The following is a 51,378-nucleotide window of genomic DNA, read 5'->3' as shown; positions in this document are numbered from 1 at the left end:
ACATACTACAACATGGATGAGTCTTGAAAACATCATGCCAGAAAAAAAAAAAAAAAAAAAAAAGAAAAGATAACATCAAGTCCAGTGAAACCAGACACACAAGGCTAAATTGTGTATGATTCCATTTATATGAAATACCCACAGTACGCAAATCCACAGGACACAAAGTAGGTTGGTGATTGCCAGGGGCTGAAGGGAAGTGAAGGGGGAGTGATTGCTAATGGGTATGAGGTTTCTTTGGTGGGAGATGAAAATGTTCTAAAATTAGATACTGGTGATGGTTACACACACTGACTACTAAAAACCACAGTTTAGAGGAATAAAATTGGGACACCTGAGTGGCTCAGTCATTTAAGCATCTGCCTTGGGCTCAGGTCATAATCTCAGAGTCCTGGGATGAAGCCTTGGGTCAGGCTCCTGGCTCAGTGGGATATCTACTTTTCCCTCTCCCTCTGCTCCTCCTCCCACTCATGCTCTCTCTCTCAAATAAATGAATAAAATCTTTGAAAAATAAAGGGGGAAATTTATGTCTGTGACCAATACTTCAATAAAGCCATTACTTAAAAATTTATACTTACCTCCAACTGAGTTTTTCTCCATACCATCATTACAATAATTGATCTACTGAAAATAAGGATTTCAAGAAAAAATTGATAGGTTCCAAGATGCAAAAAAACAAGTATTTCTTTCTTTTCTTTATTTTTATTTTTTTTTATTTTTTTTTCTTTCTTTCTTTTCTTTTTAAAAAAATATTTATTTATTTGTTAGAGAAGGGGAGGGCAGGGGCAAGGGGAGAAGAAGAGAATCTCCAGTAGACTCCCCACTAAGGGGATCGCTGGGTGGCTCAGTGGTTTAGTGTCTCCCTTTGGCCCGGGGCGTGATACTGGAGTCCTGGGATCGCGTCCCACTTCAGGTTCCCTGCATGGAGCCTGCTTCTCCCTCCGCCTGTGTCTTTGCCTCGCTCTCTGTGTGTCTCATGAAAAAATAAAATATTAAAAAAAAAAAGACTCCCCACTAAGTGTGGAGCCTGATGCAGGGCTCCATCTCATGACCTTGAGATCATGACCTGAGCTGAGAACAAGAGTGTGACACTTAACCAACTGAGCCATCCAGGCATCCCAAAACAAATATTTCTTGAAAACTAACCATATCCATAAATAGTTCTAGGCTTCTAGCCAGTCCTTTATAAGCCTGTTTCAAATGGAAGAGAGGAAAAGTGTGAGCTTTTGAACAAAATCTATGGAAAAGAATTTTAATAGGACTTTTAGACAAATTACCTGGATAATTCTGAGAAGCAGCCAGTTGGAAAACCACTGAATTAGTCCAAATACTGAAATTATTCCCACTCCAAACTTCCTATTTAATTCCTGTAATTTGGCTTCCTGCCACATCTTTCAACTAACACTACAGTTAACTGAAGTTAGGACCAATGTTCTGGTTGCCAGACCCAGTGAACCTGTTTCCTGCCCTCACTTCTTCACAACACTGTTGACTACCCCCTTCCAGAAACTCCTTTGGTTTTCATAGTCAATATCTTTGCTAGTTCTTCTACACTTTTGTTTGGGCTTCCCATCCATCCATTAGAAGTGAAGATTCCAGGGATCCCTGGGTGGCGCAGCGGTTTGGCGCCTGCCTTTGGCCCAGGGCGCGATCCTGGAGACCCCGGATCGAATCCCACGTCGGGCTGCCGGTGCATGGAGCCCGCTTCTCCCTCTGCCTGTGTCTCTGCCTCTCTCTCTCTCTCTCTGTGACTATCATAAAAAAAAAAAAAAAAAAAAAAATTAAAAAAAAAAAGAAGTGAAGATTCCAGTGCATTTGACTGGCTCAATCAGTAGAGCATGCAACTCTTGATCTCAAGGTTGTGGGTTTGAGCCCCACATTGGGTATAGAGATTAATGAATAATAAAATCTTAAAGAAAGTAGAGATTCCCAAGGATTCTACACTTCACTGGGACTTCTATTTTCCTGGAAGATCTCACCCTTTCCTGTGGTTGGACTACTACCATACACTGATGGCTCCTAATCTATTTCTCCAGTCCAGACCTTTCTCCTGAGCTCCAGGCTTCTTTATACTCCAGCGGTCTGTTTGGTATCTTGAAGTCCCACAATCCCTCAAACTCCACAAGTTGAAATCTATGTCATCTCCCCACCACACTTGTCCACCTCTAATGGGTATCGGTAAATGGTACCATTCACCAGTCCTCCCTCCAAACTAGATTGTAGATATCACTGTTGTCTTCTCTATCTCCCCCTCTATTCAGTCAGCTAATGTCTTCTACTTCAGAAATGACTTGACTGTCTCATCCTTCTGTTTTCCCTCCTCTTCTCCTCCCACCATTCCTTCCATTAGGGCAGGACCCCATCCTCCTTTGTTATTATAACTTCTCCAATACAAGTGATCCCAGATAGGAATTCCTTAACCAAATAAAGTGGATCATGTCATCCCACTTTGCTTAAAGGAATCAAAAGAACTTCTTTTGATTCTGTCTTTCTTACATAATACACCTCAATTCTGTTCCCTTCTGGCTACCACTCCTTTGAACTCCAACCTCGCCTCCTTCTGTCTCTACCACACTAAACTCCTCTCCATCTCAGACACAGCAGGCAAGTAATAAGTAGTTTTTAAACATTTTATCCTATTCAGTAGATTAAATATAACCGCATATATCTTTACACTTCAAATGTTCATGATTCCATATCCCAGGATAGGAATCAAGGCTAATTTATGGTGAAATTATACATTTTAGGATTAAAAATCCAAATTAATCTAATGCTCATGATAGGAAGAAGAGTTCTCCAAAGAATTCTCCTTTGGTTTATACATTCCTTCAAAATCAAAATGGGCTTTATGCTTTGATAAGATGTATTTTCATTGAGAAAACGATGTGGATTTGGGGAGGAAGCAAGCATTCTTGGCCATAGGCAACGCATGCTTTCTTAGATTGAGAAATAAAGCAATCCTGTGAAAATGGGTTATTTGTGTGTTTACTCAGCATTTCCGGAGCACATTCATGTGTTCAGCTTGTCCATCAGGTCTTCCCTGCAAATCCACTCAGAATCCAAGCTGTCTCCCTAGTGGATGTGACAGACTGGTTTTATGCAGCCAGAGGGAAGGATTAATGCTCTCAGCAAAGAGCTGGCATGTTCAAAAGGTTTAATTTTTTTTTTTTTTTTTTTTTTTTTTACGTAACAGTTTTAGTCAAAGCTGCTCTGGGACTCAGCGGAAGCAGAATTTCACAGGAGGACAAACTTGTTGACTAATGGCCAATCACTAAGCAGCAGGGAGGGCAAAGCCTTGGTGTCTGTGTCATGCAGGGGGGTGGGGGAGCTGTGGTGGGAGGTGGGGTGGGACGAGCATCACTATCAAATATTTAATCGCAAAAATCCATCTGGCCAGTCATGCTCTTGCAGCCCCTTGGAGAAGCACCGTCACAAAGCGACAGACTGAATCCATGGTTCAGCTCAGGGGGGTCCGCCCCGCTGCAGGTCACTGGAGAGCAGCTTGTGGCATCATAGACGTTCAGAGAATGCCTTATTTCACAAGACTCATTTTGTTCTTGTTTTGCCTGACGGCTCTCGTGGAAAGCAGAAAACCCAAGAGGAAGAGATGGACAGGGCAGCTGGAAATGCCCAAGCCAAGGTAAAGTGGTGGGTGGGAGGCAAGGAAGGCCACTAGCACCGGGGCACAGCGGGACAGCTCCCAGGAGGGCTAGTGGTGACACTGTCCTCCTGGAATCTATTTTCCAGCCAGGGGTAGATGGGGCCACCAGTCTGTCTCAGGGCACAAATATTCTCTAGTGTCACAGGCACAGGAGAGCAAAGCTAGACTAGGCCAAGCATTTTGTTCTGGTATCTGTTCTGTCCAAGCATTCTGACTTAAGGCAGGTGGTTGAAGATTTCAGGGGTAAAACACCTCGTACTTCTCAGCTTGTGTTGCTTTGTTGCTCAGGATGACATCCTGTAGGGACGGTGGGGGCCTGCTGAGTAACTGCACTCAGGAACGTCGGAGGGGGACTGTATATAGGAATTTCGTTGAAACTATTAAGAAAAACATGTAACTGAAAGTTGACTTCTTTAAATTATTTGATTGGGAACAGCTTTATAATGGTATCAATTTTCCTTTCACTGTTTTGATTTTTTTTTTAAGACTTTATTTATTTATTCATGAGAGACACACAGAGAGAGGCAGAGACACAGGCAGGGGGAGAGGCAGGCTCCTCGCAGGGAGCCCCATGTGAGACTGGATCCCCGGACCCCAGGGATCACTCCCTGACCTGAAGGCAGATGCCCAACCGCTGAGCCACCCAGGCACCTCTCACTATTTCAATCTTAAGAAGGTATTTGAAAAAAAAAAAAAGAAAGAAAGAAAGAAAAAAAAGAGAAGGTATTTAAACTTTGCTAGGTTATCAGAAATACATGTGTGGACACAGCAACTGCCATTGGCACCATGTGACGGAAACGTTTCCAAGATACTGGTTAGGTGCAGAGTTTGCATTAAAAAATCGTGACATTACAAATCAAAGTTCCTTATTAAGTGTGTTTGAACCGATGTACGAAGTGTGATACTCCAGGCCCGACGTTGAACAACTGTTCAGCATGGAGAAGAGTAAGCAGCTGAGATGTAAACAGCATGTGTGAGATGTTACACATCTGTTCTCCATTCTACTCATCATGTGTGAACTAATGACTGTGAGCAGTAATACACTGAGGCACATTTTCTAGGTCACTGGTTTTTATTTTTAATCAGGCACCACACTCAGTGACAATTTTTTGAAACTGTACCTCCCATATATTCACTTATATACATTGTGCTATTGTACATATGTACACAGAAGTAAAACTTGATCAGGTCCTTATTTTTAGATAAAGACTATCAGTAGAGTTACAATCTCTACTTTCTGCGTCCGCATGGAGTGTCTTAGGAGGCCGCTGCTCTGGGGGAGCTACACGCTCTACAGGGCCTAATGCTACCTACGCAGAAAGCAAACAGATGAAATTTGTCCAGGATACAGGGAAGACGCACTGTTCTGGAAGCCTCATCCTGGTTACGTTGCCAGAATTACGGGCTGGTAAATTGGAAGGAACCTCAGGGGTCATTTGATCTGGTAATTCTTCTGAGCTTTAAGACTGTAAATGTGACTAGGTGTTGTATGAGAAAGGGGTTTCCGGGTCAAAGGAACTTGGGAAACTCTGGTTTGCACCATTTTAAACAGATGTCTTTATAGTGCAGCTTCTAGAACCTTTATTATGCAGACACTCTGAATTTGGAAAAGGAAAATAAATTATGCAGTTTCTCAGAAAACCCCACTTTTGGGGACTCTCTTGTGGGATTCCTATTTTACAGAGCACACACTGGAAACACCATCTCAATTTTACAGATGCTGGAAAGTCGGCTCGCAGGCATGGGTAAGTCACACAGCTGGTTAGTGACCCCCAGGGGCTAGAACGCAGGCTCCCTGATGTACTCAGCCTGTGTTGTGCCCAAGATCGCGAATCCGAGAAACCACCAAGGAGCCGACACCGCTGCAAACACACGAGGGTTTATTTACAAGCTCGAGCTTGGGTCCAAGTATACCCGACACAGCAGAGCAGGGACTTGGACCCCGAGGTGGGTTTCAGTTTAGTTTTTATAGGCTGGTCTAGGGGACCTCCAGAAGGGGTGGAGGAATTCCTCAAGTTCTGTTTACATTTTGATATGGGGCCTTCAAGGGCATTGAGCTCTGTTCTTATTCTAATAGGGGCTTCCTGCCCTTGGCTTGGGCTCTGTTCTTATTCTAATATGGGGCTTTCTAGGACATTAAGCTCTAAGCTGTTTTCTTCCTGTAACTGAACTAAGGTAAAGTTCAGCTCTTATTCACCGGGGCCTGGGATGGCTGTACTTGTGATAACGCTGAACTTAAAGTGGAATGGCCTTAATTTTCTCGGCCTCCACACCTGGAGGAATAGCGTTATATGGACTTGTCTGTACCCCGAGAACAGTGCTAGGGTTCAGCACGAGCCCCTCGGGGATCCTCAGGGATCCTCCTCGGCAGCCTGGGCTCTCATACCTGTGTCACTCCTCAGAAGACCCACAGTCCTTCCCAGACACCTGCCCAAGCTTGGGGACAGACTGAATCTGACCCTTAGGGGTGACCACAGTTTCTTGAACTCCATCCCAGGATATGTTAAAATGGAAGAAAAGGTAAACATATACATTCAACAAATATAAAATAATTATTGAAGGGAGAGGCTGGGAAAGAAGACAGAGAAAATGTCACATCAGGGAACATGATTCTAGGCCTTTCTAAGTCCACCAGGGCATGTACACGCTCAGGCAATCATGAAGCTGTGTCCGCCTGTGAAAAATTTCAGCCAAGGATCTGACTAAACAATTACTTTCATCATTGACACAGAAGAGTTAAGCTATAGAATAAACAGGAATAAAATGACCTGACTTTTAGAGCACTGCATCTCTGTAGGGGAGCTTCTTTTCTTTGAAATGCTGTCCCCCCAACCCCCTCCACACAGTCATACATGCACACACCATACATAGGATTTCACATAGTCACGCCACACACATGCACGCCCCACACATGGTCTCACACACACAGCCATCCCTTCACATGTAAATTATATGGTCACACTCACGTATACAGTCACACACACACACACACACATGCACACACACTCTGTTAGGATCTCTTGTAACCCATATACCTTCTGTATTAATTACTCTGGCCAAGACACCCTCACAGAACAATTATTCTGCTCAGTGGGTGCTTTTTCAAAAACTGCTTCCAGGGAAGCCCCGGTGGTGCAGTGGTTTAGTGCTGCCTGCAGCCCAGGGTGTGATCTAGGAGACCCGGGATCGAGTCCCACATCAGGCTCCTTGCATGGAGCCTGCTTCTCCCTCTGCCTGTGTCTCTGCCTCTCTCTCTGTGTGACTATCATAAATAATTTTTTAAAAAAATGTTAGAATATTTTGGATTTCTGGGCAGCCCGGGTGGCTCATTGGTTTAGCGCTGCCTTCGGCCCAGAGCGTGATCCGGGAGACCGGGGATCGAGTCCTGCATCAGGTTCCCTGCATGGAGCCTGCTTCTCCCTCTGCCTGTGTCTCTGCATGTCTCTCTCTCTGTGTCTCTCATGAATAAATAAATAAAATCTTTAAAATATATATATTTTTAGGATTTTACTGTTTTAGGATTATGTGTGGTTGTGGTGAGAAAAAAAAAAACATAAAGATGATCTAGAAAGAGTGAGTGTGGATGAGAGAGAATAGAGAGGGACTCCTTTGTCATCTGGGTTAGGGAAGGAGAGTGGACCAGGGTCTGCAGTCCATGGCTGGCTCCACCTTCCACCACCTGGCTGAGTGGCCAGAGCAACCCTGTCCCCAGCTGGGGTCTTGATCCCCCTTGGCTGTACCTTGTCTGTTCTCCTTGGGATTGAGGCTCCACATTAGGGTGGATTCTGTGGACAGCTCCTAACTGGGCTGATGTAAGGAGCATCAGAATTTTATTACAAAATCAATATTGCAGTAACATAAGAGAAACATTTAAAAAGAAAAAAACATTAGGGACACCTGGGTGGCTCAGTGGTTGAGCGTCTGCCTCTGGCTCAAGATGTGATCCCAGGGTCCTGGGATCAAGTTCTGCATCAGGCTCCGCATGGGAAGTCTGCTTCTCCCTCTGCCTGTGTCTCTGCCTCTCTTTCTGTGTCTCTCATGAATAAATAAATAAAATATTTTTAAGAATTATAATCCGGGACACCTGGGTGGCTCAACGGTAGAGCATCTGCCTTTGGCCCAGGGCCTGCCTGATCCTGGAGACCTGGGATCAAGTCCCACGTCAGGCTCCCTGCATGGAGCCTGCTTCTCCCTCTTCCCGTGTCTCTGCCTCTCTCTATCTGTGTGTGTCTCTCATGAATAAATAAAATCTAAAAAAAAAAAAAAAAAAAAAAAAAAAAAATCCTGCACCATTCAACCCAACTGCTGTCATTCGATCATAACTTACCTTAGGAAGGCTCTGGAAGAGTTTGGTCCTTAGGACCTGGGGAGGTGTGAGTGTGTAGCCTTCAGCAGATGGAGAAAAGATGCCTAACAGGTAAATCCTGCAGGGAGTAATCTCCCCAAATGCCTCTGTGGGCCATTGGAAAATGTCTCTTACTTTGTCTTTGCAGTCACCTATATAAGAAGAACCTTGATGTGACCAAAATCCGCAAGGGAAAGCCTCAGCCACTTCTCAGAGTGGAGGACCATGATTTCTCCATGAGGCCCGCCTTTGGAGGTAGGACTGAGTACTTGCCTTGGCCGAGGTGGGGCCTGGTCCTTGGGGATGGGCTGCTGTTGCTCGGTCCTGTCCTCTCAGGCACAGCCCTCCCTTGGGGCCCTGATTATCCCACTCCTGGTCAGATAAGGCCAATTTGGCTTCCAGAATTACTCGTGTTCCCAAGGAGAGAAGTGAGCAGAGAAGGGTGCTGACTAGAGTGCTGCTGAGGGCTAAGCTGTTTACGGCCAGAGTCCCCCTGCCCTGCTGCTGCCATATTGCTTTTCCTAAAATATGAGCCAGCCGGGAGAGGCTGGACACAGAATGGCTTCCCTGCTTGGCCACCCTGTGATTAGCTGGGAATTTGGGGTTTTGAAGGCTGCCTGCCTCTCAGTGTAGCAACAATTTAACCTACTATACATCCCCTCGGAGACCTGCCCCCAAAGGAGCTTTGCTGCTTTGGAGTCAGAGAGGGGTGGTGAGGCTGGTGGCTGTCCCTTCCAGGGACTGGAGAAATGCCACAGGGAGGCCAGGAAAGGAGCCAGCCATCCGTTCTGACCAGGCAAGGAGTGGGGTGAGAACAGCAGAATGTGTGAGACATGGGGCCAATGTCCCCCTTGTGGATTCTGGAAACTGAGGCCCAGTGCATTTCAGCCAGTGGACCCTGGCCAAAGCAGACCTGGGCAAGCCGGCTTCCCTTTCCCTTTGTCTCCCTTTCCAGATCTCCTCTTAGGTTCCTGAGGCAGTAGGGGTGGCCTTCGGGCAAGTCCCAGGCCCTCTCTGAGCCTCTGTTTGCAGGTTTGTAAAATGGGGATAGTAATCCCTACAGTCAGGGGTGGCCCGGATTAAAGGAGATAATGTATGTAAAGCCCTTGACACATAAGGGTTCAGGGTCCCCTTAGAAAAACCCAGCTGTCAGGCCTTCCTCTGTGTGACTGTTAAGGGATTAGACATTCCTTTATCCCAGAGGCCTTTGCATTTTAAAAGGCCTCAAAGCCTCCCCCTCAATCCCTGAGCTCTGACACCTGCTGAGCAGGAGAAAAGTAGGAGGCAGATTATGGCCCTGTGCCTCTACTTCCTGCCCAGGAAGGCTGCTCACCAGGGGCTCAGGTCAGGAAGTTGCCATCTCTCTGGCAGCTCTGGTCCCCCCTCTGCCCCCCTACACTCCACCCCCCTACACCCCCCGCCCCCTGGGGCCGCCATAGTAATGCTGAGGAGGAATTTTATGAAAACAAAGTTTTCCTGAAAAAGCAGCTCGAAGAAAATAGCTGTATCTGCTCCAGGAGGTCTAAATGCGACATCCTCTGAGCAGGAAGCTCCACGATGCCTCTCCCCGGAGTGTCGGGTAAGATACAGAGAGGGTCAGCTGAGCGGCTGGGACAGTAACACACATTAGTATTAATGACAGCTAACACTTCAGGGTGATTTTTTAAAATAATTTTTTTAAAGATTTATTTTATTTATTTATGATAGACACAGAGAGAAAGAGAGAGAGAGAGAGAGAGAGAGAGAGAGGCAGAGACACAGGAGGAGGGAGGAGCAGGCTCCATGCCGGGAGCCCGACACGGGACTCGATCCCGGGACTCCAGGATCAGGGCCTGGGCCAAAGGCAGGTGCTAAACCGCTGAGCCACCCAGGGATCCCCTCAGGGTGATTTTTTCTGTGCCAGGCACCATTCTAATCAAGGCAGACACATACAACATCTTATTTTAGTGCTCACAACCGCTCCGTGAGGTAGGTACTATTAGTTTCCCCATCTGGGGAAGGCCCAGAGAGGTGAGGTCACACGCCTGCTGAGGTCAGGCCCTCCCTCCTGGCTGAGGCTCTTTCTCGTTCCTTCCACCTGTCTGTCCCTCAGTGCAGGGCTGACATATCCAGTGGGCAGGGTAGGCACGGAGTCAGATGCTCACAGTGATATTCTCAGAAGCCTCTGAAAATATGTTAAAACCAGAAGGAAAAAAAATGCAATGTTAAGTAGAAGAAAAGTTCTTAAGATATATAATTATATATTTACCTCAGGCCAAAACAGTTATAAGATACGCTTTTTTTTTTTTTTAATGGAGGAAGGAGCCCATGAAAGCAAAAATGCCCCAGGCCCTCAAAAGTCATACCATGGCCCTTGCCTCACTGTCCAGTTTTGGGGCAGGTGTGTGTGTATGGGTGTGGTAATTCTCTCGAGAACTTGCTGTAACTTTCCACCGGAGGCTGTTGCTGCTGGCAGGAGCCTGCAGTCACCTGGTCAATACCCTTAGTTTACCTGGGGTATCAAGAGGAAGAGCTGGGGGCACCCAGGAGGATTAGGAGGTGGCTACAGGACAGCCAGGAGCAGAACTGGTTTCACCTGGGACATAAGCTGTAAAACTGAAAGCCTCATAAAAATGCGCCCTCCTCCAAGAGAGAGTCAGGAAACCTGGAGCTAGCTCTCGGGAGTGGTGGGTGAAGCCTTGCCGTGTTCCCAGAAAACCTGGCTCTGAGGAGAATCATCCAACAGGCTGCAGCCCCAGTCAGGGTGCTCCTTCCTCCAGCCACATTCGAATAGCAAATTGGCCTTCCTGTGCCCCATCCAAGGGGGCCCCACAGACTGAAGGGTCAGGATGGTCCCCTGCCCCTGCCTGTGTAAGCCTCTGAGGGAGGCTGGGAAGGCCCTGACTTTGGGGGACGCTGCAGGGGAAGGAGGGGTCACCTCTGGCAGGTATGATAAGACCTGAGGCTCTTACATATCAGATCTCAGTTCCCAAAGCACAGGATGGGGTCTGTTTGTTCCTCTTTCCAAACCACTCCCCCTACACCTCCCCCCCCCACCCCAGCTCCGGCCCAGGGCGTTTGGTCCTTTGGGCACCTTTTATCCTATTCAGGGCTTTCCTGGATGTCCAGACATCACTGGGCTGAAGTGGGGGAAAAGGAAGCACGCAGTGAGGTGCCAGGGCTCCACACTCTCACCAGCCCGTAGATAAGAAGGTTTGTACTTCAGGGAGTCCAGGCCAGGAGGGTGGGATGGGGTCATTCCAGGAGTGGGGAGTATCTGGAGAGGGTTCAGAGCCAAGCAGCTTTCCCTGCACCTGCTCCTGAGGCTCCCATTCTCCCCAGCACCTCATCCTTGGGTGGGGGACACCACCCAGGTGACAGGCAGTTCCTGGGGGACAGAACAGCACATGGGCAACTCCGTGCAAGTAGCAGAAGGCACTCCTTGCTGGTGGATGGCCCTGAACCAGGCCCCTGGTTAGCAGCAGAGCCTGGGCCCCACCAGCCCTAATCCCTGCCCATCCCGACCCCCTCCTCTCCTTAGCACCCACGTGCACTGAGCGGGTCACTTGAACAGGGGTATCGGTTGATAATTGTGGGGTATCTCTTTTCCCTGTCTCCTCTATTTTCTTTGAGAGGGACTTCCTTGTAGATTGATGCTTAAAAGTAGTTGATAGAGAAGAATTTATCTAAGGTTAGATACCCTGTGGATGACCTTTTCAGTCTGGAAAGAGAAAAGATTAAAATTCTAGCAGCTTCCTAATAATCCCAGGGATCAGTTGAAACAAAAATACCTTGCCTAAGCTCCCAGCTGCCTGATGCAGTAGCGTGTCCTGGTTAGAGGAAGCTCCAGAGACCCGGGGAGCTCCTCCACGTGTTAGGAGGTACGTCACAATGCTGTTTATTTGAGTTTAAATGCAATTTTTAAAAAATTGCCATACAGAACATAAAATGTACCATTTTAATCATTTTTAGGTGTACAGGTCAGTGCCCCTGTTCTGCAACCACCAACACCATCAGCCATCTCCAGAATCTTCTCATCTTCCCAAACTGAAACTCTGTGCCCATTAAAAACTTCCCTCCCATTCTTTCCTCTTTGCCCAGCCCCTGGCAACCACCTACTGCTTTCTACCTCATTCTGCTTTCTGCCTCTATGAATTTGACTAGTCTCCGTACCTCGTGGAAGGGGAATCCTACAGTTCTTGACTGACTTTTGTGACTGGGTAATCTCATTTAGCATAATGTGCTCAAGGTTTGCCCACGTTGTAGCATATATCAGAATGTCTTTTCTTTTTAAAGCCAAATAATATTCCATTGAATGTATAGGTCACATTTTGTTTATCCATTCATCTGGTTTTTTTTGTTTTTTGTTTTTAGATTTTATTTATTTATTCATGATAGACACACACACACAGAGAGAGAGAGAGAGAGAGAGAGAGAGAGAGAGAGGCAGAGACACAGGCAGAGGGAGAAGCAGGCTCAGTGCTGGGAACCCGACGTGGGACTCGATCCCTGGTCTCCAGGATTGCGCCCTGGGCCAAAGGTGGGCACTAAATCACTCTGCCACCTAGGGGTCCCTATCCATTCATCTGTTAGTAGGTATTGGGTGGTTTCCACCTTTTGGCTCTGTGACCAATGCCGCCATGAACATAGGTGTACAAGTATCTGCTTGAAACCCTGCTTTTTAATTCATTTGGGTATATTCAGAAATGGAATTGGTGGATCATATGGTAGTTCTGTTTACTTTTTGGAAGACCCTACACACTTTCTTGTATAGCAGCTGTGCATTTTATATTCCTACTAGCACAACGCTGATGTTTAAAATCAAACTGTTATAGGAGGGATGGAGTGTCCTTATGGATTCTTTTGAATTATATCCAAGGACTTTGTCAGGCTTATCAAGAAGAATGGTAGCAACAAAGTAGGTCAGGTTCTCCAACCAAAATACTTCTGTTCATAAGACAAATACATGTATTTTGAGCTGCAGGCACCTGACTGGTTTCGCTGGTAGAGCATGAGACTCTTGATCTCAGGGTCATGAGGCCAAGCCCCATGTTGGGTGTGGAGCCTATTTTTTAAAAAAAGCCTCATATTTTTTGAGCTGTTATTATGTGTCAGCAGGGCCTGTGGTATCCAGGGACCCAGTGGTGAGGAAGAGTTCACTCTAGTGAGAAAGACCAGTGTTAATGAGATCCTCACTTTAGGAGATGTGAGAACTGCTGGGAAGGAAAGTTCGGAAGCCGTGGGGTACACACAGCAGGGTCTGGTCATGTGGTACCAGGGGGCTGCTGCCCTGAGAAGCCAGGGAGGAAGAACACCAAGGAGTCACCCTTGCCTGGGAAGCATGTACCATTGGAGTCCTTTACATTCAGTGACTTCACCTGAAAAGATAGATTGTTCTCGAGAAGCTAACAGAAACAAAGAAATGATGAAGCGCAGTCAAGTACCACAGAAGCAACATTGGATGTCCCTACTGTTGGAGTGAGGGTGCTGAGGAAACGGTCAGTTCTGCTCAGAGAGAGGACCAGAGATGCCTTCCCTCAGGAGGCGATGCTTGCAATGAATCTGGAAAGATGTTTAGTGAGTGAGCCCAGTGGGCAGAAAAAAGGACAAAGGACAAACCAGGGAGGAAGGTGCTCTTGGATAAAAGATGAAGTGTGTCAGGGAAATATGAGAAGCTCCATGTGTCTGGACTATATCTAATGTGCGTGTGTGTGTGCGTGAGGTGGGGCAGAGAGAGAGAGAGAAGGCTGGCTGGGTAGGGGCAGCTCTGGGAAGATTGTGCTCTAGGACACTCACTGTGGGCCTGTGGGAGGATGCTGGGCAGTTAAAATGGTTACTGGTCACTGGCTGGCCACTTCTCGTCTGGAACAGAGCCTGTGAGAAGTTAACCTAAGGCCAAAGGGAGAAGTGGAGGGGTCTGAGAGATGCTAAGAAGGGAGACAGCCTCTGATGCCATCAGGGCACTGGGGGCACCTAAGCGTCTGTGCAGGGGGAGACCATTCACTGAGAGGCAGCATCAAGGAAAAGAAACTGGGAGAAGACAGAGTAACAGCGGGGGGAAGAGATGGATGGCTCAGGGGGGTGAGGGCAGAGAGAGCCCAATGTGCTGAGAGTGTGGAGCCATCACCAGGCTGAGGCCTGAAGGGTAAGAGGGGGCAGCAGTTACCCAAATCTAGGAAAAATCTAGAGCTGTGGCCTCTGGGAGAGAAGCTATTCCTCTCATTCTCCTCCTGCCTTCTGATGCCCACTGGCACCTTCAGTGGATGCACCCAGACCGAAGGCGGGAGGCAGGGACCTGTGGTCATCAGCAGCAGTCCTCAGCCCAGGCAGCGGGACCCTGCTGTGGCCCTGCTCTGACACACGTCTGCCTCAGGCTATGCTCTGTGGGGCCACCAGGCTATACCCACCCGGGGTCTCCCTCCTGGCCACATCTGAGCACAGGGACTTGGACTCACCTGTCCACACTACCTTGAGCCTGTTTCCAGGGCCTGCACAGGCCTCTTCCCTAGGCAAGCCCCCAAGGGGGACTGTACCATCCGTGTGTACACCCCGCTTTCTGAAAGGTGGCTGAGGCATAGCTCTTGGAAGGGGGTGGGATAAACTTATGGGGTGTGGGTGGGGAGTGTCCACATGCATGCGTAAGAGGCTCTTCTGCACGGAGGGTGCTGCTGTGGGTAGGAAAAGGAAGGTGGCTTAGGGCCTGGGGCCTGATCTCCCTGCCCTGCCATGGGCCAGCCTGGAACTCTGAGCAGTCTAAGGGTTCTGAAGTTGGACTTGGCCTTCAGGGTTGTTGTGAAGATATATTTGTCAAAGAGGTAAGATAGGCTATATATCATGTTGCAGTACCTTGGATTGGTTTATAACCTTCAGATATTCAAGCATATGGCATAGAGGTCTCTGGTTGTACTCTTGCCTATAGGCGGGCCTGCCAATGTTGTTGCTGTCCATAGAGGTCAGCTCCCCAGCACCGGGCAGGGAGGACAGTGGGCCTGGAGGTGAGCACTGGATGGGTTGAGACTGAGGGACTCCAAAAACCCCTGGGGACTGAACCCAGCCTGTGACCAGGGGCAGGTTGGGGCACTGGCTAGGCCATAGCACCTACCCCACATCAGCTTCTGGAACCCAGGAGAACACCCTTTCTGTGCTAAATTCACACAGCAAAAGGACTGAATTCAGGAGAGAAGGCAGGCAACATTGGCTCACGAGATAACTGCAAACCCCAATGCTTCCAACCTTCACCTAGGAACCTGCTGGTTTTCTGTTAGTTCTTTGTCAGGCGACTCAGGCTGGAGCCCTCATCCAGCCCTTGTCCTTGTCCCCTTCCAAACCAACCAGCTTGAATCAATTCATCCATCAAACTGTCACTCAGATCTGCCCCCCCTTTCCCCTGCCTCACTCCCTTCCACCACACAAATTCTCACCTTCCTTCTTAGCATTTCATTTAAATTTCAATTAATTGGGGCATCTTAGCGCTGCCTTCAGCCCAGGGTGTGATCCTGGAGACCTGGGACCTGGGATCGAGAGTCCCACATCGGGCTCCCTGCATGGAGCCTGCTTCTCCCTCTGCCTGTGTCTCTGTCTCTCTCTCTCTCTGTCTCTCATGAATAAATAAATAAAATCTTTAAAAAAATAAAAATAAATTTGAATTAATTGACAACCTTAAATTCTATTAGAATTTTCTCTGTAGGGGCCTCACTTGACCCTACCTGAGAGCCCAGGTGAACAACAGGGTCACCATGCTCCAAAAGGACAGGTTGCTGGGCCCCACTAATGAGCCGGTCTTGGGATGTTAAATTTAAGAAATTGTTAGATATCCCGTGGAGGCCTCTTTTATTTATTTATTTATTTTCAGTTTTATACCTTTATTTGACAATCAGCGATTAGTTCTCATCCACATTAACAGTCTGTAGATTTTTGAAAGTGGTGACAGGTTCGTAGGTAACCAGCGTGTAGAGCTTGTTTGGTGAATCTTCATCCTCGTTACGTTTTCTGGACAACCGCACACGGATACGGTATGGAACATTCCTTATTCCTTTGGCCCAGACAGCTTTGTTGAGCCTGGTGTCAATGTGCACATCTGGAGTTCCCATCTCCTTCATGGCAAATTTCCGGATCTCTTTGAGTGCCCGAGGGGCACGCTTCTTGAAACCCACTCCATGGATATGTTTGTGAATGTTGATGGTGTATTCTCTGGTCACTACCTCGTTGATGGCAGAACGGCCCTTCTTCTCGCCACCCTTCTTTGCGGGAGCCATTCTGCCAGGCCCTAGTTGGAAAGGAAGGCTGGAGGCCTCTTTTAATCTTTAACCAACAATCAGGCTATTGGAGTTTGGGTCAGAGATGGGGACCAGGAGGGTGATGAGGGTCAGCGTGACCTTTCAGGGGGGAGTTGGTTGTGGGAGGGGCTGGGTGTCTGCAGGGAAGAGCTTTGTTCCAGAGACCACAGAGGGAGGGGTTTCAACAAGGAGACCAGAGCCCCGGGAAGACTCCTCTACTCAGCAGCTCAGCAGCAGCAGGAGGGGACAGGTAGGAGGTGGAGACAGCTGGGGGAACTGTGGTAGTGGAAGAGTTTGGCAATAAGAGGCAAGTGGCCATGAGGGCATGGGAAATTGTACAATCTCATTTTGGTTCAGACGTCTCCTTAGAGGTCAGCCATCCAGAGGTTCTCAAACTTGAGTGTGGATCAGCATCATCACCATAGTGCTTATGAAAACCCAGACTCCTGGGCCCCACCCCAGAGCCTCCGGCTCAGGAGCCCTGGCGTAAGACTCCAGAATCCTGTTGCTAACATGTGCCTGGTGAGGCTGTTGCTGCTAAGGAAGGTAGCCCCCCCCCCCCCACCACCACCCCGGTCTAGTCCAGCTTAGGTCGTAAAGTCCTAACACCAAAAATCCTTCTTTAGCAAAATACCATAGACTGAGCAGGTTATAAAGAGCCTCCATTCTGGAGGCTGGAAGTCTGAGATCATCCATGTGGTTCCTGGGGAGAGTCCTCTTCCTGGTGTGCGGATGGCCACCTTCTCGCTGTTTCCTCATAAGTGTCTCTTCTTACAAGGCCTATCTGTGGAGGTTCCACCCTCATGAACAGCTCGCCTCCCGAAGGCCCTGACCTGCTAACACCACACATATGGCAACTAGGCTTCAATGTATGAATTTGGGGTGGGGGTGAGGGGAGAGACAAGCATTCAGTTCATAGCAGGCCCCTCCTTCCTTGGGGTCTGTGCCCACCCAGCGGCCCCTTTTACCTTTCCCAGTGATGGACATGTGGGTGGTTTCCCCAGAACAGTTCAGCACAGAGTCAGTGAAATAGAGCAAGGCGGTCGAGGCTGATCCTCGGGGAGTCAGAGGTGCACAGGGTGCTCACTGAGGCAGCCCATGGACACGGTCTGCACCCGGGTTCTCCCCTGCCCATCCAGGACACTCTCTCTTGGGCCTTAAAACAATATTTTCTTGAAGTAAGCACCGTGTTAGGGTTCTGGAGGTCTTTAACAAATCACCACAGATTTAGAGACTTAAAACAGCACAGGTCTATTACCTTATGGCTCTGTCATTCCGAAGTCTGAAACGGGTCTCACCAGTGACTTAAGGGGTCACCGGGGTTGTGCTCCTTTCTGGAGGCTCCTGACAGAGTCTGCTTTCTCGCCCTTCCTGGCTTCTGGAGGCTGCCCAGATTCTTGAATTCCCAGCGTCCCCCCCACCTGTCTTTAAAGCCAGCAGCAGCTGATTAAGCTCTCCCAACCCTGCATCACTCTGAACTCTTCTTTCTTTCACACTGAAGGGCCTTGTGATTACATTGGGTCCACCTGGATAATCAAGGCTGTGCTTCCTATCTTCAGGTCAGCTGCTTAGCATCCTTAGTTCTTTTTTTTTTTTTTTAGAGATTTTATTTATTTTTTCGTGAGAGACACACACACACAGAGGGAGAGGGTTAGAGACACAGGCAGAGGAAGAAGCAGGCTCCATGCGGGGAGTCTGACGTGGGACTCGATCCCAGGTCTCCAGGATCACGCCCGGGGCTGAAGGTGGTGCTAAACCGATGAGCCACCCAGGCTGCCCAGCATCCTTAGTTCTATCTGCTATCTTAATTCCTCTTGGCCATGGTGCCTAACATATTCACAGGTTCTTCAGATCAGGATATAAGCATCCTTGGGGTGGGGGCATTATTCTGTCCACCACAAAGGTATGTAAGGTGAAGTTCATAAACCTTAAGTATATAGCTTGACTTTTTACATATGTAAACATTTATCCTTGAAAACACTACCGAGATCAAGATCTAGAACGTTTCCAGCTCCTCAAAAGACTTCCTCATCTCCCCTCCCAGTTAGTGCCTCCCAAGGGTCGCCATTACGCTGACCTCTATCATCACAAATTAATTTTGCTCTTTCCCTTCCCTTCCCTTCCCTTCCCTTCCCTTCCCTTCCCTTCCCTTCCCTTCCCTTCCTTTCCCTTCCCCTTCCTTCCTTCCTTCCTTCCTTCCTTCCTTCCTTCCTTCCTTCCATCCTTTTCTTTCTTTCTCTCTTTTTCTTCCTTTAATTCAATTTGCCAACATACAGTAGAACACCCAGTGCTCATCTCATCACATGCCCTCTTTAGTGCCCATCACCCAGTTACCCTATCCCCCCACCCACCTCCTCTTCTGCAATCATTTGTTTGTTTCCCAGAGTTAGGAGTCTCTCATTATTTGTCTTCCTCTCTCTAATTAGTTTTGCTCATTCTTGAGTTTCATATCAATGGAATCCTGCAGCATATGACGTTCTGTGAAGTAACCTGGTCCCTCTTTGGAACAGTACAACGGAGAGTTTTTTTCATCATTTGAGTGCCAGTCTGTCTTTCTGAGGGAACCCAAGAATGTTTTGTGGATGTGGTAGAGAAGGAAGGTTAGTGGCTCACAGTCTTGGCACAGCATGGGAGAGGGTGTGTGTGTGTGTGTGTGTGTGTGTCTGGTTTAGTCTGTGTTTCTTGCCTTAGCAGATATAGCATGCTGAAGTGACCAGCAGACCAGCACAGGCTTCAGGTCTGGACACAGAGACCCACTGGGTGGGAGGGTTTTGCTACTGGAGGCAAAAGGAGGGTTCATGGATTTGCCAAAAGACCCATGGAGTTTATTGCAGCTCAGCAGATGCCAGTCCAGGGGTCGGTCCAGACCAAGTACTTCATGACAGAAGCCAGCCAGTGTGGATACAAGGGCCCATTTCTCCTCTATGCTGCAAGGTCACCCAAGGTGAGGGGAAATCTAAAACACTTTTAAAACCAGACTAGACTGAGCTGCTATTAATTGGTAACTGCAAAATTCTCATACCTTGAGGCATGATCTTTTGCAAGAAAGATCAAAGAAGCTGCCTATTTTTTCACATCTGAGAAGTGTGGTTTAATGATCCACCTCACTCCCCTGTGCTTCCTGACACTGTTCATACAACCTGAAATGCCTATCGTCCCTTCATTACTTGTGAGAAGTAACCAATGCTTCAAAGCCCAGCCCAAACACTGTCCCTATGGGGACACTTTCTCCAGTGTCCACCGTCAGAATTAATCAAAAGTGGTCTCTTTTGTAAAATTTTCTACAGTGACTTTGGTTAGAATTAATTGAGCTTTCCTCTGGCCTCCTGCAGTATCTCCTAGGTACTCCTCTTTCTTTTTTACATTTTATTTATTTATTTGAGAGGGAGAGGGAAAGAGAGTGAGCATAGGGAGGGGCAGAGGGAGAGGGAGAAGGAGAAGCAGGCTCTCTGCTGAGCAGGGAGCCTGATGTGGGGTTCGATCCGAGGACCCCAGGATCATGACCTGAGCCCAAGGCAGGTCAAGCTACTGTACTCTTTTACATACAGTCCATACTACTGGATGAGGGAAGAAATATTTAACAAAGAACTTTGTAACAAGAAATGATATATCTTAAAATATTGCGCCACTAAAAATACTTTCAAACTATTAAATAATATGGGGGAAATGCTTTAAAGTTTAGTGAAAATCATGATATAATACCAGGCTATGGTGATAATTTTATTAACTCTATGTATGCAAAGAAATAAGTCTGAGATGAAGCACACCAAGATGCCAATAGTAGTATAGCAGTGTGGTGAGAAAACAGGTGAGATTTACTTCTTTATTTTCTATTTTCTAAATTTTCAATAAGTATGCACTGCATTTAGAACTGGAAAAAAAAAACACACTTTTTGAGTCATTCTTTCTCTGGGCTACTCTTTCTGTGTTATATTCCTGGTTTCCTTTTGAAATGCTGCAGATAAACTGTACTTTCTGGGAGCTTTCTCCTCATTTTCTATTTTCTTAGACCTAGTTCTTAATGACATATGTTCAAGTATAACTGTCAACTGGAGATTCAAAGAAAAAAAAAAAAAAGTTGCTTAACTGACCAAGCCAGCAAGATGCCCCTCTCCTTGATGCTTCTATTATCACATTTGTGATGTGCCCTGAAACAGAGCTCATTGTCCCCCTTAGTGTGTTTTTCCAGTCCCCCCCTGGAGAAAGAAACTGTCTTCTTGATCTCCATGCTCCCAACTGCACCCCTGAGGGCCTGGCCTGATGGACATGGGCAGCGCAGGTTTGAATGAATGAAGCAGGCAGTCAGTGTGGCATGGTAACATCAGGAAGTACTGAGAGAGAGCATACGTGGAGAGTCTTATGCAGAGTAAGCTGCTGCTATGCTGATCTATGAAAGACTGTGACACCTAAAATATCAAAGTAAGAAGAATAATAAAGAATCATTATTAAGCCCTTGTTTTTTGTTTCAATTAATTTTACTACAAGCCCAAGAACATTTCATTATAAAAAGAGGCTTTGGAAAGACTTTGAAAAGATACAGCCAGATGATGGAAGAGATGAACAGATATTTCTATAAAGAAGACATCCAGATGGCCAACGAATACACGAAAAAATGCTCAACATCACCCATCATCAGGAAAATGTAAATCAAAACTACAATGCGTGTCCTGTCACACCTGTCAGAATGGCTAAAATCAACAACACAAGAAACAACAAGTATTGCTGAGGATGTGGGGAAAAAAGGAACCAACCCTCTTGCACTATTGGTGGGAATGCAAACTGTGGAAAACACTATAGAGATTCTTCAAAAAATTAAAAATAGAATTCTCACATGATCCAGTAATTCCGCTAGTACTATTTACCCCCAAAAAAGAAAACACTAGTTCAAGAAGATATATGCACCCCTATGTTTATTGCAGCATTATTTACAATAGCCAAATAATGAAAGCAGCCCAAATGTCCATCAATAGATGAATGGATAAAGATGGAATGGAATATTACTGAGCTGTAAAAAGAATGAAATCTTGCCATTTGCAACAACATGGATGGATCTGGGGAGTATAATGCTGCAAAATAAATCAGTCAGAGAAAGACAAATACCATGTTATTTTACTCATATGGGGAATTTAAAAAACCAAATAAAGGAAGGGAAAAAAGAGAAAAAACAAAAGGACTTTTAATGATAGAGAACAAGCTGATGGTCACCAGAGGAGAGGTAGGTGGGGGGAATGGGTACAATAGGTGGAGGGTATTGAAGAGTGCACTTACCAGGAGGAGCATGCAGGAATGTACAGAAGTGTTGCGTCACTATATGGTACACCTGAAACTAATATAATGCTATATGTTAGCTTTACTGGAATTTAAAATTTTATTTTCTAAAAAGATACTGCCAGATGAGTCTGATTCATTCACTGACCACAGCATCTCTTTCGACAAACCCTTGAGGTGTACTTTCCCTTTACTGTGACAAGTTGTAACTCCATCGTAGCTGAGAGCATACACTGCTTATAACTGCCAGCCCTTCTTCAAGGGTGGCCCACAGTGATTTCTCTGTTGTTGGGCTTCCCCATTCTATTCCGGGGCAGTCTGGAGAATTTTATTTCTGCTCGCACTGCTGGAGGTGAGTGAAGCTGCGCTTCACCCAAGGCTGGAGCTGGGTGAGTTTGGCCCTGCGGAGTCCAGGCACAGTGGGCGGTTATGCTGGTGTGGTGGGCGGGACACCAGGGTCCCTGTGATTTCCTTGGGGAACTGGGTCTGCATCGTGGCGCCTCAGTGATGACACCAGGACTAAGAGGATGGCCATCATTCCTGCCTCCAATGTGTGTGTGTGAGTTTTTTTTTTTTTTAAAGATTGTATTTATTTATTCATGAGAGACAGAGAGAGAGAGAGAGAGAGAGAGAGAGAGGCAGAGAGACACAGGTAGAGGGAGAAGCAGGCTCCATGCAGGGAGCCTGACGTGGGACTCGGTCCGGGGTCTCCAGGATCAGGCCCTGGTCTGAAGGCGGGGCTAAGCCGCTGAGCCACCGGGTCTGCCTCCTCCAATGTGTATTAAGCCCACTTTGGGCCAGGCTCTCTGTTCTGTGAGTTCCGAGGGAAATAACAATGAATGAGTTTGGGGCTCTACCTTCTAGGTAAATGAGCCAGGCCACAGTAACAATGGCAGTGATAATATAACCATTTATAGAACATCTTATATGCCAAACCCTTACATGGGCTTTGCAGGGATTAACACATTCAATCTTCATGACAACTATGAGGTTGGTATATACTATACCTACTTTACAGATAAGGAAATTGAGGCACAGAGAAATTATGTTTGCCCAAGGTCACGCTGCTAGTAAATGTTGGAGCCAAAACTCAGCTCCTGGCTATCTAATACAATGGGTTTGTTTTTTTTACTTTGTTGAAGCATTGAGTCCTTTGAAAATCTACTTGTTTCTCAGAATAATGATAATCTCTCTGTCATGTGCCCCCCCCCACACACACACACACTTTTATATACAATGTCAGGAGGTTCATAGAATCCTGCACCTGTCCCTAGGGGCTCCCTGAAGCTCAGGATAACTACCTCTGCCTGCCTTGCACAGATGATCTCCACGTGAGGACATTTGTGACAAAACAAATGACAAAACACAGACAGGAGCCAAGCAGTTCGGGGCTGCTGGGATGTGGCATGAAGAGTACCTAGAGAAAGCAAAGGAGGGAATGCAAGGCCAGGTGGGGGACCAGAGGGACAAAGAAATGGCCCTCTATCCTGCCCTGGAGCCTGTTTGGTCTTTTGGTGCTTTCTTTAAGATTTTATTTATTTATTTGAGAGAGAGAGAATGAGCAGGGAGCAGGGAGGAGGCACTGAGGGAGAGGGAGAAGCAGACTCTCTCTACTGAGCAGGGAGTCCTATGTGAGATACCATCCCAGGACCCTGGGATCATGACCTGAGCCAAAGGCAGACACTCAACCAACTGAGCCACCCAGCTGTCCCATTATCCTGACTTCTAACACTAAATATTTGTTTTGCTAGGTAATCTCAATTTCAATGTAAATCTATTGATCTGATCTGATCTTTTCTTATGGTTAGTGTTTTTTGTGTCCTGATATTGCTCCCCTGAGGTAAGAATGCCTTCCCCTCTATTAACATCTGGAGCATATTGTTTTACTTTTCACATTTGGATCTATAATCCATTTGGAGTTACTTTGCATATTGTGTGATTTGCATATGTATCAGCCATTGTTCCAACATTGGTTATTAAGGATACTATTCCTTCTCCAATGATCTATAGTGATATCTTTATAATAAGTCAATGTCCTTAAGTGTGTGTGTCTGTTTCTGTTACTTTCTACTCTGTTCCATTTGTCAGTTTGTTCATTTTTATGCTAGTCCTTCACTTCTTGTTTACTGTAGTTCTATAATAAATCTTGATATCTGGTACAGCACATCTCCTCACACTGTTTTTCTTCAAAATGCACTGCTTTGAATTTCCTGATAATCATTTTTTCAAGTTCCATAAGAAAACTTAATGAGATCTTGATTAGAATTGCATTGAGTCTATCTATCAATATGGGATCATTAATATTTTCATAATGTTGAAACTTCCAATACAGGAAATGATTTATTTTCCAATTTATTTAGATCTTTAATTTCTTTCAATAATATTTCATAGTTTACTTCATAGAGAACATCCATATATTTTGTTAGATTTATTTTAGGTACTTATTCATAGGGTTTTTTTTTTTAAAGATTTTATTTATTTATTTGGGAGAGAGAGAGTGAGAAAGAAAGAGAACATGTACAAACTGGGAAAGGGGCAGGGGAAGAGGGAGAAGCAGACCCCCGCCTTGCTGAGTGGGGAGCTGGATGTGAGGCTCTACCCAAGACCCTGGGATCATGACCTGAACCAAAGGCAGATGCTTAACCAACTGAGTCACCCAGGCGCCCCTCCTAGGTATTTTTGATGCTATCATTAAAGGCATTTTGGAAAAAATTTCCTTTTGTAACTGACTTTTGTATCCTGACTCTGTATTCAACATCTTTATTAAAATCCCTAATTAATTCTAATAGTTTATCCGCAAATTAAAAAATTATATACCCAATCTTATACAAATAATAGTAATTTTGTTTCTTTTTTCCAGTTGTCATAAGTTTTTCTCATTTCTTTCCTTATTGTACTATCTAGTCCTTTCAAAACAATATTGAATAGAAGTGACATTTACAGGCATTCTTAATATTAAAGGAAATCTTTCAGCACTTTACCATTAAATATGGTATTTACTTGGGCACCTGGGTGGCTCAGTTGGTTAGGCGTCCAACTCTTGATTTTGGCTCAGGTCATGATCTCATGGTAGTGAGACTGAGCCCTGTGTTGGACTCTGCACTCAGCGCAGAGTCTGCTTGTCTCTCTTGCTCTGCTTCCCACCCCCACTCATGCTCTCAAATAAATAAATAAATAAATAAATAAATAAATAAAATCCTTAAAAATAAACAAATATGGTATTTACTGTAGCTATTTTTTGGTAGCTATCATTTTTCAAATTAAGAAAGTTCCCTTCTGGGGATCCCTCGGTGGCGCAAAGGTTTGGCGCCTGCCTTTGGCCCAGGGCGCGATCCTGGAGACCCGGGATCGAATCCCACATCGGGCTCCCGGTGCATGGAGCCTGCTTCTCCCTCTGCCTGTGTCTCTGCCTCTCTCTCTGTCTGTGACTATCATAAATATAAATTAAAAAAAAAATTTAAAAAAAAAAAAAAAAAAAAAAAAAAAAAAAAGAAAGTTCCCTTCTATTCTTGTGCGCTTTAAAAAAATCATAAATGGACACTGATTTTAGTAAAGGCTTTTCTGTTAATGTGGAAAATTATATTGATTGATTCTATTTTTAGGATTTTTTATTTATTTGAGAGGAAGAGAGAGAGAGAGTTGGGGGGGTAGGGACTGAGGGAGAGAGAGAGAGAAACCTAAGCAGACTCTGCACTGAGCATCAGTCTCATGTGGAGCTTGATCTCATAACCCTGAGTGCGTGACATGAGCAGAAACCAAGAGTTGGCCACTTAACTGACTGTGCTACCTAGGGGCCCGATTCTGTTTTTATAGTTTAGAGTTTTATGCAGAAATTCTCAATCTTAATTTTTTAATCTCTTTGCACTTAGTACACAAAGATATTTTAAAGTTTATGCTATTTCAATGTCGAAAGCCCCTTGTTCCTATTTTCTATTTTTTCTTTTTTTTTTTTTTCTATTTTTTCTGATGGTTATTGTATGTCTTACTTTCTTGTGTGCCTGGCTATTTTTTTTATTATGAACTATATATTATATTTACAATATTTTTACTAGAAATAAATGGAGACCTCGGATGGTGTTATCTTCCTCCAGAGGGGATTTCTGTTTGTTTCCATTTATTTCTACCAGGTACCTGGTAGCACTAATACCTGGGGCTGCCTGAGGCCACTACCACTCCAGATAACTTTAACCCACTTGTAGGGACTGACCTGGTTTGAAGCTGAACTGCACATGGTACCTTCACTGCTAGGATATGCTCTTAGGGATCCTAAGCTGGAGCTAGACCACTTGATGGGCCCTGGTCTCTAATCCAAGACCTGAGGCTTCCCAAAACCATCAAAAGCATCCTTCAGCTTCTCAGTTGCCTTCCTGAGTTAGCAAATTCTCCCAGGAGAAGTAGATCCAAATGTGGTTTTAAATCTGTCATATAAATAAATAAATAAATAAATAAATAAATAAACAAATAAATAAATAAATAAATCTGTCATCCTACTTACTATTTCTTTTTTGTTGTCCAACCAATTCTATGTTCTTTCTTTTTCTCTTTCCTTACTTGTTTTCCTATGGATTGGCTACTTTTGGTTATTCTTATTTAGGGTTTCCTATTTTAGTTTTGAACATATGTACTCTTGCTATTTTTCAGTGGTTCCCCAGAAAACAACATGAACTCTTGGCTTATCAGACTAGTATGTTAATTAGCTACTTTTATTTCTCTCCCAGACAGTATGAAGACCTCACAACACTTTCACTTTATTTATATCCCTCCTCATTCAAATGCTATTTTTGCTTGGATTTCTGTTTCGTTTTCTCATCTCCCCAGTATATTATTAATATTGTTTTATATAGCCAATGTTTACTTACAATTATGTGTACGTTTTCCATTTTTGTTTTCTCTCCTCATTCTTGCATCTCCAGCTTTACCTCTGGGATCACATGCCTTCAACTTGAGAAATATCTTCATTTAGGGCAGGACACATGTCCAATTCTCTGTTTTAGTTTCTCTGAAAATTCTGTCTCACTTTCATTCTTTGAGTCAGTGAGGAAGAAGTGAGATATCTCAACTTCAAAAATGGATAAATTCCTCATGTGTACTTTTTAGGACCATGTGAGGACAAATAACGATAGAAAGGCTAGGAACCAAGAAAATCCTTGGCTACACATGTATCTCCATATCCTGCCTTGAATTTGTCACCTCATTGGCTATACTGCCTGAAATTCCACCAGTGATTTCTATTTGGTTTACCAGATCCCTCTCTCAAAGCAGGAAAACCACAGCAGTGTGACAAGGCCAAGGCAGGAATGCCTACTTAGTTTAACGAGACCATTTTCTTTCTAATACCCTATGGAACCCAGTCCCACTCAAAATATAAAATTGTTCAAGGAAGGAGGAGAAAGACCAGTACTTTGGAAGACTTTCTCCCAAAATCAGGTCAAGAAGGGCCACAAAATAGAGTTTAGGAGAGCCTGGAAGCATTCGCCCTGGGCAGTGGGCAGGTCAAGGACAGAGATCAACTCCACTGCACTTAGACTAAGGAGAACAGGGTGTTGCTTCTGTTCAAACTTGAGGTGAGTCCCCTGGAATGCAGCTTTAGAGCCTCCTGAACACCCAGACTGTTTACCTCCAACAATCCAGATCTCCTGAGAACTTGACCTGCACTCCCACGTGAGCACTACCTTCCAGAGCACTGACGCCACCCTTACAGGTATTATCAAATTTCTCTGCGAAGGGCAGCTGGAGCTGTGGAGAGCAGGGCAGGCCCTGAGAACAGAGAGACACCGTTCCAGATTCCAAGCAAGCTGATATGCTTTATCTTGAATGTGTCCTTTGCCAAAACCAGCTCCTATTCAAACACTGGGCCCATTATCTGAAAACTGGGCCACTAGGAGGGAGGTCCAAAGAGGTTGATGGCTATATTGTTTCTTCCATTTAGCTCCTGGAAGAACTGGGTGTAGCAGATAGCGTGGCACTTTAGAGAAAGAAAGTGAGGGAGCAAGTACAGCACACCTCCATGAGAGGCAGGGCTACCCCAGTTAACAGCCTAGACGCTGAACCATTTTAATATCTCTGGCTTAGGGGCCAGAGGATGAGGAAACAGTGGGTCAGCATGCCCTGGTCCTGTACTCCCTGCACTCAGAGGTTCCAGGAGCAGCAGGGCTGGCCTCTAGACAATACCCTCTCCCCAGGAAACCTAGCTCAGCTCCCACTTGACTCTCAGAGGTATATATATATACACACACACACTTTTTTTGGTCTGTGAGTATAATAGCATTTGTTAATACGCTTGACAAACACATTTTTGATTTTCGTTTTCCCCATTTTAGGTTTAAAAACCTAGGGATGCCTGGGTGGCTTAGTGGTTGAGCATCTGCCTTTGACTCAGGGCGTGATCCCGGAATCCGGGATGGAGTCCCTCATCGGGCTCCCCTCGGGGAGCTAGCTTCTCCCTCTGCCTATGTTTCTGCTTCTCTCTCTCTCTCTCTGTCTCTGATGACTAAATAAATTTAAAATATATATTAAAATCTAAAAAATATTCTTTTTTTAATTTTTTTTAAAAATTTATTTATGATAGTCACAGAGAGAGAGAGAGAGGCAGAGACACAGGCAGAGGGAGAAGCAGGCTCCATGCACCGGGAGCCCGATGTGGGATTCGATCCCGGGTCTCCAGGATCGCGCCCTGGGCCAAAGGCAGGCACCAAACCGCTGCGCCACCCAGGGATCCCCTAAAAAATATTCTATGGAAGTATAACATACATATAGAAAGTACACAAATTGTGAGCGGACAGCCTGTTATCACAAAGTGAATGTAACCATCAACCAGCCCAAGAAATAAAACAATAGCCACAGATAAATCCACAGCTAAACCTGGTTTTGGAAATTTTGCCATGAGCCAGATGGATTTGAGTGTCAAACTCCTGTGCTATGTACTCTTCTACTTTTCTTCTGACATGTCCTGAAAGGATTTAAAAATCTTGTGTAGTATTGTCTTTGGCTGTGATCTTTTTTTATTTTATTTTTTGTATATTTTTTATTGGAGTTTTATTTGCCAACATATAGTATAACACCCAGTGCTCATCCCGTCAAGTGCCCCCCTCAGTGCCCATCACCCAGTCACCCCAACCCCCTGCCCACCTCCCCTTCTACTATCGCTTGTTCGTTTCCCAGTTAGGTGTCTCTCATGTTTTGTCACCCTCTCTGATTTTTCCCATTCCTTTTCTCTCCTTTCCCCTATAATCCCTTTAACTATTTTTTATATTTCCCAAATGAATGAGACCATATAATGTTTGTCCTTCTCCGACTGACTTACTTCACTCAGCATAATACCCTAAGTTCCATCCATGTTGAAGCAAATGGTGGGTATTCGTCGTTTCTAATGGCTGAGGAATATTCCATTGTATACATAGACCACATCTTCTTTATCCATTCATCTTTTGATGGACACCGAGGCTCCTTCCACAGTTTGGCTATTGTGGACATTGCTGCTATAAACATCGGGGTGCAGGTGTCCCAGCGTTTCACTGCATCTGTATCTTTGGGGTAAATCCCCAGCAGTGCAATTGCTGGGTCGTAGGGCAGGTCTATTTTTAACTCTTTGAGGAACCTCCACACAGTTTTCCAGAGTGGCTGCACCAGTTCACATTCCCACCAACAGTGCAAGAGTGTCTCTCTTTCTCCACATCCTCTCCAACATTTGTGGTTTCCTGTCTTGTTAATTTTCCCCATTCTCACTGGTGTGAGGTGGTATCTCATTGTGGTTTTGGTTTGTATTTCCCTGATGGCTAGTGATGCGGAGCATTTTCTCATGTGCTCGTTGGCCATGTCTATGTCTTCCTCTGTGAGATTTCTGTTCATGTCTTTTGCCCATTTCATGATTGGATTGTTTGTTTCTTGGGTGTTGAGTTTAATAAGTTCTTTATAGATCTTGGAAACTAGCCCTTTATCTGATAGGTCATTTGCAAATATCTTCTCCCATTCTGTAGGTTGTCTTTTAGTTTTGTTGACTGTTTCTTTTGCTGTGCAGAAGCTTTTGATCTTGATGAAGTCCCAATAATTCATTTTTGCTTTTGTTTCTCTTGTCTTCATAGATGTATCTTGCAAGAAGTTGCTGTGGCCAAGTTCAAAACAGGTGTTGCCTGCGTTCTCCTCTAGGATTTTGGTGGATTCTTGTCTCACATTTAGATTTTTCATCCATTTTGAGTTTATCTTTGTGTATGGCGTAAGAGAATGGTCTAGTTTCATTCTTCTGCACATGGCTGTCCAATTTTCCCAGAACCAATTATTGAAGAGACTGTCCTTTTTCCAGTGGTTAGTCTTTCCTACTTTGTCAAATACTAATTGACCATAGAGTTGAGGGCCCATTTCTGAATTCTCTATTCTGTTCCATTGATCTATGTGACTGTTTTTGTGCCAGTACCACACTGTCTTGATGATCACATCTTCATAGTACAACTTGAAATCTGGCATTGTGATGTCCCCAGCTCTAGTTTTCCTTTTCAATATTCTCCTGGCTATTCGGGGTCTTTTCTGATTCCACACAAATCTTATGATTATTTGTTCCAAATCTCTAAAAAAAGTCCATGGTATTTCAATAGGGATTGCATTGAATGTGTAAATTGCTTTGGCTGTGATCTATCTGCAGAGAGATCTTATCTCACACAAGACTGTGAGGCTTCTAGAGGGCAGGATCCCAGTTATCTGTTAGGTACTCTATAGGTATAGGTTGAGTGACCAAATGAATCTGGCCCTGGGCAGGCTGGTGTCCCAAGCCTGGATCTGAGGTTCTTAGGCCTCAGCTGCCCTTTTTGGAAGACAATTAACTAGGGTCCCTATTCAAACACTAGAACATGGGATGCCTGGGTGGCTCAGCAGTTGAGTGCCTGTCTTCAACTCAGGGCGTGATCCTGCGGTCCTGGAATCAAGTCCCACATAGGGCTCCCTGCATGGAGCCTGCTTCTCCTTCTACCTGTGTCTCTGCCTCTCTCTCTCTCTCTCATGAATAAATAAATAAAATCTTTAAAACACACACACACACACACGAACATTATTCCCTCTACCCTAGAGTGACAGCCCTGGGATGTAGAAAGTAATCCAGCTCATCGATTCATCCCACAAGCATGGATTAAACATTCACCTTGGTCCAGGAAAGACACACAAGTCAGACATGATCTCCGCCCTCAGGAAGAAAGCTCAGGCACTCATCATGTCAGGATGTAGCAAGAAAGCCCTCATAGAATTGGAACCCCTGCTTCACTCTACTCTGGTCAGGCTATCCCCAGGAGGGGTGTGTGGCTGCGGACCCATTGGTAGATAGGAATGTGCTTTCCTCAGCTGTCTTTGCTCTTCTACAGGCCCTGCTATCCCAGTGGGCGTGGACGTGCAGGTGGAGAGCCTGGACAGCATCTCGGAGGTGGACATGGTGCGCAGCGCCCTTGGCAGGGCTTCAAATTCGGGGTCCTGAGGTTAAGGGTCTGTGAGAGCCTGTGGCTGGGGTGGCCGTGCAGGTGCAGGCTATGCCTGGTGGGCAGAGCCAGGGCAGCAGGGGGTAAAACTAGGACTTGGAAGTTGGCTCAGGTGCAGTGAAACCTGAAGCAGGGGTTCTCAACCTGATGGGTAAAAGTAACTGGGGGAGTTGGTTACATGGAGATTCCTGGGCCCCACCGGAGATGTCCTGGACCAGTCTCTGGGAGTGAGGCCCAGCACCTTACACTTTGAACACACTCCTCAGGTGATGGGACTGGGGAGATGAACCACACTTGGAGGAGCACAGGAGGGGGTCATTTTCAGACAGAAATTCTGCAGTTCTCTGCTTGCTAATGCCCACCTGAGCATTGCTTCCCTACGCCTTCCTTGGCAGTGTCCACCAAGATCAGGCAGTAAGGGAAGGCTCTTAAAGACGCCTTGTTTCAATTGAGACCTGAAGGATAGATAAGAAGGAGACATCGTGGGGAGGGCCAGAGCAAGAGTGGGGCAAGGGCCCCTTGAGGCAGAAGAAACAGGAGGTTTATAAACACAAAATAAAAAAGTAGAGCACAAACTGAGGAAGGGGTGAGGATGGAGAGGGGGAGGGTGGGAGTGCTCCCCTCCCCACTGAGCCTGCAGGACAGTGAGTTCTAGGTGTGCTGGTAAAGCAGAAGTGGGCACTATGCTCTGAGACCACTGCCACCAGGCATCTTTCCATCCTCGCTCCCGAGGGGGATGCTTGGGGCCCTTATTGACTTATCTGCACTTGTAATTTAGCACTTGCATCCTCCGCTGCAGCGGGGGTGCCAGGCTCTTGGTTTAAGGCAGCAGCCCTGCAGGCGAGGAGACACGGTTTAACAGAAAGAACTTTCAGGCTGAAATGATAGTGGATCTGCAGCTGCACATACCTTTATCCATTCATTCCCACCCCCACCCTGCATTTTTCTATCCTGCAAATATTTATTGAGCACCCACTATGTGCCTTGCCAGGTAGGGCCTGGGGATTCAATGGCACGCAGGGCACAATTCTGCCCACAAAGATTCTCCAAGATCAATGACAGAAACTCTTTTAAATAGGACACTTGACCGTGCAGGTTTCTCCCAGCGTTCACCAACCTGAAACTGCATGCTTGGCCAACAGGAAAGGAGCACTGTGTGCCTGAGTCTAGGGGAGAGAGCAGGACTCCTGGGAAATCCTGCCCTGCTGGCCCCGTTGCTGGCTGCCTCACTGTAGGTTTCATTCGCAAAGCCTGAAGGATGGGCTGCTCCCCGTCCCGGGCTCCCACCTCACGATGCGCAGCAACAATGCGCCAGGTCCTTTCCTATTGTAGCAGCACCCCTGCGGCAACGGCCACCCTCCTGTAGGTGCTGCAGCCCTGTCACTGGAGGCTGAGCCTGAGGCGTCCGTTACGTGGGTTAATGATGGGTTGATTGTAGGAAAGGAAGCTTTATTTTTTTTAAATTAAAGATTTATTTATTTATTTATTTATTCCTGAGAGACAGAGAGAGAGAGAGGCAGAGACCTAGGCAGAGGGAGAAGCAAGCTCCCCGCAGGGAGCCTGATGCGGGACTCGATCCTAGGACCCCAGGATCACTCCCTGAGCCGAAGGCAGATGCTCAACCACTGAGCCACCCAGGCGTCCCTATTTATTTATTTTGGAGACTGAGAGAGAGAGAGAAAGAGAGAGAGAGAGCACGCATGGGCAAGAGCTGGGTGGGAGGGGCAGAGGGAGAAGGAGAGAGAGAATCCCAAGCAGGCCCCCATGCCCAGCATGGACCCTGATGTGGGGCTCGATTCACGATCCTGAGATCATGACCTGAGCTGCAATCAAGAGTCGGATGTTTAACCGATAGAGCCACCAGAAAGGAAGCTTTCTAAGCACTTGTGTTTGGTGTCACCTCGGGCTCCCACAGGACTTCACCATGACCCTGTACCTGCGGCATTACTGGAAGGATGAGAGGCTGGCCTTTCCCAGCACGAGCAACAAGAGCATGACCTTCGATGGTCGGCTGGTAAAGAAGATCTGGGTCCCCGACGTCTTCTTTGTTCACTCCAAAAGGTCATTCACTCATGACACCACCACTGATAACATCATGCTGAGGGTGTTTCCGGATGGGCACGTGCTATACAGCATGAGGTAACTGTCCATGGGGTCACTGGCTCTTTGTCCAATGCCATTCTAATACGTATGGTCAGTCTCTTTGGCCCTGAAGAGTTTGTCATTGTGGTTGGGCCTGAGGGCTATATGGATGCGATGAGCCTTCTGATAGCTGTTAGAAGTCTCTGAAGATGAAATGGTCACCCTAGTAGCCAGTGACTTCCCAGTCATCGGCGATCTTAAGCTCAGGTTAGGAGACTTGTAAGACCTGAGTGAGTTGAGAGTCAATGACATTCTATGTCCCTTCCACCCCTGAGAGCCTATCATTCTAGTTTATTGATAATAAAGATTTAAAAAGGCAACAAGACCTACTGTTTATTGAGTGTTATTCCAGATTGGCTTCTGGGCCAATGAGTGATTGTACAGGCTTATTCCACATCTTCTTGGGCTGCTTGTAGGGTTCACCAGAATTTGATGCTAATAGCCTTGGTGTGGTGTGGGGTAGGGAGGTGTGGCCATAACCTCCCAGGCATCTTGTGGGGAGGTTGCTCACAGGCACAGAGCAGAGTGCAGGAATGGGCTCTTGACAGTAGCTGGGGCCCAGCAGAGCGCTGATGACATGTCCTGCAGAAGACAGAACTTGAAAGTTAGGATCCTGCAACTTAGCGACCAGGGTTTCCAAGCTTCTGAATTAGACGTGAGAAAGCATTTGCTCTTGGTCGTTGGTGTTCTTCTTACTCGGGGCAGGCACATGAGCCAAGAACTCACTGCACGAGCCAACATGCCTGTTTGGGTTGCCTAGGATTACAGTGACCGCCATGTGCAACATGGACTTCAGCCACTTTCCTCTGGACTCCCAGACCTGCTCTTTGGAGCTGGAAAGCTGTAAGTATCAGTGTCCCAAACGACAAATCTCTGCCTTGTTCCCTCTCCAATCTCTGCGCCACTTCAGTAACCGTGACGCTGAGTACTGCCTGCCAGTGTTAAGACCTGTTTACTCCGAGGCTGGTGTAGGATTTCCCTGGTGCTTCGGCCACATCAGAAGCCAAGGAGTCAAATTAACTTATTTTCCTCTCCCCAAAGATGCATATACAGATGAAGATCTGATGCTGTATTGGAAGAATGGGGACGAATCCTTGAAAACTGATGAGAAGATCTCCTTGTCCCAGTTTCTGATTCATAAATTTCACACCACTTCCAGACTGGCCTTCTACAGCAGCACTGGTAGCTAATGTTTGCCATGGTCGGGTGCGAATGTGGGAGAAAATACATTAGAATTCTCCAGCCTTAAACTTTTCCCCTTCCAATGAGAATGAATCTGTATTACTAAGGAATGCATAGTTCTACAAAACATAAGCAACACTTAGACGTAGAAATTTAAAAAGTTTTGTCATCTTCTCAAAGCCGATGGCCAGAGGCAACCACTCCTAACGGTTTAGCACACACCCTTGTGAACATCTTGCTTTAATTATGTAAAGCGGGGTCATGTTTTACGTGCTATGCTGTTATCTGATTTGTTTGACTTAATGATACGGATGATAGCTTTTCGAGGAAATGTATCTATTACCTATATTTAGATCTATTGATTTATTGACTTATTTAGTTAGTTACTTAAGAAGGGGGAAGGGGAGGCACAGAGGGAGAGAGAGTCTTAAGTAGGCTCCACACCCAGTGCAGAGCCCAACATGGGGCTTGATCTCATGACACTGAGATCATGACCTGAGCCGAAAGCAAGAGTTGGACACTTGAGACACCTGGGTGGCTCAGCAGTTGAGTGTCTGCCTTTGGCTCAGGACATGATCTTGGGGGCCCGGGATCGAGTCCCACATCAGGCTCCCTGCATGGAGCCTGCTTCTCCCTCTGCCTATGACTCTGCCTCTCTCTTTCTGTGTCTCTCATGAATAAATAAATAAAATCTTAAAAAAAAGAGGTCGGACACCTAGCCGACTGAGTCACCCAGGCGCTATAGATTTATTTTTAATGTTTAGTGTAACTCATCCCGGACCCTGGGCTGTGTTTGAAGTTTTGAGAGGTTGCACTTGTCCATCTGTCTCTAATTTCACCATTACTTAGCTCTTATAGTCACTTCTGAGGGCTGTCAAAATAAAGTATCTAAACTGGGGCCCTGAAACAACAGGAATATATTTGCCCACAGTTCTGGGGGCCATGCTCCTCTCTTAGGCTTTCTTTTTTTCTTTTTCTTTCTTTTTTTTTTTTTAAAGATTTTATTTATTCATGAGACACACACACACACACACACACACACACACACACACACACAGGCAGAGGGAGAAGCAGGCTCCATGCAGGGAACCCGACGTGGGACTCGTGGGACTCGATCCCAGGCCTCCAGGATCACACCCCAGGCTTCAGGCTGCACCAAACTGCTGCACCACCGGGGCTGCTCTCCCTTAGGCTTTTAGTTTCTGGTGGGTGCTGCATTGCTCCAGTGCCATCCTCTGTTGTCACGTAGCATTCCCCCCATGTCCCTCTCTGTGTCTTAACATGCTGCTGTTTCTGTGGATCTGTGTCCAAATTTCCCTCTTCCGTAAGGATATTAGTCATTGGATTATGGCCCTCCCTAATCCAGAATGACCTCATCTCATCTCGATTCCATGTGCAAGACCCAATTTCTAAATAAGGCCATGTTAACAGAAACTGGGAGTTAGGACTTCAACATATCTTTCTGAGGGACACAGTTCACCCCCATGACAGCTCTGCAGTAGCTACAGGACTCTAAGGGACTTTTCACTTCATCACCCCTTGTCCATATGCTGAGAAACCCCAGCCCTTCCATGTGGAGCTTCTGTGCTACTGTCTGTCCCCGCATAGCCACCATCTGCCTATTCACCTGCCCCCCACCCCCCCTTTGTCCCCAGCATCAATCACTGAAAAAGCCTGAGTCTTAGAGAAGGTGGAGTTAGTGTCTGGACAGCCCAAGGTGCCTTCCCTTTCTGCCCATAGGGCTCATCCTCATTCTTCCCTTCCTTTTCTGCTATGTGTGGTATGTATTACCACACAATTTTCTCTTCTCATCTCTTCTTGGCAAGTTCAAATCCACTCTCTTGCTAAAACCATTTTTAAGAATGTCCTATATAACTTTTTACTATGTGTCACTGTCTTGAGTGCTTAATATGAATTAACTAATTTCTACCCAACAAACCCATGGTGTAGATATTATCATTGTCCCCAATTTACAGATGAGAAAACTGAGACTCAGAAGGGTTAAGTTGCCCATCGAAGTTGCACAACTAGTAAGTGGCCAACGTGCCTTAGTCACTATGTGTACTTCTATTAGACGTTTTCTGTGTTCAAATAGAAGTTTGTTTGTCTTGTCCCCCATTCCAGCCTTTCTGGAGTCCAGATTAAAACGCATCTTCCTCTCCCGTTATTTACTATGTGCCAACAAGTGGGTTGGTACAGGGGCTGTGAGCTCCCCACGAGTGTTCTGTTTGGAACACAGAGTATACATTTGTGAAGCTCCTGGTTCCCTCTTAGTGTTTCCAAGGCAACCCTCCCTGGTTTTCTTAGAAGGAAAGGATAGTGGAACGATCCTTAACAGAATTAAGGCAATGCTCAGCCCTTCCAGAAAGACCCTGTACAAACCTAAAGCACAATGTGATTTGCTTCATGGGTGCCGATTTACATAGGTAAGATAAAGCTGACATGATGGGACAAAGGCTGTGGGATGAAAAAATGATTAGGTTATTTCTGTCACATCTGATGATCACTTTCTATTTATCCAGTCCACTAAAAGTACCTAGCTCATTCAAACAACAGAGGAACCTACACAGGAACCATGGGTCAAGCTTGTCTGGACCCATCCTATTGTTTGAGCCTTTCCCTATTGATCCAACCCTTCCTTAACCTGACTCCACAGTAACTTTTTACACCAACCAGGTAGCCTTTGTTACCTGCGCAGCATTTTCCTGGGAACAGCCTGAGGTCCTCCTGCATCCATATCCACAGGGGAGTGTGTTTGACAAGCAGATTTCTGGGTCCCATTGCAAGCTACTGAGCCAGTATCCCAGGCAGGGCTGAGATGAGAGTGGAGTGTGTGTGTGCACACAGTTGCAGTCCACTTTTTCACATTTATACTGTCCTTGACACCATCTTTGATCCCAGTGATTGGGTACAGACCTTGTGGATTTGAGACCTTATCATTTTAGACCTTATTTACAACCACCCATCTCATGATATATGTGGAAACCGACTGAGCTGATCAATCTACAACAGAGAGAACAGTGGCAAGACCCAGGCTCTGCTGGCTCCTGCCTCAGTGGTACTGGCCTCAACAAAATATATTCTATTTATTAAAAAGATTTTATTTATTTATTCATGAGAGACACACAGAGAGAGCCAGAGACATAGGCAGAGGGAAAAGTAGGCTCCATGCACGGAGCCTGATGTGGGACTTGATCCTGGAACTCCAGGGCTGAAGGCGGCACTAAACCACTGAGCCACCCAGGCTGCCCTGACCTCAATGAAATAGAACCCAGTCCCACTTCTGGGCCTCCTGAGCAGTGAGTCCTCAGGAAATATGGTTTTGGTTTGCAAATAAAAAATACGAAACAAACAACCAAACCTAGATCTCTCTTTCTACCTTCTCCCAAAATGTTAGAGGAAGAGAAGTTAGTTAATATTGAATAAAACAGTACTGTAGGGCAGCCTGGGTGGCTCAGCGGTCTAGCGCCGCCTTCAGCCCAGAATGTGATCCTGGAGACCCGGGATCGAGTCCCACATAAGGCTCCCTACATGGAGCCTGCTTCTCCCTCTGCCTGTGTCTCTGCCTCTCTCTCTCTGTATCTTCCATGAATAAATAAAAATAAAATCTTAAAAAAAAAAACAGTACATGTATTAGATACTGGCATTAGATCCTGGCAAGATACTTATTTATAGGAGAGAGGGCTTAGATTTTAGATAGGAGATGTAAGTCTATTAATCATTAACTTTTAACTTTCTGCTCAAGATGAGAGCAATCTGGGGGGGGGGGGGGGGGGAAGAAGGGCTCCTGGGGACGGGGTTTGTTTTTGCCTCTCCAGCTGAACCTCCCCGGTTTCTTCCTGTGTCCCCCAGGCTGGTACAACCGTCTGTACATTAACTTCACCTTGCGACGCCACATCTTCTTCTTCCTCCTCCAAACCTACTTCCCTGCCACCCTGATGGTCATGCTGTCCTGGGTGTCCTTCTGGATCGACCGCAGAGCTGTGCCTGCCAGAGTTTCACTGGGTAAAAGCATGTGATAAGGTGCGGTGGGGTGGTTATTGTTTCAGCTGGTCACTATAAAGAGAAAAAGGACAACCATTATTCAGTTCTTAACTGATGGGCTGTCAGAGTCAAAAGGAGCAAACGTTCCTCCCACTTGTTGCCGTCACCACTCACATGCCACGCTGTTTCCTCCACTACTTTAGGAAAACCACAGGGAGCTAAAGCTACATCAATCAGGTTTGCTCGAATCATCTCAGAAACATGAAGCCTGTCTGGGGGATAGACTTCCACCACCAGCAGGATTAGAGCTCAGTACTTTCATAAATAAGACAATTCTACAAACACCAAAACCTCCCTCTGTAAATACACACACTCTGTGTGTCGGCCTTGTTTGGAGTCTGAACGCAGGGGGGGTAATAGGGGATTTGGGGGAGGGGGAGGACTGTACTCCCTGGACTTGTGGTTTTCCACCTCCACAGACCAGAAGCTCCAGGGGGAACAGGGGGAACGTGTCCAGCTCATCATAGTCAATTTGGCCACAATCAGCCGGGTCTCCAAGAAATGTGAGGGTTTTACCAGCAAGGCACAGTGAAGAAGATAGCATGATAGGCTTCCAGGAATTTCCACAGCGTTCAGAGACTTAATACATGTGGTTGGGAGGAGAGGGAGGGAGGGCATTCCCTGCAGGGGTGGGGTTTCCTTTAGGGGTGTCCTCCGGTCACTTGCAAATTCCACATCTGACCGGGTCCTTGGTGAAGCACTGAGGAGGCGGCCAGCCACACCACAGACACCAGGCCCCGCCAGCCCCCCGGTGAGGATGGGGGGCTGCAAGGCAGAGGAGGCCAGCAGCGAGCTGACCCTGAGGGACCCTCCTGCTGCCCATGGAGCAGATCTGCCGCGTGGAGGTTACCATGCCCGGGGGGGGGGGGGGGGGTCCTCCGTGGGTTTCCGACACGGAGGAAGAATGCAAAACGGTGACTCGGTGAAATGTGGGGGCCGTTCTGCACCCTCGCGGTGGCTGAGCCCCGGCTGCACGTTGCAGGTATCACCACGGTGCTGACCATGTCCACCATCATCACGGGGGTGAACGCCTCCATGCCCCGCGTCTCCTACATCAAGGCGGTGGACATCTACCTGTGGGTCAGCTTCGTGTTCGTGTTCCTCTCGGTGCTGGAGTACGCGGCCGTCAACTACCTGACCACTGTGCAGGAGCGCAAGGAGCGAAAGCTGCGGGACAAGGCGAGACCAGAGTCCTTCATCTCCCGCCCGCAGCCCAGGCTACTGGTTGCATGAGAAGGGCAGGGAGCCAGGGCTGCCCAAAAGGAGGAGGATCTATTTCTGAAGGGGTCCTAGCTTCGACCACCAAGCATCCCAGAAAGCAGAGAGTCCGGAGCCTGGGGGGCTCAGTGGGTTAAGCGTTGGCCTTGGGCTCAGGTCATGATCTTGGGGTCCTGGGATAAGGTGCAAGTTGGGCTCCCTGCTCAGTGGGGAGTCTGCTTCTCTCTCTCTCTCTCTCTCTCTCTCTCTCTCTCCCCCTTGCTTGTACTCTCTCAAATAAATAAATAACATCTTAAAAAAAAAAAAAAAGAGGGGATCCCTGGATGGCTCAGTGGTTTAGCACCTGCCTTAGGCCCAGGGCACCATCCTGAAGTGTCAGGATCGAGTCCCATGTCAGGTTCCCTGCATGGAGCCTGCTTCTCCCTCTGCCTGTGTCTCTGCCTCTCTCTCTCTCTCTCTCTCTGTCTCTCATGAATAAATAAATAAAAATCTTAAAAAAAAAAAAAAAAAAGGAATCAGAAAGTCTTTGGACCAGGACTAGGAGGACTTGGGTTTTGTTTTTTTTTTTTTAATTTTATTTATTCATGAGAGATACAGAGAGGCAGTGGGAGAAGCAGGCTCCATGCAAAGAGCCCAATGTGGGACTCTATCCTGGGACTCCAGGATCATGCCCTGGACTGAAGACAGGTGCCAAACTGTTGAGCCACCCAGGGATCCCAAAGACTTGGGTTCTTAGGCGCCACTTACCCTGGGCCTCTGTTCCCTCATCTGTAAAAAGGTATAGAGGAATCCTCCCCTCCCCTCCTCCCAGGGTTGTTGTAAGGGTCACATGAGATAACGTATGCAAAAGTTGTTTTGAAACTGTGGGGTTCTAGGCAGACATAAAGTATCACTATTACTATGAACATGTTTAGGGAAGGTGCCTCCAGGTCCTGTGACCAGATGAGGGGAGAGGTCTAGAATTAAAAACTCCTGTATTTATCTGCTCTGACCCAGTGAAAATTCAGCTACATACAACTTTAGCCTTCAGACTCATTGGAAATACTATGCTGTCTACACTGTACTGCAGTGTAGTAACCTACGTTAGTTATGAGATAGAATACAAATGGGAAATTCAGGCAATGTGTGTGGGCCTTTGGACAGGGAGGGAGACTCCATTCCATTCATATTCAGACTCTTATTAATCACAGTAAACAATAAAATGCCAACTTGTTGCCAAATCATTGGTCATCATTGTACTAATCAAAATGGGTATTCACCTAGAAGGTATACAGATCAGGGGATATGAAAATCCCACATTTATGTACATCTAGGTGGCTGGTAGCTACTTAACATAAGGGAGCTTTAAATTTTAGGAAAAGATGATGTGTTGCCTTTTCAAAAATAGTCTTTCAATGCCCAGATTATACTTAAATATATTATATATATTTAGGCTAGACTGTTTAAGAATTTATTTTTAAAGTTCTATTCAAACCTTTTTTACTTTAGCATTTGAGTACTCATTCAAATTTTCAATAAATCTGCACATTGATCATTGTCAAATGGACTTCTGGATTTAAACACTTTTGATTTATAATCCAATGAACTTTCCTGTATGGAGCTGTCAGAAAAATAACATGCCTCCACCTGACAGGTACATGCCCTTGAATTATTAGCCAGTGCCAGCTGGAAGCCCACTCTTTGCTGACTCAAATTATGGGGAGAAGTGAAGCCATTTCCTTCCTTCCAACTTATAATTTCTTTTTTTTTTAAGATTTTATTTATTTATTCATGAAAGACACACACACAGAGAGAGAGGCAGAGACACAGGCAGAGGGAGAAGCAGGCTCCATACAGGGAGCCCAACGTGGGACTCGATCCTGGGTCTCCAGGATTGCACCCCGGGCTGCAGGCAGTGGTAAACCGCTGTGCCACTAGGGCTGCCCCAACTTATGATTTCTTATAAACATTTTCATACTTGTAGAAACAGTTGAAAAATAGGATAATATACATCCATAGACTCTGCACCTACACTCAACATTGCTAACGTTTTGCCATTTTTGTGTGAGCTCTTTCTCCATATACATGTAGTTTTGTCCATGCAGTTGAACCATTTAAAAGTGCATTGCAGGTATCATGACCTTTTATGCTTAAATGTAACTCTTTAAAGCAAGGATACTCTCCTACTTAATCATCTTTTGATTCATACACAAAGAGTTGGAGACCCACAAATGGAATCAGAATGTGTGGGTTTATTTTATTTATTTTAAAATATATTTTTAAAAGACTTTATTTATTTGAGAGAGAGAAAGAGAGCAGGGGGAGGAGCAGAGGGAGAGGAAGAGAGAATCTCAAGCAGACTCTGAGCTGAGCGTGAAGCCCAATGCAGGGCTCAAGCCCACAACTCTGAGATCATGACCTGAGCCAAAATCAAGAGTAAGATGCTTAAACAACTGAGTTACTCAGGTGCCCCCAGAATGTGGGGGGTTAAAGTCCTGACTCTAACACTAGCCGTGTAATCTCAGGAAAATTGTGTAGCCTCACTGGGTCTTAGTTTTTCCCTCTGCAACAGACTAAGTTGGTGATTCTGGACCCTGGCTAGGTGGTACAATCACCTGGGGAGCTTCACATCAATTAGAGTAAAACCTGGATGTGGCCATTTTAAAGAGCTCCCTGGATGATTCTAATATTCAGAGAATTATAATATGTAGAGAGTCACTGGACTGAGTGATCTCTGGAGATCCTTCTAGTTCTGCCTTTCTGTGGTTTTGAGTAGCCATGGGGCTTTGCTCTGGGCCCAAGGCACCTCCTCTGCCCCTCCACAAGCCCTAAACATGCCTGACACCTTCCTTGCGTTTGCTGCCCACAGTTCCCGTGCATGTGTGGAATGCTTCACTCGAGAACCATGATGCTGGATGGAAGCTACAGTGAGTCTGAGGCCAACAGTCTGGCTGGATACCCAAGAAGCCATATTCTGACAGAAGAAGAAAGACAAGACAAAATAGTGGTCCACCTGGCTCTGAGCAATGAATCCAACTCCTCCAGGAAGAAGGGGCTTCTGAGGGGCCACATGGGTCTTCGCATCTTCCAGAACACCCACGCCATTGACAAATACTCCAGGTTGATATTTCCTGCCTCCTACATATTTTTCAACTTAATTTATTGGTCAGTGTTTTCCTAGGGGTCCTGAGGCTATGACTGGGAAAGGACATGCCTGGCCAGCTGTCTGCACATGGACCTGCCGACCATGCCCCCCTCACCAGATGGAGCAACAGCTCCTGAACCACCATGGCAATGCCCCCCTCACCGGGAGCCCTCCAGCTGCCCTTTACCTTATCTCATGGGTTTGCTCTTCATTAATGCTGTGTTCTGCGTCCTACTTCACGCCTCTTTGGGACTGTCTTCTTCTGTTCTTGTGTGTAAACCGGTTCACAAGAGCCGCCCCCCCCTATAAAAAATGACTCGAATGCCTCCTAGATAATCTGAGACCCTAATGAAGCCTAGGATTCAGTTTTGAAGGGACACAGAAGAATAAAGGGCAAGCCTAGGGGCTTTCTGGATAGGAGATGGAAAATAGGATTCAAAATAGGAATAAAAAAATCTGCAACCCATGCAACTAGATTAAGTGCCTACCTAGGAAGAAAAAAAAGCTCTTATCCCAGATAGGAAATGATTTGACCTGTGTGAGTCTGACAACTTGCATGATTTTGCAATCCATTCAACCACTCATTAAATATTGAGTACCCACTCTGTGCCTGGTCCTGTGGAAATGAACAAATAGAGGTCTCTCAGAGAACTTCTCTAAGCCTGCACTCATTCTACATATGGCAGTACAGCTGCTCTTCTGCCTCCCTCCAACCCCCACTGACCCCACAGATCCGTTCTGTTTGCTGGTGCTTTTACTCCTAGGTCTGTCTAGGAAAGCACCTCCAGTCTCCTATGAGACCCTCGTGAAGGCAGCTTAAAAACTTCTCTCCTAGAATCACCACGCAGGACAAGTCTAGTGCTGGGGAGAGGGCCAAGGACTTGGTCTTGGGGAGGAAGGAACCATGGATCTACTGTGGAAATGTGTTCCATATTCCAGCCTACTTCTCTTTCTGGGCTTCACCCCTATCAGACAGGTGTCCTTAATAATCCTTGTGTCCAAGCCCGGTTCCCACCCCTGAGACTCTACCTGACCAGAAATGCCCTGCACCTTGGAATGATTTCTCCCTTCCACAAGGTAGTGACTTTCTCTAATGTGGCTAAGCTAAGGTTAGGAAAGCAATCTGATTAACGGAATCCACAATAAATCGTGAATAACCATTTCTCTTATCCGTAATTTAGATCTTTGCTAGTTAACTCAAGTGAACCTCTAATCAGTAGTATTTGTGGAAATATAAAGAACACGATTTTGAGAAGGGTACCTCTTCTTTCAATTACAGCATGTGGAATCAGAGGGCTGTTCTGGGAAGTAGAGAAAGAATGCTCAGTTCAGATTTCTTACTTAATAAAAGAAGTTGTTCTGCTCTTTCTTCCTACCTACAACCCTTTCCACCTTCCTGCTCAGGGTCTGGGTATCTGGTCCTTTGGTCATGAGTGTACAAATGGTATAGCAAAAGAGAGGATGACCAAATGGTGCAGCAAAAGAGAGGATGACCCTGCCTTAAGTCAGGCGAGTGCTGGCTTGTGGCGTCTGCTCCACAGGGGCAAGCAGAGATTTTTAGTTCCTGAGGATTAGAGCTCAGGTGGGTGCCAGAGCCTACTGAAGTTTAAAGTCAGGGGCCTGTAGATCCCTGATCCTCTCCTCCCTCACCACGACTGCCACACAGCTGCCCTATGCATCCCAGCTTCTCCCCTCCTTCCTCTTGTCAGTCCCTCATCCATTTCCTCTGGCCTCAGACCAGATTGTGCAACAATCTTCCTCAGTTGTTTATTGTAATGTTGGTTGCTGTGCTGCTATTATAGATTCATGAAACCAACCCTAACCCTAATCCTCCCAGCACTGGGATGTCCAGGATATACAAATATCTATAAGTTAAAAAGTGTTAAGTGGTTCAAAGTATGGTTCAAAATATAATGGGAATTCTGAGGAAAGAAAGAATGATTTCCACTGGAAAGACTAGATCTAATGGAGAAAACAGCCCCTGAGGTGACCCTTGAAGATTGGAGATTTCGAGAAGCTTTATATGCTAAATGCACATGTAGAAAAGTACATGCCATCCCACTCTTCATTTAGCTCATGAACTCAGGGTCATGAGATGGAGCCCTGAATCAGGCTCTGTGCTCAGTGGGGAGTCTGCTTGAGATTCTTTCTTTCCCTTTCCCTCTATCCTGCTCCACTCTCTCTCCCCACCTCCCCCCCATCAAAAAAAAGGAAGAAAAATTCATGTTAGATCTGTGCTGTCTAATATGGTAGCGACTAGCCATGTATCTATTTAAATTTAAGTAAAATAAAATAAAAGTGCAGTTCTTGCCACTCCACTGGCCACATTTCAAGTGCTTTGTTCAATAGCCACATGTGGCTAGTGGCTATTGTATTGGATAGTACAGATATATAGAATATTTCCACAACCACAGAAAATTCTATTAGATAGTGCTATTGTAGATGAAAAGGTTGGTCTAAGCAAAGACATGAGAAAGGCAGGACAGGTTGGGGCTACATAGTATAGGGTTTGTGGGACAAGTCATCCCCGTTTTGGCAGGATCCTAGGCTATGGGAAGAGGAAGTAAAGACCAACACTTTCCACAGCACTAGGGGGTCCCCATGCCAGTGCCAAAGAGGAAAGCTTCCCCTGCATGGAGTTCTCTGGCCCCAAACCACTGGATTTTCCAGCCTTGTGGACAGAGGAAGGATAAAACTGTGTAAACAAGGATTATTGGATGATACAGAGCATTTGGACTTGTTTAGAAATTTTTATTCTCAAAATAAATAAATAAATAAATAAATAAATAAATAAATAAATAAAAGAAATTTTTATTCTCAGTAGACTCTTCTAGACCACAATGCTGCTCAAATGATAATTATGTTGTCATTAAATATATCATATTGCTATAGTTGTCTTATTTAATTCCAACACTACTGTGCTTCTGACTACGTTGTCTTCATAAATTGAGGCTCATATAATATGCTGGAGCTTTCACACTTTAAAAAAAAAAAAAAAAAAGAGATGGGCAGCCCAGGTTGGTCAGCGGTTTAGCGCCACCTTCAGCCCAGGGCCTGATCCTGGAGACCTGGGATCAAGTCCCACATCAGGCTCCCTGCATGGAGCCTGCTTCTCCCTCTGCCTGTGTCTCTGCCTCTCTTTCTCTCTGTATCTCTCATGAATAAATAAGTAAAATTTTAAAAAAAGAGAGAGATTTCAACTAGCTTATACAGTTAATTGTATGAATAAACATATTTACAATTGCAAACAGCATTTTATCACGTGGGACCATGATACAGTGACACTACTGTGCAGTGTATTCAGCACTGCCTTACTGCAGTGTAGAATAGCTGACTCTCCTTGAGGGAACGAGAAAATTAAAGGAGGTAAAGAAGGAGACAATAGCAGGAGTGGAAAACAGTAACTAAGGATATGTTGAGAACATGAAATGATTCACCCTAGAGGCAGGAAGACAGGAGTAAACGTAATTGTTATCAGGGAGGCTTGAATGATACTTTATTTCACTGAATCTAAGGTATTATCAGTGTGAGATGTACCCATTAATTAAATTATAGCATGCTGATGATTATAAAATGAATCCTGATTTTGCAAATGTCAAACTGTGAAAAAATACGCATGTTAGAATAAAAGAAATAGGTATTGTATAAAAGCTGGTGATTGGACATACTTCTTTGGCTTCATGGAGCCAACAGTTACTATGCTTTTATCTTTGGGGTCTTGTGCCTGGGATGGAGATAGGGTGATGGCAGATAGATAAGTGGGATGAGTGCCTGGGTGGCTCAATCAGTTAAGCATTTGCCTTTGGTTCAGGTCATGATCTCAGGGTCCCAGGGTCAACGGGCTCCAAGTTGGGCTCTCTTCTCTTTCTCCCTCTGCTCCTCTCCCTGCTCATGCTCTCTTTTTCTCAAGCAAATAAATAAAATCTTAAAAAAAAAAAAAAAAAGAAAGGAATGAAAAACACCTTTTAGTGATTAAGAAGCTTACACTGCAGTAGGTGTGTTTCAAAGGAGGGAGAGATCTTAGGATTTGAGGAACAAATGCTATTTGTGGTAAATTTTGAGCAACGGATAGATATAATTTCAACAAGTAGAAAAAGTGGGGAGCAGAAGGAAAGCTGAGGTGTGTTCATGAGACCATGGGCAAATACACTACTAAATGTACAAAAGTCTCAGGTTCTCATCCTCCTAGTTCAATGATCCTGGTATCAATGGTCCTTTTAGGTTCATTCCAACTTAGAATAAACCTGGGGAAGATGGGGAGCCTGGGTGGCACAGTTGGTTGAACATCAGACTCTTTGTTTCAGTTCAGGTCTTAATCTCAGGGTTGTGAGATCAAGCCCTGCTTTGGGCTCTGTACTCTTCCTCTCCTCTGCCCCTCCCATTCATGCTCTCTTTCTCTCTCTAAAATAAATAAATCTTAAAAAAAAAAAAAAAGAAAAAGAAAAAAGGATAAATCTGAGGAAGAAATTGGTCTGGTCTGGTCTGGGCCACACATGTTGAAGATGATTAGAGCTCTGTGTTATGTGTAAGTTTAGAAAGAACTCTTCAAAGACATTTTATTTTGGTTCAATCGTTTTGTAAACGTCTTCAGGAGGGAGACCAGGAATTCAAAAAATGGAAAACTGCCTAGTTTGAGGAAACCAATGAGGCAGAAAAACAATGATAATAATAGCAGGGAAAGTTCATGTTAGGTTCAGTTATGGGTGAGAGCCACAGCCTATGTGCTGACATAACAGAGACTGAGCAGCCAGGGGAAAGAGCTATTCCTCTGGGTGGAGGATAAGGAGTTTGAGCCCTGCAGACAAGTGGAGATGTGAATGAAAAGTTATAAACATTGGTTTGGAGCTGGGGGGAAGTAAAGATTGGGGACTTCCCTCCTAGATGTGCTCAAAGAAGCTCTCCAAGTGGATGGAACTCCAGGAGCAAAGCTTAAGAGAGGAGGTCTGCAGATAAAAGCTTAGGACAATATATTTAGGTGGGAAGAGAAGGAGGAAGGAGAACCAGAAGACTGTTGTGTCATAGAAACTGGAAGAAAGGAGGGCAGCCGGGGTGCTCAACGGTTTAGTGCCACCTTCTGCCCAGGGTGTGATCCTGGAGACCCGGGATCGAGTCCCATGTCGGGCTCCCTGCATGGAGCCTACTGCTCCCTCTCCCTCTCCCTCTGCCTGTGCCTTTGCCTTTCTCTCTCTGTCTCTCATGAATAAATAAATAAATAAATAAATAAATAAATAAATAAATCTTTGAAAGAAAGATACTGGAAGAAAGAAGACTCTTGAATGGAGGAGGGTATGGCTGGAGGCAAAAATAACCAGAAAATTGAGAAGGGTAAAGAACAGACATGGCAAGATGGAGGCCAGAGGCTCAGTGGGATCAAGCCCATAGGTAGATGTTAAAGAAGAGGGACCCTTCTTTTAACTATAAGTGATTTAGGTAGATAGAAGAGAAAATGCTCAGAGAGTTACTACTATTTATTATGGAAAGAATATTTTAGACTCTTATTTTCTTGGAAGATTTAAAAATAGCATGATGGCATACCTGGCCTAGATGAGGGTTGTGGTCTCAGTGGTTAGTTCCCCAAACTATTATAGTGGAATTTAAGGGACTGATCTGAAAACAGTGGTTATAACCTGGTTACCAGGTCTGTGGACGAGCAACAGTCTTGAGGACTTGTGCCATCCTTTGTCCCCACACGCATGAGGTGGGCACTGCCAGGAGACAGCAGGGCCATTGCCTCTATCACAAAAGATAGAACAGATGATGGAACAGTCATTGTGTAAAGGGCCAAGTATTGAGTGCATTCTCTGTGCTTGGCACCGTGGTAAGAGTGGGATATATGGTTCCCAACTCAATTCTCATGTAAACCTGAGGTGGGGAGGATTGCTCCTACTACATACCCCCTAATGTGTGCTACCTTCCATAACTGTATGCAACACATCTCGGTAGGTGGACTTCATGTGATATAATTATTTACCATAATATTTTCAGGAAAAGGCAATTTATTTCCTTACTTAGATGGACAGAGATAGGGTTGCAAAGAGTAGAAAGAAAACTCAAACCTGTCTGAGTTGTGCTGAAACATGTGGGCATGGAGTCATCCCTTCAGCTGGGTAGAAACTTGAGTCTACTAGGACATGCAGGTAGCCCTTGAGATTGGAAGCTGGCATATGGGACACGCGGCTATTCAGGGTGGCGAGGACAAAGTGTTATGAGTTTCCACTAACTGTGCTGTTGTAGGTAGGAAAAAGTTTTCTTTGACCCTCATAGGGTCCTTGGCTGAGTCTGAAAATGAAAGTGAAGAAGACAGATTAACAGGAGAAGAGTATACATATTCATCTAATACAAGTTTCATATGGCACTGAACCTTTGTAAAGACATGAAGACCTCAAGAAATGGCTAAACCTGAGTGTTTTTGTGCTAGATTTGATGAAGAGTGAAGAGTCATGGGAAAATATAATAGGACAAGGGATATGAGGTAAGTGTAGTAAATTGGGGGGTGGGGAGACTTAGCCTCTTTCTCCAGATTCCTCTCTGTGCCCTTCGTCTTTGGGGACAAGGGTGCTCCTTTCCTCTGGGTGTGGAGAAGGCACCTGTCTCATGAGGGTTATGACCTGCTTCAGGGGATGGTAGAAAATCCTTCCTGCACAAACCAATTCTCAAATTCCTTAATCTTGAAATAGTCAACATGCTACATTTGAGGGGTTATGTCTCCTGCTTAAAAGGTCCCGACCCGCGGGATTCATGTCCACGCCACCACCCTTGGAGACCCTTCTTCCCCTTCTCCTTTCATTGCAAAAGAACAGACAGCTGTGCTGGTGGGATTAACACTGGATTGGAAGTAGCTGACACCCCCACTTCCATCCCCACACCAGTCCCTAAGAAATGTGCCATGAGTTCAGATGGTTCCCACAAGGAAGGCTGCATGCCCTATGGTCTGAGGGTGGAAGCACTGGCCTCTTTGCACAGAGACCTAAATCCCATGCCAGGAGGGTCCTACATCCCAGCCTGTCCAACCCTCAGAGCCACCGGTGAGCATCTGCACCAGTACTATAAAAACATTCCCCATTAGCAGATTGGATAAAGCACTCAATCCTCACCCTCAGACCTTCAAATGTCATTACGAAACGACATTTGGGTCAGCCATTGGGAACATTAGGTTTGGGATTTATTTTAAAAGAGAAATTGAAAAATAAACCTTGGTTGTAGTAAACCATTGTTTAATCTAAACTGACCAGGTTTATAGTGGCAACACTCTTCTCCACCTTGCCCATTTAGACCAAGGCATCTCAAACTCTGCTGTGCATATGAATAACCTGGGGTCTGGTTAACAAGCATACTGTGATTCAGCAGATGGGGGAAGGGACATGGGATTGTCCTTTTTTTTTTTTTTTTTTTAAGATTTTATTCATTTATTAGAGAGAGAGTGAGCAAGAGACACAGAGAGATTATGAGCAGGGGAAAGGGCAGAGGGAGAAGGAGAAGCAGGCTCCTCGCTGAGCAGGGCTTTGGGGCTTGATTCCAGGACCCTGGAATCATGATCTAAGCTGAAGGCAGAGGCTTAACCGACTGAATCATGCAGGCACCCCCAGGATGGTGCATACTTGGCAGGTGTTCACACTTCAAATGGCAAGGCCCTAGAGAGCCCTGTTCATCATTTAAAGTTGAGCTTAGATGCCACCCCCGCCACGCTGATTTCCTAACATCCTCTTCCTTCCCAAAGCATAATTTATTACTACCTCACTGTTTCTCATTTTATGCATTTGAGCATTAAGAAATTTCCTTTACATTGTGATTATTCTCCTTAATCCATGCTTTCCTATTCTGGCCAAGTGGTGGTCACCTGGGGGAGTTAAAAGAAAAAATCTTAGTGTCTGAGGTCTGCCCGCCCCCCCCACTCTCGTAGCCAGGACACAAGGGTGCAAGAACACTTGGCTTCAGGGGGCCCACACAGAGCAGGTTGGGCCACTTGTTGCTGACAAAATCCAAAGGCAGAGAAATAAGTGGCGGTGAAACAAGAAAGGAAGTCATTTCAATGAGGCTGTCACCTGGGAGACAGCAGACTAGAGTCTCAGACTGTCTCCAAAGTGCTGAAAATACTTCCAGGTTTATATAAGGAAAATGTGGCACAAAGGTGGGTGGGAAAGTGCAGGGGGCAGTGAAGGTCCAAGTGATCCTTGTCTTGGGGTCAGTTACGTGGGGTCTTGCTGGTTCAGGGCAGTCCTTACTGCTTGGGGGTAGTTTCACTTCCCATCTGGGGATGCTTTGCCCTCAAGGGTCTTTTGCTGGAGATAAGAAATAAGCTGCAAAGAATTTAATCACTTAGAAAGTACAGATAGGTCAAAATGGGAGTATAACTGAAGTCCTCTTTCACTCTCCCTCTTTTAAAACTGTTTTTTTTTAAAAATATATTTTATTTATTTATTCATGAGAGACAAAGAGAGAGGCAGAGACACAGGCGGAGGGAGAAGCAGGCTCCTTGCAGGGAGCCTGATGCGGGACTTGATCCCAGGACTCCAGGATCATGCCCTGGGCCGAAGGCAGATGCTAAACTACTAAGCCACCCAGGGATCCCCCCACTCTCCCTCTTTTAAATAACACTAACTCTTTTTTAAAGGCTGGTACTAATATCTGAAATTTCTTTGGGAAAGTACTGTCTCAACTTGCTTTGATGGTTTGCAAACTGTGTT

The 51,378-nt window shown here is 45.8% G+C and overlaps 2 protein-coding genes across 2 annotated transcripts; one reads left to right on the top strand and one right to left on the bottom strand.

Annotated features, from left to right (window-relative positions):
- The first annotated feature begins 3,197 nt into the window (after nt 1–3,197).
- On the top strand, nt 3,198–43,946 carry GABRR2 (gamma-aminobutyric acid type A receptor subunit rho2). Its single transcript, XM_025983859.2, has 9 exons — nt 3,198–3,640; nt 8,155–8,261; nt 30,874–30,941; nt 32,900–33,123; nt 33,887–33,969; nt 34,168–34,308; nt 38,161–38,313; nt 39,335–39,531; nt 42,419–43,946. The coding sequence occupies exons 1-9, from the start codon at nt 3,453–3,455 to the stop codon at nt 42,728–42,730; spliced, it is 1,473 nt and encodes a 490-aa protein (XP_025839644.1). The 5' UTR covers nt 3,198–3,452; the 3' UTR covers nt 42,731–43,946.
- Nucleotides 15,837–16,240, bottom strand: LOC112908408 (large ribosomal subunit protein eL31-like). The gene has a single exon (XM_072746946.1). The coding sequence runs from the start codon at nt 16,238–16,240 to the stop codon at nt 15,866–15,868; it is 375 nt and encodes a 124-aa protein (XP_072603047.1). The 3' UTR covers nt 15,837–15,865.
- Nucleotides 43,947–51,378: the final 7,432 nt, after the last annotated feature.

The sequence above is a fragment of the Vulpes vulpes genome, chromosome 1 (assembly GCF_048418805.1).
Source record: "Vulpes vulpes isolate BD-2025 chromosome 1, VulVul3, whole genome shotgun sequence".
Lineage (NCBI taxonomy): Eukaryota > Metazoa > Chordata > Mammalia > Carnivora > Canidae > Vulpes > Vulpes vulpes.
Note: the sequence above shows the minus strand (reverse complement) of the source record. Positions and strands in the feature narration are given on the sequence as shown.

What these genes read in the sequence shown, in the direction of transcription:
- LOC112908408 (XM_072746946.1), bottom strand. Translation starts at nt 16,240, where the DNA reads ATGGCTCCCGCAAAGAAGGGTGGCGAGAAGAAGGGCCGTTCTGCCATC.
- GABRR2 (XM_025983859.2), top strand. Translation starts at nt 3,453, where the DNA reads ATGGTTCAGCTCAGGGGGGTCCGCCCCGCTGCAGGTCACTGGAGAGCA. An exon ending in CATGAGGCCCGCCTTTGGAG is followed by an intron (nt 8,262 to 30,873) that starts GTAGGACTGAGT and finishes GCTCTTCTACAG; the next exon opens with GCCCTGCTATCCCAGTGGGC. An exon ending in CACGTGCTATACAGCATGAG is followed by an intron (nt 33,124 to 33,886) that starts GTAACTGTCCAT and finishes TGGGTTGCCTAG; the next exon opens with GATTACAGTGACCGCCATGT.